Below are 72,089 nucleotides of genomic sequence, written 5' to 3' on the forward strand. Positions count from 1 at the left end.
GCAAGATTCAGTGTTTATGTCACTGGTACATCATGTCTGAGCCACACAATATATAATTATATAATTATTGATTTTCCTTTTCATATTTGTTTGGTTGTTTCTTAAACTTTTTTCTTTCTACTAAAATTTAAGTTTCATGTCTGTTTCTTTACTACTATATCCCCCAGGACCTAGAACAGTGTCAGAAACATCAAAAGTGCATAATATGCATTTATTCAATACCTATTATGTGCCTGGTCTTACATCTAGGGTCTTGTAAATATCTTCATCATGGCTTCTTTCAAACTACCAACACAATGTCACTAAAAACAGAGTTAGGAATAAATTCACAAAATCAGCTCTTAGAATTTAAGTTGGCCATTTAGGTTATTAAAGAATTAAGTTGGCCATTTAAGTACACCATTGGTTGAAATTCAGTCACCTCAATTTCTCTCTGTTCCCTTCCTCTTCCCTGCTACAGAACTCCTAGGGATCCCAAGAACATAAGTTGAGAATCCACTGGTGAGTATGACACCTTTAGAGTATAGATGGGAACACTGAGACCTAGAGAGGTGAATGAACCCAGGTCTCCTAATGCCCATTCCCATTCTCTTTCCATTGCATTATACAACCAATAGTCTAATTAGTCTCTCATTTTTCTGCTTCCAATTTCCCCATCCTATTCCATTGATATTCTGCAAACAGATTTGGTCCCAAGAAACTGCTTTCAACTGCAGCAGGCCCCTATTTCACTATAGAACCTTCTACAGCTCCCATATAAGTCTTTAAGATCAAGTCTAGGCATCTTGGTCTTATTTTCAAGACCCTCCACAACCTGGTTTAGCTTTTTCTTCTCCTGCCTTTCTAAATATACACCAAGCTAGTGTCCAACTGACTCTCCCTGTTGATCAGATTCATTCTTGCCTTTGATTGCCTGTGGACTTTGACTCTTTCCATACCACTTACCTGGAATTTTTCCCCATCCTCTTTGTCTATCCAATGCTAACCAAATCTCACATCCCAGCCCACACGCCAGCTCCTCTAGAAAGCTTTCGTAAACCACTGAAGTCCATAGGGATTGCTACCACCTCTGAACTCCCATTGCACAAAAGAGTTTCTGCCATTCCTTTGTCCCTTAATATGTAAGGTCTGTTATTGTTAGTTTTCTTCTAAACCCTCATGTTTATCTTTCTATGTATCTTTAGGTTGATATTTATATGTGTATTTCTCTGTATATGTATGTTACATCTGTGTTTTTATTTAAGTGTTCATATGCTTATATGCATGTTTTATCTGCCTATGTCCAGATTCAGTGTATGAATCTGTGTTTCATTGCTTGTTTTCTCATGTCTATGTGCAGGTCTATGTGTATTTGTGTGTTTGCCTGCATATTTTGTGTGTCTGTGTCCCATGTGCTTACATGTCTCTGTGTGTATATTTTGTGTATTGTGCATCAATGTGTTCATGTTTGTGCTTAAGGCCATATTATATACATATGTATAGCTATACACAAAAGTGTGACCATATGTATCTGTGCATTTATGTTTATTTGTGGTATTTATAGGTGGGTGTGTGTGTGTGGGTGTGGGTGTGTGTGTGTCCTTGAGCAGGGCCTGTGTGGATTTCCTCTTTGTACCACTGCTTCCCTCCAGCTCAGTAAGCCCAAGGTACACATACACACAGGAGGGTCTCAGATAGTGTTTACACATTGATAAATTTCTCCAATCTGACCTTTCAACCTTTGTCTAGAAAGGTGGCCTATGGGGGTAGAAATAGATATACAGCCACAGTCACCTCTGAATACTGGACCTCAAAGGGTGTGAGTCGTTCTCTCTGCTGCTCACCCACAACCTGTGAACTCTTACCACATGCACACTATCATCTCATGAAGCACTGAGTTTGAAAATAAGAAAAAGGTGGACTCCCTGAATTAAAGTAACTACCCATCTCTCTCCTCTTCAACCACTTCATCTTTTCTGGCTCATGCCCTGGTGCATGGAGGATCAAAGATACAATTTTTTGAAACATCAACTTGGATGGTAAGTGGCACTTCTGTCATTTATCAGTTATGTGACCATGGGCAGGTTCCACGGTACCTCCAGATCTAAGTTCTCTCAATAAGGAAAGGTTATTCATAATGTCTTCCTTGTGAGGTAAGGCCTAGGAATAATGTGCACAGCACAAAGCAGGAGTTCTACAAATGGTAGTTTTAGCATCACTTTACCTGGGAAGCCTTCCCACGCTACTATTGCCTTCATTAAATACTGCCCAAACCGCAAGTTTTACAGCTAAGAATTCACCTTGTATTAGTGTGTTCATATGTGTTTGTTTTTCCTTTAAACTAAAATCTCACTTATGCAGGGACCATATCTAACATTTCTTTTCTCTCCCTCACAACATCCATAGAAAATCTGGAACTGTTGTAGAAGTGGTCATTAAAGGTATCAATGAAGCAGAATAGTGTGTTACTTAATAGTATCATTTCTGGAGGCATATAAATAGGAGTTTGAATCTTGTCTAGGCACCCTCTATACAAGTAAGTGATTTCACTATTCTGGGTTTTAGACACATTTGCAAAACGGAGTTATATTGAATTCATTCATTCAACAAATATTTATTGAGTATCTTATATGTTAGGCACCATTTTAGGCACTGGAAATATAACAATGAACAGGACATACAAAAATTCCTGCCTTCAGAAGCCTTGCACGCCAGTCTTACATTCTGGAGATGGAAAACAAACAAGTAAGACAGTAAATATACAATATGTCAAGTAGTGGTGAGCTCTACAATGAAAAGGAAAAGTAGTGTAAGGGAGTTCAGTGTGGTAGAGAGAGATACAAGAGTACATACAATAATACCCACCTGAGGGGTTGTAAAGGAAATAACCCATGCAAGGTGCTTAATCCAGTGACTGAAAGAGTAAAAGATTTTAAATAGCAACTATCATTATATAGTTGTTAAGTGTATGTATAGTATAGTTTGATTTTTATAAATCTGACAAGATACAAGCATAAAGTCTAATTATGTTCATGTTACAATTAGGGAAGCTGAGGTTCAGAGAGATTTGACTTGTTCAAGGCCTCAGAATGAAGTAGACACAGAGCCAGCCTTACCTCCAGGTTTCTGACTTCTCGTCCAATTCTTTTACTAATCAAGAGGGCTACTGAGCCTACTGCAAGACTGGAAGTCTTTCCCAGTCTTGAAGTAATGTTGTGCATACTCCCCAGGACATTTCTTTATCTTCAGATCCAGGAGGTCCTAACAAAATGCAAGAGGCAGCTCAAAACATACACAATCACCTGGTCAGGCAAAAATTGACACCAGTTCTGTAGGCTTTTTAGTGGGGAAGGGGAAGGGTGTGTGTGTGTTGGGGGAGCGGGTGGTGGTTGAAAACTATCAAAGGAAGGTTCTCCAAAGTTCAGGGTTTCCTGAGTGAGAGTCCCCGTGGGAAAAAATGGCTAAAAGTTCCAGTGAGATGGAATGAGTGCAGTACTCAAAAAACAAGGAACAACCAGTCAAGGGGGATTGGGCCCTAGAGGCAGAGGTGATTGATAGAATTCCATGTAATAATGGGTCCTGAAATGCTGGAATGTCTCCTTAGCCCATGCAAGCTCCAAATCATCTGTATGCAGTCACCCCTTGGCAAGTATGTTTCTTTATATTCCCACTCCCCATCTCTGCACAAACTCCTCCCTCTCCTGACCAAGGCCTTTCCTATCCCTTCAATCAAAAAGTAAAGTAAGCTTAGATGCTACTTGCTACTTACAATGCAGTATGAATTTTTTGGATGCATTTGTGCTTTTGAAAGTGCTTATAGTTTCAAAGCTTAGTAGACAAAGGGCAGTGCCAAACCTAGTTAGACGGCTGATGAAATTACAGTCACTCTGGGGCCTGTGAAGAGGAGTAATTTCTGGAGAAGTTGAGCTTTGCTAGGAGGCATAATATCACTCTATTGTAGGTCAAGGGCCTGTACCAATTGGAAGTCAATGAAAAATTTGACCTAATAGAGGATACTACTAATGGGCTGCTGCACTGGAGGCTGGGCTTAACTTTCCCTTAAAAGAAGTAAATAATAAATAAATTCCTTATGAAAAAGCATGGAGAATATTAATTAAAATGAATTCTCCCTTACCACCAGAGATGTGGAGCCATTGTAGAAAGTGATTCAAAGAGCTTCCCCAATATGAGATATGAGGCATATTCACCCATAACAGCTTTATCCATTGGCTTGCCAATTATTCAGGTTTTGATGTGTAGAAATCCCTTTAATACACTAAGCTGTTGTACTCTTAAGCCCAAAGGCACCCCAGACCCAACACCCTGTCCATTTGCATAGGCTGCACAGGCAAGGGTTAACAGTACAACTGATGAAAATCGGATAGGCCAGCAAAGTTGTTCCCTTCTCCCTGGGCTCACCACAAAGGAAAACACTCCCATACTGGAGTGAGAAGACTCATCCCAAAGGTCACCCCCACAACCTCTGAGTCTTGTGGAGGAGACTCAAAATAAATACAGCCTGGGAGATCAAAGACCAGAGAGCCCCATTGGCTCCAGGGAAAGTCAAGTCAATACCCTAGCAGGGGAGAAGAATTGCTTCACTCACCCTGGAACCTCCAACCCCAGGAAAGTGGGGGAAGGGGGGGATCCCACATGACCTGTGCTGAAATAGGGAAGGAAGGGGAGTGTGTGATGGGACTAAGAGTTTTAGTGAGAGATATAGGGAAGGAGGGGAAGTAAACACACACAAACACTGGTGGCCACCAGAAGTTTGAGCCTCTTTGGTAGCTGGAGGCTGGAAGAAAGGACAGAAATGGCTCTGGCTATGATGGGGATCTTACTGGGCCTGCTACTCCTGGGGCACCTAACAGTGGACACTTATGGTAAGGCAGAATGTGGGGGCCTGGCTGCCATTGCTGGCTTAGGCAAAAGGCTAGGGGGTTGGCGTTTAATGTCTACTAAGGAAAGCCTATTCCTGCTGGGCAGGTGAGTGTTCTCAACCAAACTCTGCAGGTTCTCTCAGTCTTGAGCAAAAGGGACAGACGTAGTTGAAGTCTGTTGAAGAAGTCAGAAGGCAAGTTTGGACAGAAATTGAAAAAGGATTTTTCTCTTGGAAAACATCTGCATGATTTTCTAGGGCTTGTATCTCAGGGGCATCAAGAAGGCTCCCAGTGACACCTGAATTTTTCCTCCATCTACTGTCTCTCATCTAAAATTCTACCATTAGACTTAACCCCTCTGCTTCCAAGCTTTGGTCTCTGTCAAAATATATAGCCCCTGAAGAAGGAGTGTTTTCTAAGAGTTGGATAGGATTGTAGAAGTAACCTATACCACCCTTCATTGTCATGAATAAGTGCTCAAAAACATTCAGTAGTGATTGAGATTTCAGTGTTCACTACCTCCCCAGACCATCTAGTCTATCCAGGAGCAGCTCCAACTATTAGAAAGTTATTATTTGTGTTGAACTAAATTCAGTTCCCTCTGACTTCCATCCAACAGCCCCAGCTTTGCTTCTTGGGGCTACACAGAACATAGATGCTTCCTTGCCCTGTGATAGCCCTTCAAAGGCCTGAGGACAAGTATTATATCTCCTTGACTCTTCTCTCCTCCAAGCTGAACAGCCCCAGCTTTTTCAACTGGTCTTCATAGGACTCGGTTTCTTACACATTCCTGGGCTAACTCACTTCCCTATAGACATGGCTCAATTTGTCTGGGCTATTTATGGGTTGGATACAAATCCCAAAGGAGGATGGACTATTCCATAGTCGCATTATTTCCTTGGAGCTTGGGAAGCTCCATCCTCATTTATACTCCTGAGAAGTGAGATGGATTTTCAGGAAACTAAACCTGGGTAACAGCTAAGTGAGATCCAATATAGGGTAAAGGGGGTTTTTGCTGCTTCTCTATCATCCCTAGAGAAAAAGGCTGGATAGGTGTTAGTTTGGTGTCACTTGTGAGGTCAGAAAGAATCCAGCTTTCCATAGCTGACTCTGATTAGGTTACCCTATCCTGGGGCTCTGTGACCCATCAGACTCTGGAACCCCAGAGTTAGAAAAGACTCTGAATTAAGTCAACCAAAAGAAAAAATAATTTTCCCCCAAGCCAAAGAGCATTAGTGGCAGAGTTAATGCTCCTGAAAAAAATATTTTTCTTTCTATAACTACCATATTTCCATTCTCTAGTAGGTTTTATAACGTATCTCTCTACCTTCTCCAAGTCTGTTGGTGTGAGCTAGGGCTCAAGCCTGGGGCTTGAGGGAACATTTTAGAAATGTTAAATTTAAATACTGTGCTTGTGTGCGTGTGTGTGTGTGTGTGGGAGAGAGAGAGAGAGAGAGAGAGAGAGAGAGAGAGAGGAGGGCACTCTTGTTCCTTCCCCAGCCTATGAGCTTTTCTAGACCTGGAAGCAGGCCTTCCATTTGTATATAGAATCTTACACTATAGACCTGAGGCTCAGGTTATGCTGAGCTGTAAATAATATCTTCCTTCTCCCTGGACCTCATTGTTCCCAGCCCATCTGTATAGTGAGGAGGTTGACTTGACTGGCCTCAAAGGGGTTTCTCAACTGGACAGCTCTGTGGGACTGCAACTTCACTGCTAAAAAGCCTGTAGGGGCCAGAATAAGCTGCTGATCTCTTCCTGTGGGGCTAAGAGATATGTCAAGATAATCAAAATTTTAAAAGTTCTAATCTTCATATTTTATACACATTTTAAACATTTCAGAAACATTTTATAAACATGTATTATATAAGCTAATCCTCTATCCAGGAGGCATTCCAGGAAAGGGAGAGAAGCCAGTCATGTAGGGGAATGGGATAGAGACATGGAAAATGTCACCCTCTTTGTGATGACGGGAGGAAGGGGATTCAGAAAGAGACCTAGAATGGCTCTTACAAAGGAGCACACACCTAGTAAATTCAGCCTTTCTTTTCTTTAGTGCCATTACACAGGCGTCAGACATTTGCTTTTATAAGGCTGGGACCCAGGACCACAATAAGTTCAATACTGTTCCCTCTTTCTCAAGCCAAATCCTCCCTCAACAAAGCTCCTTGAGTCAATATCCAGCCCTGGTCTTTCCCCTGAAGAAGGCCAATATTTGAAGGAAAAACAAACATTTCCTGAGGGAGGAGAGCAAAGCTCAGGCATTATGGGAAAGATTTTTCAGAAAGCAGCTGGCAGATGGGGGCATATTTTTTTTCAGACAATCATGGGATAATATCTAACCCTGAGATAACATCCAGAAGCCATGTCAGGTAGGCCCAGGTAAGAGGTTGCTGGTTTCTATTGTGACTGATGGTTTAATAATTTAAGAAGGTAAGAAAGCAGTGTAGCTTCTGAAAACCTGTATTCTAGGCCTCTAGGCCTAGCTTTGACCTTGCTATCCGTGTGACATTGAGTAAGCATCTTCCTATCTCTGGGTTTCAGCTTACTCATATGTACCATAAGGGAATGTAACTAAGTGATTTCTAAAAGCTCTTCCAGCTATGCCACTCCAGAAGACTCCAAATTCTATCCTCTTTTGTACCTCAACCCCTGTTATACCAAGTGACTTGCCATTTGGTGATTTTAAGGTATCCATAATGGGCACAGTGTTCTGCCAGGAGGTGAGGGATTTCCCGAAATGGATTTTTCATACCCAATCTTCCAGGAAAACCAGGAGTATTGTTTAATTTGGCCAACATTTTACATTGGTTGCTAAGATAGTCCTGTTATTGGAGACACAGGCTGCTGTATCCTCTCTGGCTGCCCTACAACCCACAGACAACCTAGTACCTGCCCATAACTCAGTAGATTGTATCAGACAGGAGAGAGTGGTTCCTTACCATATGATGACTTCTCCTTCATGTCAATATTAAAGCTGATGACGTTCCAACCTAATTAATCTGCTTATCCAGGGAATGACATACTGAAGACTGCTATAGGATAGGAATAATTTAAAACAACTACAACAAGTTTCACCTAGGGCACGGGACAAGACTGATATTTATCCAGCACCCACTGAATGCCAGCCACATGCTAGGTGCTTTCACATGTATGAACTCATTTAACCTTCACAATTATTCTCTATAGAATCATTATTATTATTTCCACTTTACTGATAATTACCTGAAGTTCAAATACGTTTGCTATTTTACCCAAGGTCACACAGAGAGATATGTGGTAAGGCAGACTTTGCACTTACATCAGTGGTATTCCTACTACATAATACAGTCCTTCATTACCCTCCTGCTCTGATTAGGGGCTCCTACTTGATTCTAGGAAAACTACAAGGAAAGGTAGAAGGTAAAAGTCAGTGGTATTGTGGTTTACTTCACTTTGGAGATCAAAGAACCTGAGGAATAGTAAAATGTCATTTTTCTTGTGATGCCCTGTACCTATAATCCAATCTCTATGCAACTAAGAAGCACGAGGAGGAAGAGGAGATAAGAATAAGAAAAAGGAGAAGGAACAAAAAAGAACAGAAGCATAATGGAAGAAAGAGTGGAAGAAATAAAGGAGGAAGAAGGGAGAGGAAAAGAAAAATAAGTAAAAGGGGGAAAACATGCCATTTTGGGAAGTCTAGTTACAAACTCTGTCCTATTCATTCTGGGACGGAGGAGTCAAGCCTGACCTACTTTTCAAAACTGAGAAATTGAAACTAACTAACAATTTTTTTTTTGATAGGCCACACTGAGCTTTGTGAGAATTTCCAGTAAATTCCCAGGGAGGGAAAACACAAGCCAGGCCTTGCAGCTCCCCTAAGATCAGAAGGAAGACATGCATATGCATAGACAAAGGCATTTTCAACTGCTCCAGATGTCCTCACAGCAGAATGCTGCTTTGTTGCCCAAGAGGGGAATGTGAGAGTGCTTTTCAGAGAAGAGGAGAGACATTGGGAAAGTCCAGAGGAAGATTAATGGGGAATAGCCTATTAAACCAAGAGGCTTAGATAGTTTTCATGGGGTTTAAGGATGGTATATTTGTGCTTGCATGTGGCCAAAAATATGCATGGGCATGTGTGTCGATGATAATGAAATGCTGCATCTGCAATCACATGGAGGTATGAACTGTCTATAGCACAATGAAACCTACTACCTGGTGAAAATTCACCGCCAGCTGGAACATATAATCATATAACTTCTATTTCTATTATAGTCTATTAGCACTGGACCACCTAAGATTAGAAGGGACCTTAAAGAGCAATGCTAAGACCCAAACAAAGCCTAGAAATTCCCCAGACAGCTTAATTCATCCATAGATAGCTCTGATTAATCACAAAGTCCATTGTAAGGCAAACCATCCCTTCTGCGATGTGGAAGGCAGAAAAGAATATCATTAAAAGAAATAGAATTAGGAAAATAGGGCTAACCAAAATCTACCCCTCTTGTATTCCCATTTGTAGGTCTGAGTTCTGCTCTCTGCCAAATTTGAAGCATTCCAGGGAGTATGTAGTGGATCTAGCAACATGGACTTATGTTTATTTATTCTTTTCTACTCAAGGGTTTTTTCTTGGGTAAAATATGCTATTGATGTTCTAAGAGTCCGTGGTGAGGGCACAGGCTAGAGGCTTGACTTTAGTATCTCTATTAACAGAAGCCCTGATGCTGGACAGCACATTCTGGGAGTTAGAAAGCATACACTCAACCCATCCAAAAGATGTCATCTTCCATTTGCTTAACTGAATACTGGGAATTCTAGGCTCAATTAAAAGCTTTTGAATAAATATGACTGAATAGTAATACCTCATATCTTCGAAACCACCTCTCTTAGGAGAGACATGAATATATTGCCTAAATATACCCACCCCACACTCCTGGCCCCAGTTAAATAAAACAAAAAAATCTTCAAAATAAGAGCTTATGGATGGAAAATTCTGATGGGAGGGCAATGGTTGTTTCAACAGCCCCACCTCCTTCCCCCACCCGCATCCCCACCCCTAAGTGTTTCCTTCTCAAGCATGCCAAGGAGCAATCTCCCATTGTTTCTATCACCATACCCACTACAGCCAGCTTCAGGATTTCACTCAGAACCTTTTCCTCTCTAGACCAAGAATGGATGCAATCTTTTCCCCCTCAAGATGAAATTTTCCTATGTATCCTTGCTAGGAACTAAGAGAAATCAAAAGGAAAATAAACAAAAGAAATCAGGGGGAAAAAAAGTCAGGTTTACAAAGTGCAGGTTTCAAATTTAACAATAACTAATGATTTTGTTAAACAGAAATGTATATCCAGACTTCTTCCTCTCAGCTGGTTCTACCCTCAGAATTTCCTTTTTCCTGTCTTTCAGAGAACAGCTTAGGGTTGGGACCCCAGTCACTGAGTATTTCTAAGGGAACAAGAGAAAATAACAAGGCAGAGGGCCCTTTCTTGCTGATCTCAAAAGCCTACACTTTTCTCCAGGTGCATATTTACAAAAAATGAAAGATTCCAGACCCAAATGCTTAGCATTTTTGCTTCCACATCTCTTTTGAAAATGTGAAAAGAAATGTTTTTCATGGATTTGCAGAATGACAGAGCTGATAGAATATCTAGGGCACCTACCATCCAAACTCTCCACATTATAGATGAAGTAAATGAATCTTCCATGGTAGGAAGGTGACTTACCTAGGATCACCTCCATAGCAACACAGTAACAAAAAAGGGCTTGAAACTCACAAATCTAAACAATGTTAAAGGCTTTCATTCTGAATACTGATTCTGATTGACGAGAAGGCTAGCAAAGAGCAAAAGGGCACAGGTACACAAAAGTGTGATAGAAAGAAAGTTGAGTGCTTTTTCTCAGAAACCTTTTGAGGTCTGTCGTTGCCACCTTAGGTGCCAGATAGGTATGCCATCTATGTTTGCTTCTTTCCTCCGTTCTGCCTCTTCAGGACGTCCCATCCTGGAAGTGCCAGAGAGCATAACAGGACCTTGGAAAGGGGATGTGAATATTCCTTGCACCTATGGCCCCCTGCAAGGCTACACCCAAGTCTTGGTGAAGTGGTTGGTACAACGTGGCTCAGACCCTGTCACCATCTTCCTACGTGACTCTTCTGGAGACCATATCCAGCAGGCAAAGTACCAGGGCCGCCTGCATGTGAGCCAAAAGGTTCCAGGAGATGTATCCCTCCAATTGAGCACCCTGGAGATGGATGACCAGAGCTACTACACGTGTGAAGTCACCTGGCAGACTCCTGATGGCAACCAAGTAGTGAGAGATGAGATTACTGAGCTCCGTGTCCAGAAACGTGAGTCACTAAGGGGGTAGAAAAGTACTGATAATCAATGAATCAATAGTGGATGTAATTCTAGAAACTCCTGAAAAACCCAGAAGCCTTTGTTTATCTATACAGAGGCTCTCCACAGGTATATGTGCTTATCAGAGAAAGTGGACAGGCAAAGAATTATTAGGGTTAGCATTCCCATGGTTAAATTTAAGAAATTCTGGGAACGGTTCCTGACCTGCAAATCTGTATCCCTTCAAGTGTCCCAGAAATGCCAGCATCCATAGCCTAGTTACCCTGCTTGGGCTCTGGGATTTACAACTCAAAAATGAGTATATTTAATTTGTAGATAGATGCTGATAGAGAAGCTCTGGGGAATGGGAGGCAGAGGTTAGCCAGGATAAGTTTGCTTGGTGGACAATTTTACAAAGGTCTGGCCCTGAAAATCCACAACTGCAGGTAATCCAAACTCAAAACTTGAGCCCCAGAACAAACTACATTATTTTTAAAGGTCAGTTGATTTTTACTTCCAAATATTCCAAAATCCCAGGTAATACCAAAAAGTACTTACCTTCAAAGGAAGCCATTTTGTTTGTATTGCCCTTTCCTTCCTATTTCCTCCAAAGTCAGAAGCCCCCTTTAGTTCCAGTTGCAGATATATGCATGCTCTTATGCCCAAAAAGAGTGACTCGGTCTTGTGGTCCCATATCCTTATGACTGCCCAGAGTTTCCTGTCTTGTCTTTTCTTCACAGTCTCTGTCTCCAAGCCCACAGTGACAACTGGCAGTGGTTATGGCTTCACAGTGCCCCAGGGAATGAGGATTAGCCTTCAATGCCAGGCTCAGGGTTCTCCTCCCATCAGTTATATTTGGTATAAGGAACAGACTAATAACCAGAAACCCATCAAAGTAGCAACCTTAAGTACCTTACTTTTCAAGCCTGCGGTGGTAGCTGACTCGGGCTCGTATTTCTGTACTGCCAAGGGCCGGGTTGGCTCTGAGCAGCACAGCGACATTGTGAAGTTTGTGGTCAAAGGTGAGTGGCCCTCTCTCCTGGTGAGCATCTTAACAGACCAGTTTGAACCAAAGACACCTCAAATGTGCCCTTATGCAAAATAGGAATTGGGAGAATAGGGTCCCAAGCAGGCAATGGTTACACAATCCCAAATAAAAAAAAAATGGGACTGGGGACAACAGGGATAGAGACATTGCCCGTCATGCCATAGGTTAAGTAGATAAAGACAGCGAAGGAAAGAGTGAGATTTACTAGCACATTGTATTGCCAGACACAAAGTACAAGAACTTGACACATATTTTCTCATTGAATCGCCACAACTGTCCCATGAGATAGTTATCATTACACTTACTTTACAGAAGAGGAAATAGAGTCAGAAAGGGGAATCTACTTGCCCGTGGTCTCACAGCAAGGAAGTATAAATCTGGAATTGCACTCAGATTTCATGCTCTTTCTACTATGTCTGATTGTTTCTCATGGTTGTATCTATATCAGATCCTGAGCACCCTTCGAAAGCTGTTGTTTTTTGTTTGTTTGTGTGTTCTGTTTGTTTGGTTATTGTTTTGCTTGTTTGATTAGGCTTGACCTAATATATTTACATGCTTTCTTTTAACTTCCCTCCCCCACTTCATTGTAAAGCCAAATACAAGTTCTGATTTAAGTATCCTTGAAGATGGGTTCTGGTTCATCAAGATTTGACTATTTCTTACAGCACTGTCCTGGGAGCACTACGAACTATGCATATAAACACTGTAAGCTGAGGCTTAAATGAAGAGTCCAGCAGTGATGTGTCCAGATGAGTTTTCTTAGCTTTCAAGAGATCTCCTTGGAAAGAAAGATACCCCAACAAGATCACCATTGCTCAAAACATGTTGGAAACTAACTGATTTTAGGGAATTGCCCTCAGAACCATCTGAAAATTATTGTCTTCTGAGGATAGATCTGTATAAGGAGAGGATGTAAAGCTAGCCCAAATGGCTTATTACCATTTGGGCTAGGAGACTGATGTTGGTTTGAGACTCTTGTGTTTGCCTGGAGGAATTTGTTTCCCAAAGTTAAGCTGTAGTGAGGATGTATGTGCTGTAGATCATGGTTTGTTAGTTTGGGGAGGAACAAGAGTGGTCCGCCCTGAAACAGTTATATGAACAATGTCCCAGTTCTCTAAGAGCTGACAGTCTGGTCAAGCAGAGAGGGCAGGGCATGACCAGAAAGCCCAAGAATGTATACTTCATAAAGAGACTAACTGAACATTCTCGCCTTTCTGTGAGTTACTTCTCAGACCATCTAGGCAAGAACTTGCTCACAGTAAACCCGCCTGCCTATTCCTTCTCACAGTCAATGCTTATCACAGTGCTGTTAAGCAGTGCTCGCCATTGCCCCCTACTGATAGATAAGAAAACTGAGGCTCAGGGAAATTATTCTCAGCCTTCCACTCTTCCCTGCTCTGTGAGCCAAGGTAATCTTACCTGGCTACCTCTACCTGCCTCCCTGTCCACCCAACCTTGTCCCCTGGGTCTGACTCCCGGTTTCACCTCTGCCCTATGGAACTCTCAGCCCTTCACCCTTCCACCTCACTATGCACTGTTCTTTAGTTCTAGAAGGACTCTGGAGGCCCTGCTTTTGCTCATGTTCTTGGACTGCTGAGCTTTGCTCACAAACAAAACAAAACAAAACAAAGATATGAATTGACTCCACTTTAATTTGATGCTCTGCAACATCCACTGCCTGCCCCCATACTGTGTGTCTATCTATTTGCTTATCTTTGTCTCATTCCTTGTAGCAGCTTTTCAGAACATTTCTACCTTATTTAAGGCCCCCAGCCCTACTCCTAAAAGATAAGGTAACTTCCTTCCTCTGTAAGAAGGTCCAGGCCCTCTTCAGATGTGAATTTTATCAACTACCCTCCTCTCTGCCTTGATATTTCCCTATCCATTTCCTCTTGGCTCAGAGTAAGGTATGCTTTGCTCCTCTCCACAACTAGCCCCTCCTCCTGAACTCAACATCAGCTACTCCAATGCCTGGCAACACCCTTTATCCTCTACCTAAGTCAAATATATATGCATGCATAATATATGTATATATGTCAGTATGCAAGCCTAATACATACATACATATATATATATTATATTAAAAAATATTTTTCTCCATCTGCCACCTAATCTCTCCTATGGTCACTACCAACCTTCTCATGAAGGTAGCTTCCACCAGCTGAACCTCTCAATTCATTCACCACACATAACTTTGTAATTTGGGGTCATCATTAACCTCTGTATCACCAAATCCCAAGGCCTCTGCATTCATACTTTTCCTCCTCAACATCTGTGTGACAGTGGTCCCTGTTGGCCATTTATTCCTCCTCAGTATTCTTTCAGTCACTGCTATCAATGACACCAATTTCTCTTGGTTCTTCTAATACCTTCCTGAATGATCCTTCTGAGACACCTTTGCTGGCTCTTTTTTCATTCACTCCTTAATTGTAAATGTTCTCAAAGACTCAATTCTTATTCATCTCTGCATGTATTTCTATATTATCAGGAGATTTTATTTACTTCTGTGACTTCAAATATCACCTGCAGGCTGATGACTCTCAAACCATAATATTATCTGTAATTTTTTTTCCTGACTGCTAGATCCCAATGTCTAGTTACCTTCTGGACAGCTTCATTTCTAATCTCAGCTTGTTCAAAACTGAATGTACCTTTTACTCACCAAACCTGTTCCTCAAACCTGTTAGAAAACACAGCAGTATCTTTGACTCCTCCTTCTCTTTTACCTCGCGTGGTCAAATAATCATCAAGATTACCAAGTGCTGTGAATTCACCTACTGAATCAGGTATCTTATTAGGCTTTTTCTTTCTCTTCCTATACCCTCATGGTCTCATATTCTCTTTTAAAAAACAATTTCAATCGTCTTCTAAATGCTCTCCCCATGTTCATACATTCTTATGAAATCATCAACTTATTCAATATTTATTGAGTATATATTTTATGTCACTAGATTATATAATTCAAGAGTGCAGAATTCTATCTGTCTACTTCATGACTGTTCTCCAGAGCCCAGCAAAGTATTTGGCACAAAGAAGACACTAGACACTAGACGAATATTGTATTTGTTAATGAATGGGCAAAATATGCTATTGCCTCATCTTTGAAAATCCTACCCCATTGTTGTCAGAATTATTTCCAGAAAAAGAGGCTGAACAATTTTTGCTTCCTTTCTCAAAAGAAAGTAAACCTTTCTCAAAAGGTGTAACCTTCTGTTACACCCCATGGATCCTTCCAACCAAAGAACAAAGCCCAAACTCTTTTAGTCTGTTTTCAGCCTATCTATCCAGCTTTATCTACTAATATGTTTCTCCACATCTAAAACGGAGCATGCTGTTTCCTCTGCTAGCAAGAGGGAGGAGCTTATGGTTTTCTCATGTCTTTCCTGAGCAGGTACATGGCCCTGTGCTGGTGTGTGGCCTTCTACTTTCCCAGAACTGTGTCAGAACTCTTCAAAATCCCTATGGAAATCTTATTCCTCAACCGTTTTTAAGGCTATTTTGGTTAGTTTTTTGTTTTTTTTGTTTTGTTTTGTTTTGTTTTGTTTTTGCTTTTGTTTTTGTTTCTCTCACCTATTATCCATTGTCTCAGGCAGCTGTGTGACAAACGCTACCCCATCACTGGGGAGAGGCTCTTAGCACTGGGTGACCAATAAAACAAGTCTTTTGAGTCAGGTCTTTCAGGGAACCACCAGGCAGGCCAAATAATGGCAATTGTTCAAAAATGAAGTTTGTTGGGCCCACTCCAGCACCTGGAATGGGGTTGTATGTTCAAGTTTACCTCTGAGGTAGAAGGGGTAAGGGCACAAGGATAAGTTAAAACAACATAAACCTTGCTGTTCTTACCAAAACTGGGATATTTTTCTTCCATAAATTCTCTCTAAGGTGCTGCAAACCTTTGGCTATTTTGCAAAATTCTAAAAAAAAAAGTTGATTATGTCAAATTTTGCATTATTTCACTGATGTTGTTAAAAGGTAAATTTCTGGAGGTTATTATGCCACCATTTTCACTGATGTCACCCATTGCCACCTACTTTATGATACCTGCCAAGTTTCTCTCAAGAGAATTAACTACTAGGTCTCAGTTAGAAGTCAGTAAAAAATAAAATATATTTTCCCATCCAAGTTGACTCACCCTCTGAACTCTAGATACAAGTTCCTTCCAGATCTATTAATCTTGGGTTTAAAACTCTGTCCTTGATTGATATATGAAAAATGAACAAGCAACACAGGACTTACCAGCGTCATGACAGAAGTGTTGAGACAGGTCCAAGTATGGAACTGAATGGCCTTTACTTACTTCCTCTTTCCCTAGGGCATTAAACTATTTACCCAAGGGTACAAGATCCCTTGAATCGGTTCCCTTTTCCTTGCAGACTCCCCAAAACTACTCAAGACCAAGACTGAGGCACCCACAACCATGAGACACCCCTTGAAAGGTGAGTTTTACTATTGTTTGAGGAAGTAGTAGAGGTCCAAAATGGTGTCATGGTAGCCAAGGAAGGAATCACAATGCCATTGAATGGCTAATAAACAGTCAATTGGTTCCTCAGCGAGAGCATAGCAGTAAAGGAATGGAAACAAAAGAAAGGTAGCAATGATGAATATATACTTTTTTTTGTGAAAACTTCTGAGGCAAAAGGAAAGAGAGAGTTAGAATACTCCCATTGGAAATGCAAAAAAAAAAAAAAAAGAGAACACCAAATTCTATTCTGCTCCTAGTTTGACTTGCTGTGTGACTTTGGGTGTATTACCTCCCCTCTATGGGACTTCTTCTCACTACCCACACCTAAAGTAAGAAACGAGGATGCCTCATCTCGTGGTACTAGTGGTTGATAACACGGCCAGGGACTCTGGTAAGTACAGCACAAATGGCCAGAGAAGGACTCCAACGTTTGCAACCATCTCCTACCTCTCAGCTTTTTGATAGAAGAGAGATCTCTGACCCTATTCTCTATATTCATAGCAACATCTACAGTGAAGCAATCCTGGGACTGGACCACTGACGTGGATGGCTACCTTGGAGCAACCAGTGCTGGGCCAGGTAAGAATATTGTCAGGATTTCTATCTTTTCTTCTTGACTCTAAGCTTTGTGACCAAAACTTTCCATTATGCACACTGTTCTACAGCATTGAACTCTGCAAGTCATTACCTGCTATGTGCCAAGCAATGGTCAAGGACACTGAGGATGGGTAAGGTGGGTGGGATGGAGAGAGAGAGAGATACAGATCCAGGGATGAGCGAAGTCAGAGTGAGGTTAAGGGGAGTGATAAATGTGTCCTTTATTTAGTTATCTGTTGCCATAGTAATATACTTTCCAAACATTCTGAGCAAGAAATAAGGATAGAGACATTATGACATTATGACCTCAGCCAGGTAAAGATAATGGCAGAGCGTCATTGCTTGAGCTCTTAACCAGGGTTCTTCGAGCCACTTGAAGCTGATTTCTGATTCCTCCAAGGCCTTGAAGATTCCCAAGTCAGGGTCTCAGAGATTCAAATCCCAGATAAATCTTTTGTGTTTCACCTGCATCTGATAGTCAGTTGGTGTGCATTGACATGACTGCATTGACTATTGAAATAATAGAACACTCTCACACCAGTTGATAATTAGCTGCTCCCCTTAACCCCTGAACCCTCCATTATTACCTGGGGCCGCCTTGTCCCATTCCTCAGAACTCTCTAGACCACCCCCATGGTCATGCAACAAAAGGTATACCAAAGAATCTCTAAGACTCCAAGTCTACAGTAGGCATCTGTTGTGATTGGTTGGAATTAAATAGTTTGATAACTATCACTCCTGGTACTCATTCTCTGCCTGTGTATAATTGAGAGTGGACTTCCAAATGCTCTTTGTATCTCTCCTTTCCTGATTGTAGAGCTTTTTGGCTATCTCTGGGCAGCACTCAAGCCTGTTTTATGTGCCACATTTGCATTGCCATCTTTGGCTTCAAGACTTCCATAGTTCCATTCCTGTCCCAGAAGAACATCTATTGGGAGAAAAGAAGTTAGAAAATGCCTCATAGGGAGTTGGTTTGGAAAAATGAGAAAACAACCTTGGGCAAAGTCTACGTTCTTAGATATTAAGTCTGCGACCTATTTTCTCTACCAAGTTTTTAGTACTTGACTCTCTTCAAAAGAGAATATTTCTTCGATTTGTACCAGCTTATAACTTGAGTTCTCTCAGTTCCAACAAGACACTCTGAGGACCACAAATACTGGATTCCTAGGACACGATATCTTAGAGTCTCATGAAAACAAGCCAGTTGCAGCAACAAATCCTAAGTACACTGAGGTTCCTTTCCTTACACCTCTCTATCACCTGACTTAGCTTCTTAGATTCAGAATATTATAGCTAAAAGTGCATTAGACATCATTCAATCTTTTCATTGAACTTATGGGGCAACTAAGGCCTAGTGACAAAACTAAGTTTTGTCTAAGGTCACTGTATTCATTTTTCCATGGCTGCTGTAAAAACTTACCCAAACCTAATATCTTAAAACAGTGTAAATATATTATCTTTCACTTCTGGAAATAAGTCTGACACAGTTATCCTTGAGCTAAAATCAAAATGTCAGTCAGCAAGACTGTGTTCCTTTTGGAGAGTTTGGAGAAGAATTAATTTCCTTGTCTTTTCTGGCTTATAGAAGCTACCCACATTCCTTGGGTTATGGCCCCCTTCCTCCATTTTCAAAACTAACAATGTAGCATTCTCAAATCTCTATTCCTTTTTACTATGTAAACTAACATATGGACAGGTTCCAGGAATGTAGATGTGAATATCTTTAGAGGACCATTATTCTGCCTACCATAGTCATATAGCAAGTAAGTAAGAGATCTAGGACTGGAAGCCCAGTTCAGTTGATTCTTTCAGCTTTTAAGCATAATGGGAATATGTGTCTCAAGTGGCTCAGTGGAAATATGTTTTGATAAAGAAGGAAGCTGGGGACTTGACCAGAGAGTGTGATGGGAAGAATCTTTGTGGCTAGAAGTAACTGATCAGAATCTTAATAAGGTATGTAGCATTTTTGGTGAAGCTGGAAAGTCAGAATATTATTTTCTTTTTTCTAAGGGAAGGTGAAAACCTTCTGTCTTGGCCCTATAGAAAGCATAAACAACTAGCTCAAAAGCCCAGGCCAATCAGCCCACCATTGAGTCTGTAAGAACCTATTTACACATGGCATCCTTTCTCAAGTTTTTCTCAAGTGCCTGGAGTTTTTTCTCTCTGGCTAGCTAAGAAGGTTAACAGAATATGGAAAATGAAAAAGAAAAAGGCTTGGCCTAGTCTGGGTTATTCCTTAGAGTTTTTGTTTCTGGCCTTATTTTCAACCAAATACCACTTGATCTTGTTTTACTGTCTAGGAAAGAGCCTGCCTATCTTTGCCATCATCCTCATCATCTCTTTGTGCTGTATGGTGGTTTTTACCATGGCCTATATCATGCTCTGTCGGAAGACATCCCAACAAGGTTAGTCATGAATATGAGAAGGTGGCTTTGGCTCATTTATTCTTTCTGTCAGTATACTTGAGCCTAAATTCTGTATCAGGCATTGTGTTAGGCACTTCAAGAAGATCCCAGCCTAGTTTGGGAGTGAAGGTTGGGGTGCAGGGAGACAGATGTTCAAGCAAACAATGGCATAAGACTTATGGAACTAAAAGCACTAGGCTTTGGTACTCAGTCAAGTACAGCCATCTTTCTAATGAGTCACCTTGTAATGATGCAAGAGAAGGAGAAGTCACAATCCCTGCCCTCGAGTTGCTTACAATTTATTTAGGAGATTCAAGGTAGAAACATGGAATTCATCAATAACAATATATAGCAATAGAGGCTATAAGCTCAAAAACTAGAGAAGACAATCAATGCTAAAGGGATACAGAGGAAAAGAGAGCCATTTAAGGCTTGAGTAATTAGCAAGGGATTTCAGAAGGAATAATATCTTAGACCACATTTTGGAGGATGAAAACAATTTGTAAGGAGACAATATTTCAAGAAGAGAGAACTACATCAGCAAAGTTGTAAGGGCCTAAAAGACAACTAAGAGTGGGGTCATCAATAAAGAAAACTTCTGTAGATGGGCAACAGAGAAGTGCAATGGGAAAGGAAAGCTTATTCCTGATTATAGAAGGCCTTAAACGCCAGGTTAACTAATTTGGACTTTCTTCACCAGGCCTTGCAAGGTTACTAAAAATTACCAATTTTTTCAAGCATGGAAGTGGCATAATGACAGCACAGTTGTCAGAGCCATTTAAAAACTATGAACCAACCAACCAAGGAGGAAAAAAAAACTTGGGATGCTTGTTTCTAAAAGGAAAAAAAAAAAAAAAAAATACTAGCTATCTCTCAATGCCCAGTGCACTAGTCATTTTGCCTAATGTCAGTTTGTCTTATTCTCTGTACTATCTCTTACTCCAAAATAGCCTGGTTACTACCATGGGTCCTTGAACATCTCCTCCCAGGTTTCAATTATAAGCTCTGGCTTTTGCCAGTTAGCATGGCTATCACCATGAGGCTGAACTTGATAGCAGATACCTCACATGACCACAAATCCCAGGGGCACTAAAATGAAAGTATTCTCGTATAGTCTTGATGAGGCTAGGCATAAACGCTAACCACATTAAATTGTTTCTCTCTCAAAAACCTTCCATGGTTTCTTATGGCCCAGGGGATATAGGTCAAAACGCAGCATTCTATTCAAGGCTCTCTGTGATGTGGCTCTAGCCAATTTTCTCAACCCCCACCACTTCCTTATACCTAGTCTCATTTCCAAAAATTCCTCTTTCCTATCTTTCTATAAGGGAGACGGCCTCAGGGCATCAATTTAACTTAACATAATTACTGAGCACCTATTGTGTGACAGGTGCTGGGCATATTAAGATGAAAAAGACATGACCCTTGCAGTACAGGTGATCATAGGCCAATGGGGGAGGCAAGACACAGAAATGCAGGGCTCTACCATAAGGCAGAATTCCTGTGGTTTCTCTTGTTTACTTTTTTGTTGTTTAATGCTTGAATTTCCAGTTGCATCCCCGAAAAATTATAAGCACCTAGAGGGCAGTACCAAGAAACATCTGTCTTTGCACCAACCTAAGCCTTTGAACCTGTATGGAATATAGGACATTCCTCCTCCACAGACTCTAGGGGGCAATAGTGACCAATACCATGGTTTTTCCTGGGTATATGGTGGGAGTGAGTGCATTTGGGAGTGGCTTGGGTCATGGTCATCGGCATCAGACTAATCTAGCCCCTTCTTCCCGGTATCCAGCCTTACAGTCAAGTTTCCCACAAGGACTCTCTGGGGATCCTTGGGGGAGATTCCTGGGTAAAGAGCAGGTCCAGTTCCAGTGCCCTCCCTGCACCCATACCCAGAAACTGCTCCAGCCCAATATCCTGAGTCCAAGATGACAAAAGGGATAGTGACCATGTGTGCTTCCCCTTCCTTTACCTGATAAATTTGCATCTCTGTGTTTCAATTCACCTCCCCAATACCTACGAGGTGTTGGAAAGCTGAGACATATTAAAATTCCCTCCTCTGTACCCTTCCCTCATCTTTTGATTGGTACCCGGGATCCATGCTTGACCTTTGTCCACTTGCCATGAAAACTTTTGACATGATTCCTCCTTCTTTTCTAGAGCATGTCTATGAAGCGGCCAGGTAAGAAAGCCTCTCCTCTTCCATTTTTACCCCGTCCCTGCCCTCAATTTTGATTACTGGCAGGAAACATGGAGGAAGGGGGGTGTGGCACAGACCCAGTCCTAAGGCCAGAGTCCTTCAGAGTCAGGACATAGCTGTCTTCCCTCTCTCAGGCACCTCCTGAGGTTGTTGTGGCCCCCTGAACACAAAGGATAATTTAGATCCATCTGCCTTCTGCTTCCAGAATCCCTGGGTGGCAGGATCCTGAGAATTAATTGGCAAGAATTCAGGCAGAAGGGTGGGAAACCAGGACACCAGCCCCAAGCCCCTTCTTATGGGTGGTGGACTCTTGGGCCATAGGGTGCATGCCAGAGAGGCCAACGACTCTGGAGATACCATGAGGGTGGCCATCTTCGCAAGTGGCTGCCCCAGTGATGAACCAGCTTCTCAGAATCTGGGCAACAACTACTCTGATGAGCCCTGCATAGGACAAGAGTACCAGATCATCGCCCAGATCAATGGCGACTACGCCCGCCTACTGGATACAGTTCCTCTGGATTATGAGTTTCTGGCCACTGAGGGCAAGACTGCCTGTTAAAAATGCCCCACTAGGCCAGGATCTGCTGACATAATTGCCTATTCAGTCCTTGCCTTCTGCATGGTCTTCTTCCCTGCTACATCTCTTCCTGGATAGCCCAAAGTGTCTGCCCTGCCAACACTGGGGCCCCTGGGAGTCACTGGCTTTGCCTTAGAATTTGCCAGATGCATCTCAAGTAAGCCAGCTGCTGGATTTGGCTCTGTGCCCTTCTAGTATCTCTGCTGGGGGCTTCTGGTACTCCTCTCTAAATACCAGAGGGAAGATGCCCATAGCACTGGGACTTGGTCATCATGCCTACAGACACTATTCAACTTTGGCATCTTGCCACCAGAAGACCAGAGGGAGGCTCAGCTCTGCCAGCTCAGAGGACCAGTTGTATCCAGGATCATTTCTCTTTCTTCAGGGCCAGAGAGTTTTTAATTGAAATTGTCATTTCACAGACCAGGGTTCAGTTCTGCTCCTACACTGTAAGTCTAATGTTCTGACTTTCTTCTGGTGCTCAATAAATAATCACAACAGCAACTTCAGTCATGTTGGTCTTCTCTCACAGTATGGTAGGAACTACTAAAAGTAATTAAAGTGAGACTAGTTAAGAAGGCTGGGGCCCCTGAGAGTATGGATGTCACTTTTGCTTTTTTGGTCTTTTCCCTTCCCACACATGCCACTCCTACTTCACTCCACTGGTAAGCCCAGCTGGAGCACAGTATTCACTGATTAAACAGTACTCCCCTGGCTTCCCTTACCCAGCATGTCATCCTGCCAGGTCCACCTGGATGATTCTTCCCACATCAACTGGAAGCCTGAGAAAGAAAAAGTCCTGGGCTGGGCACGGTGGCTCACACCTGCAATCCCAGCACTTTGGGAGACCGAGGAGGGCAGATCACGAAGTCAGGAGATCCAGACCATCCTGGCTAACATGGTGAAACCCCGTCTCTACTAAAAATACAAAAAATCAGCCGGGCGTGGTGGCGGGCGCCTGTAGTCCCAGCTACTTGGGACACTGAGGCAGGAGAATGGCTTGAACCCGGGAGGCGGAGCTTGCAGTGAACCGAGATCGCGCCACTGCACTCCAGCCTGGGCGACAGAGCGAGACTCCGCCTCAAAAAAAAGAAAAAAGAAAAAGGAAAAAAAGAAAAGAAAAAGTCCTTCTGTCTCAGGGGAATATGAATGCAGAGATGAAGGGATTTCCTTCTTTCCAAAGTATGGATGCACCACTTCCACTTCTTTGAAGCTTAAAATCTTGGGGGTAGTTGCATTTTTCACAGGTTATCTGCTTTAGCTCCTGGCCCCTTCTTACAATGTGAGGTGGGGATAAGAGCAAGAAATCCTTTCTTTTCAAGGAAGAATAAGGCTAGGAGTGTGTGTGTGTGTGTGTGTGTGTGAGAGAGAGAGAGAGAGAGAGAGAGAGAGAGAGAGAGAGAGAAAGAGAGAGAGAGAGAGTTTGTATGTGTATATAAGTTCCTACTCCTACACCTTTAAATCAGGCTCCCCTGTGAGGAGGACCTGTTCTGACCCAGGTCGACATAGCTTTGTTTTCTCCATGTGATTAATGTCAAATCAACTTCTGCACTCTTCAAGGAAGTGCCATGTTGCTACTTCTGGTTCCCACGCAGCCCCTAGGTCAGTTCATGTTTCACAAGGAGTTGCTCCCCTTTTGCGATGATTACAGAAGTCAAAATAGTACACAAAAGTAACAAAAAGGAGTCCTCCACTTCACCACCCAACATGCCAAATCCATGGTAAAAATCTCAACATTTTCTTCATTCCAGACACTAGCTTCTCCTAGTTGGCGAAAGGAACAACTCTTTCTTCCCTGTCGTGCTTACAAGTCTCTGAAATAGGCCCTCCACCCAGTGGAAACCTCAACTTCCTTCATGAAACAACTTTGTCCAGACCCAACAGTCTTTGAAAATAACCATTATCTTTCCCTACTACCCATAGAAAAATGAGTTCCAGGTGTTGGAAAGAGAATCCCGGTTGCATTTTCACCGGTAAAAGGAGCCACACATCCAGGGATGCTTCTCCATAAGAGCTAAGGACTCCCAGGGATATCTCAGTCATTCATCTTAAAGAGCCTAGAGATTACTGATTCTAATACTCCCATATTAAAGATGAAAAAATTAAGCTCAGAGAGGAACAAAAACACAGTTAGTGGTAGAAAGGAGACCAACGGTCAGGCCTGTGAACTCCTCAGTGCATGTATTTATTGCAGCATCTGGATCACCTTTGCTTCAAAACTGAGAATTTTTTTAAATACAGGACAAGCTAGTAAAGAATTCCTATGTAATAGAGATAGTCCACAGCTGCAGGATAGGCTAAACAAAAATGAGGTGGGGACCTTTCTTAGGCAGATGGCTGGTTGGGGAACGTAGATGAGTGAAAAGAGGAAAAGATCTCCAGAAGATAGGGAAGGTATAAAGTTTCTCTACGACAGTTTCCCAAATCATGCTTCACTGGACATTGACACAGGAGAAGGCCTGTGGGGGAAAAGAAATTCATGATCAGATAGGTATGGCAAAGGCCTCATTCTATGGTTTCCTCTTTGAGTTTCTCAATGCAACGTTAGACTATTAAAGGCTCTGAAAAATCCTACAAGAAAGCTCCTATATAACTTTGTGTAATCAAGTAATACCAAAATTTATTTGCCCTCTGAGTCTGCTATTTTGCCTTCTTCCTCCAGCCCTTGACACTGTTTCTCAGGAATAAAAAAATCCTTCATGCTGGCTACTACCTCATATGCTCTATAACATTGTGGTGTTCACAGTTTGATTTTTTTTCAAAATCCAGAGTACAATTTGGCCCCAAAGCCTAAACCCAAAGCTAGTGAACTAGAGGAAAGTCAGTCAATCAATAAACGTTTATTATTTTCTGTAACTAAAGTACTGGGTTTTGGTAGGGGAGACAGCAATCAAAGACATAGCCTTGTCTTCTAGAAGCTCACAATCTAGTTGGGAATTCAAGAAAACCCCCTAGAAAAGTTCATTGACAATTCAAGAGGTGCTATTAGACAGTAGGAGAGAAAGGGGCACATGCCAGGGCCCAGGCAAGAAGTGCTTTGTGAATGAAGAAGGAAAAAGTATAAGTTGACTTTCAAAAGTCTCTGGAAACACTGGACTTTAGCTGATACAGGAAATATAGGGAAGAACTGGATAGGCAGAAATAAACGGAGAAAGTGTTCCTAGAGGAAAAGACACGTGGAAAAGGGAAGAGGTAGGCAAGATCAAGGAGTGTTTAGAAGGCAAGACTGAGTGTCAAGAAAGTGAATTTCTAACCCCTGCTTACTCACATAAGCCGCGATGCTTGTGTGAGAATTCTGATGTCCTACATGGTAGACTCTGGGAGGGGAATGTGAAGGAAGAAAATAATAAAGAATCAAAGAGCACTTCCATTCTTGAACCCATTATACATTTTCAAGTCTATTGCACCACCATCAGCACTCTCATGGTGTGTGTAGACTCAGCCCAGGGCTGTATTTCCCAGAGATGCTACACTTTTCCTCTGGTGTCCTCAGAAAAAAATGCCTCAGTTCCTGCAGAGTCACATAAAATAACTTGTGAGAACTTGGTGCTTGGTGAGCATCCTTGAATCCATCTGGCAGTCCATTCGTCATATGCCATCTGCCCTGGCCTGGAGCTGGTAAGCATATGCCGCACTTGGGGTATTTGACAAACTGACACTCTACCACACGGAGTGTCCAACTCAGCTTGTCAAATACACGGAGCGTGGCACTGCAGGAGGCCAAGCCAGGTGATTCTTTGGGGAAGTGAGATCTTCCTGGGAGATATGACCCTAGAGGGAAAGAGAGAGAAAGGAGTGATGAAGTCACACCCTTAGCCCCAGGGAGCTTGCTGAAAGAACCAGACAAAGCACCAGAATACGAAAGTGAGCAAAACAGGCATAAGGTTCCTAACCAGAAGAGAGATCCTGAGGATAAGCAGATAAAGCCCAAGTGACACCCAGTGCTCAGCTGGAAGCTCATCAGGCCTGAATCCTGTAGCTATGGCATTTCTAGGGGTCCCAAACTTCAATGGGTTCCTCTATGCAGCAAAGAGGGGAAAATTTGGTCATTATCCTGCCTCCCTGACTTGAGGAAAGTACCAGACCCCAGAGACAGCATCCTTGCTCCCTCTTCTCAATTCTCCCAAGCTGTATTTTCACAGTGTTGTGGTTATGCACATAGGCTTTGAGGTTAAACATGAGCTTAAATCCTAGTTCTTCCATTAGCTAGCTAGGCAACCTTCGATCAATCATTTCGCTTCTGTGAGTTCAAGTTTGCTACACCCACAAAATGTATTAAGTATTGTACCTACCTCATAAGACTATTGTGAGAATGACAGGAGATAATGCATGTAAAGCCTTTGGTTCAGTATTCAATACATAACAAATGCTCAAAAAGCAGTGGTTGTACCACTAAAATGAAAGAAAGAGTTATTGGCAATTGATTTAGCAGGATCTGGACAGGTGTGACATTGATTTCTTGTGGTCTCAGCCTTGCCTAACATGATCCTCTTGTCCCATAGGGACTCAAGAATGGCAGCTATTAAAGTGCCCTTAAAGATCATCTAGTCTCACTCACTTAGGTTATAAATGAGAGAACAAAGGCTCATGTTGGGGAAGAGACTTGTAAAGTTTACGCCATAAGTTTTTTACAGTTCAGCAGTATGCCTTATACAGTTTTCCTCATTGGTTATTTTGCCTCCCTTCTCTGTATATCCCTCTGGGAAAGGGGAGGCACATCAACAAAGAAGGCAAAAACAGGCAATAGCTTTGCAATGCAGCATTTGGGATCAGTGAACCCACAATCCACCAGGGCAATAAGGAAGCTGCCAGGAGCAGGGTCAGGTCTGAGACTTCTGGGAGAATTCCCTTGGCAACAATCAGATCCTGTTGCTAAAAATGCCAGGCTGCTGGTATCAAATTACTGCCCTTACCAGCTGTGGCAGTTGATCTGTGAACAGGTAGCTGGTCTACATTAAATATTGTCAAGAAAAGTTGCAAACTTCCCAAGGTTACCAGAAATGGTAAACTGTCCCCATGAGGCCAGAAAGCCCTGTCCCAGCCAAAGCAAGACAGAGGGATTCAGCCTTGTCTTTCAGCAAGAAAACACTCTGTGTTTTTTCTTGCTCATTTCTTTTAATTGAATGTAAGGGGGTAACATACCCCTTCAATTTAAATTCTGGCAGTAATCTCAAAACTAAAGCTCTTTCACCCCCTCACTTCCTTTTCTACCTACCCAATTCAGCCTAAGCCACCCAGCAGCAAAAGCAACAGTCATGGTCACCAGATATGCCATTAAAGAATCAAACAAACTTGTGTTCTAATGCTGTCTTGGCCATCAACTAGCCAATCATGGCTTGGGCAAGTCTTTCTTTGGGCTTCAGTTGTCTTCTCTGGAAATGGAGACAAGAAGACTTACCTGGCAAAGTTGTTGGAAAGTGTTGCTAAGCTTTCCAGAGCCTCCCACATAGGAGCTCAAAAGGACCCTTGTCTCAGCTCCTGGACCTGTGGTTGGAGGCCAGCCAGGCATGCTGGTTAACAGAGTCTGAGTTGGGGATGGCAGGGAAGAAAGAAATGGATTGTTACCTTTTTTGTATCATTACCCTCATTGGCTGCCAGCTCCAGTAAGAAGACCTATATAAGGTGGAGGTGTTCACAGCCTTTTGAATGCCCTTTCTGACTTTATTCACCTCCAGAAACCCTGGAAAGGAGGCATGAAAGGGGCAAAAAATTATTAGTACTTTGAAATTTGGAAAGTCTTATAGACAACATTGCTCCAGTATTAATGGAAGGAGTTAGTGACTGAGCTGAAACTAAACTGATTTCATTTCCACTCTTGCTGTTCTAGTCCATGCCTCTCCAATGGAGTGTGTGTAAGAAAATCAGATTCAGTTGAGAAATGTTCACCAGACCCATAGAAAGAAGAGATAAATGTCTATGTGGGATGATATTAAGGGAATTTGAAAGCTCTTCTCTTGGGCAGATATTACTTAGAATAACATCATTTTTCCCCATATGAAATGCAAAATCCTCTATTGAAGAGCTTCACCAAGCTTCTATTGTTGACACAAAGGGTGGGTCAGTTTTTATGGAAGGAATTGGAGGGAATAGATCAGAAGAACGAGGGGTAAATAGGTGTCTAGGAATCTCTGAACACTCAGAGAGAACCAAGTACCTGAAAGAAAAATAGAAGAAAAGAAGAAGTCTTCAGGACTATGCCTAAAACTTCCAGACTGCCTCTAGTATGAGGAGGCCCAACTGGGTCAGTTACAGGACAGGTCCTGCTGCTTGATGTCTCAGTCCTCCTAGGATAGAGCAGAAAGAGGACTGATCTGGGAGCCACCCAGCTCTGCTACAGATTCTCTGTATGACTTTGGGCAAGTCCCTTTCTTTCTCTTTCTGGACCTCAGCTTTTTCCATAAGTACCTATTCCCTAAGAGCCTTTCAATTTTGAACTTTTAGGAGTCAAAGATTGGACTAGAGAAGAGGCTTTCATCTTAGAGTCATGCCTCTCAGAGAGTGCTATATGGATTACCACCAGCACTCTCCTCTTGGATGTGTTCAGTCCCCCCACCCCACAGTTACATATGCAAAGATTACACTCATCTTCTTTCTTGACAGCGGGCTGACAATCATGAATATAAGGAATCTAATAACTATGAGTCTCTAGACAACATTTATCTAATCTTTCTTTTCCTCTTTTTAATTTTTTATTTTGCAATAGGGGTGAAAAAAACTGTGTCCCAGATTGGAGAAAGGACTTAAACAAAGATACACATTGGGTAAATGGTAAAATCAGGACTGCTACTCAGATTTCCTGACTCCTGGGTCCAAAGAACATTCCATTTCCATGTGACTGTCTCCTAAACATCCTATTGTATAGAAAATATCCTATCCCGTTTTCCCCTCTACTAGAAGCTCTAGAATAAAAGGCCAGTGGAAACCTTCTTCCTCCCACCTTTGACCTTGATTCCTGAGGAGGGTCTGAAGAGAATGGGATGGGCAGATCCAAGCCACCCTTGGCTGCCATGGACACTGCCCCAGCTTGGGAATCCAAGAAGAGAGGGCAAATGGATACCATACCTGTCAGTGGAGTGGTGCCTTGGTCATGGAGGGGACACTGATTCCCCAGTGCTGAGCCAACCTGCAGGGGCCAGAGGGAATTGGGCTTTATGCCGTGAGCAAGAAGCCTGTGTGTTTTGAAGGGCCCTTGGTGTCTTCAACAGGAAACAGAAATGAGGAAGATAAGACTGAGGTTAGCCAACGGAAATCTGGGTGCAAAATGACAAAACAATGCTGTTGTGAAAGGGTCTGCTACTGCAGCAATAGTAGCAGGCCACTGCCCTGCCTCCACCATCTCCCAGCTGACCTTCAACAGAAAATAACTTTCCAAGCTGCAGAGAGAGACAGTAGAAAGCACCTGACTGCCCTAGGCTCTGCCTGTGGATCAAGGAGGTTTTCCCAGAATAATTGAGGGAAACCTGGAATGCCAGAACTGAGACATTATCTAATGAAAAAACCCATAGTCAAAATTGAGAAATGGAGCCCCTAAGGGATAAAAGGAAATGCCCAGTATCACAAAGCAAATTAGTGGCAAAGCTGAAATTTAAACCTATCCATATGGGCTCCAAATCACTGTTCTTTCACTCTGCCAGAATACCTACTGGTCCTGGAATACCATTTTATTTCCAACATCTCTCCTGGCATACAGAACCAGCTACATAGTTTGCAAGGTGCAGTAAAAAATGAAAATGATAGGGACCTTATTTAAAAATTAAGAATATCAAGATGATGACAGCAGAACATTAAACTAAGTGTGGGGTCCTTCTAAGCATGAAGCCCTGTGAAGCTGTACAGGTCATATGCCTATGAAGCTGGCCCTGGGGCACAGCTATGACCACAAGCCACATTCTGTCATCTTGGGGCTTGCAGAAGGAAATAAATAAGGAAATTCACATTTATTAGAGTACTTATGATATTCTTTTACATGTATTATCTAATTTATTCAACAACTTTCTGGTATGGTAGTATTCTTCTTCTTATTTATAGGTGAGGAAACTGAGGCACACAGAAATAAAGTGACTTGTCTAAGGAAACAAAACTAGAAAGTAATAGAGAAGTCAGATTTTTCACTCAGGTCTAACTCCAAATGTTGAGGTCTTCTTCTACTTTCCCACACTGGCTACAAGGAAGGGAGAAGGAAATAGTTGACTTTGAGAAAGAAAAGATAGTGCCAGATCCATAAGTTCAACTGTGACCTTCAGGCTAATGAGGGACATGAAAAGTGTGAAAAGAGGGTGAGCGGTTTCCTAGTGCCTCATGTTTGCAGTCTCCAGGAAGTCCCTATTAACAGCCAGGAGGATGACAAATTCCCATCATGCAGTGCCCTCCACCATGAATCTTGATGGCATGAAGGATGGGAGGGGCAATGTTTTCAGGGTATACTTTGACAGCTTTCAGTGACTGCAGTGCCCTGCACAGTCCTCTGTCTACACTAGTGGAAGTATGGCCCTGAGTGGTACTCAAGCTGTGGTAAATAATCTTTCCAACCTACATACATTCTTATAAATTCAGGTTCAAAGAAAGACCACATCCTGTGAGCCAAGAGCCCTGGGCCCCAGTCCCCACTCTACCACCTTGGGCATTAGTTTCTCCTTTAACCAACAGAGGTTGGACTAAATGGTCTTGGAGATCACTCCAACTCAAACATTCCCTGGTTCCTTTGTGGCTCTTCGTTACTCACTGTGGGCTTCCCCGTGGTTGCAGGACCTGAGGCTCTGTGGAAACCTGAGATAGGGATTCCCTTGCACTAACATCACTCTGTAGAAAGCTTCCTTCTATCAGAATAATTTATTGGCTCAGGCCTCAAGACCCCAGATCTAGCTTCTAGAAAGATTCAGTTCTTGTTTCTTTTTGGTTTCTGACTAAAGCTTGGAGCAGAAGTAGGGTGGTCCTGTGGGCACTTTGCTAAAAAGGGACCCCCTTCTTCCTACGCACACCATGGAGATTAAGTTTATCTACACATGTTTTTTTCTCCCCTATCAATCAGAGTACTCTACAGGCCTTTTAACAGGGGTTTCTGGAGACAATGTGTTTACCTAAAGTAGTAATTAATGGTATCCATTTTGAGCCCAACAACAGGGCAATAAAAGAGAGCATTAGGAACCAGAAGACTCTGAAAATCATACCACCTATGCATAGGGCCTGAATGAGAGAAAAGGGAACTGGGCTCAGAGTTCCTCTTTAGCCCACAAACACAAACTATGCTGGGAAGGGCCAAATTTCCAATAACAGCACAAAGGGGCTTCTTCTTTTTGATCTGTTGTCCAGGCTTCTGCGGAGAGTAACAAAAAGTCACAAAGTATTCCCATTTTGTATGATTTCTGACTTGCCTATGCCTGTGGAGGGAGATGAGAAAGAAGGGAAAATAGTCGACAAGGGGAGCAAGCAGGCAGTGCTGGGGTCCCACACTGCAGACACACTCATTTGTTTCCTCAGTACTGGAATGGAAAGAACACTGAATCAGAGTCCTTGCATCTTAGACCCTAGGTTATAAACCAAGCTCTGTAACTCATTAATTACGTGACCTTAAACAAACATACACAGCCTGTCTGAGTCTTAGTCCCCACATCAGATTGAAGGATTCTCAGGCTAAAGGGTGTGCACCCCAAGTGCTATGCTACCCTACAGAATATGATAAGTAATTTGACAAAGGCATGAAGTGCCATCAGATATGTATATAAGATTCTCCCAGGGCAGAAGATGAGGAGGTGATGGTAACTGGAAAGGTTCTCAGAAGAATAGGATTTGGGCTACATCTTAAAGGATAGAGAGAAAAAAAATGATGTGCACTGTCTCTGGAAAGCCTTCTCTGACAACCACCTGCAAAATTAGTTGCTTCCCACCTTGCCCTCCTCTACTCTTGAAAAACATTCACACTGCACTTAGGTGTCAGTCTCTCCAAGAAGACCAAGCACTCCCCAAAGTAGGAACTATGCTTGATCTTTACTGTCTTCTTAGGCCTAGGAATAAACTACTTATCCCAGAACTGTGAGGTGAATAAGTGAATGAGTTAATGCGTAAGCAAAAGAAAGAGACCTCATAGCCCAATGTCCCCACATTGCTTAGCTTACCCTACCTTCATGAAGGAGCTGAGAAGCCCCCACCCTTCACTTTGAGTTTATCTTTCCCCCCACCTCCTTTCAGAAGACTTTCAAGAAGAGGCCCTAGGGAAAATTGCAAAGCTAAGGCCACTTCCTGTGCAAGTGGCTGGTGTCCACACACTGTACCTCAACCCTGGTGATTGCTATGCATAGGATTGCATCAGGGTTTTCTCTGAAAGGAAATACAAAGGCTGATGCAATGTGTAGGGCACCCACAGGCCAGGACTAAAGAACTTTTTGTACACCTGGGCCTGGGGACAGAGGTTTCACTGTGAGGCTCCCACAAAACAGTGACATTGACAAGATAAATGGCAGCAATTAACCCAATAACTACAGCTTAACTATATTCAGCAAGGGGGTGTTGAGCACCTACTGGCTACAAAGCTCTATGCTTGGCAAAAGGGGGAAAAAAATAAACATACAACAGAACAGAAATATACAACAATCTAACATAAATGTAATGTGAGCCACAATTATTATAATAATCACATTAAAAATTTTTAATAAGCAAAACTAATTTTAATAACATATTTTATTTAGCTCAATACATCCACAATGTTATTTCAACCTGTAAACAATGTAAGTATTCATTAATAAGATATTTTACATTATTTGAAATGTAGTATGTATTTTATACAAACAGTAAATCTCAATTTGAACTTGCCATGTTTCTAGTGTCAAATTGTCATATGTGGCTAGTGGCTACCGTATTGACCAAAACAGGTATAAGACATGGTCTCTACCCTCTAGGAATTCACAGTCTAGTCCAGAAACCAGAATGCTACATAAGTATGTTCAGAAAATGAGTACAATAGTAGAGGTGCATATCTGGAAAAGAGAACTGCACTAAGAGTCAGGAGATCTGGGCTACATTCTTTTCTCTGCCACTAATTCTCTGTGTGACCTTGAGCAAATCCCTCTCCCTTTCTGGGCCTCCATATTTCCATCTCTACAATAAGTCTGATTAAATTTATTCATGAAACAAATATATGTTGAATGTTTTCTTGGTGTCAGGCATGGTGCAATGTACTCAAGATGCAGAAGTAAACAAGACATATAAAACACCTGCCTTCTTGACATACACAGTATGGTGGAAAATAGCCATTAAACAAATTTTTTAAACATGTCAAGAAAGAGGGACGATCAGAGAGCAGGGAGAACACATAACAGGATAGCATAATCCACCAGACTTGGATAGGTCAAGAAAACTTCTCAAAGGAAGTAACTTTTAAGGTGAGACTGAAAAATAAAAAGTAGTGAGCCAAGTGGATAATAGGTACAAGGCAGTTCCAAGCAGAAGAAGCAACATGTATAAAAATTCTGAGATGGAGAATAATGTGGCATATTCCAAGAAGATAAAAGGCTGGTATGGCTTGAAAAAGAGTGAACAAAAGGAAAAAAAAATAGCATAAAGCAAGTAGAAGAGATAAGCAGGGGGGCAAACTAAGAAAGGCCTTGTATGCTATGTTGGGCATTTGAGACATGAGAAGCCAGAAAGTGTATATAGGTGATGCAGTGCCTTTCTATATTCAGGCCTAGGAATTTAGGGGTCCAGACTATGGCAACAAAGACGAAAAAAAAGTTAATTCCAACTGGTTGGATTAAATACTTCACAGAAGAGGCCGAATTTTAAAAGAGCCTTTAAGGATAACAGGATCAATAATCAGAGAAAGGCATTTCAGGCAGAGGAAAGGACCCAAGTAAAGGTGCAGAGATAGGAAAGAATATGGTGAGCTTGTGTGAATAAGGAGACTACCAATGCAAAATGGCAAATATAAGCCTAGGAGTATTTTTAGTATTTTTGAGTATCTATAGACATAGTAGAATAATAGTAGCCCAAAGGCCTATCCAACACACCAAATGTGCTCTGGAGGAAACATGGCAAAGACCTTGGACCTATCAAGAGATCCATTTTGTACTGGAATAACAATAATTAACAAGTATTGTAAGCTTACTAAGTGCTAGGCACTGTTTGAAGCCCTTTACATATATTAGCTTAAGTAATCCTAACAACAACCTTATGAGGGAGATACTATAATTAGTAAATGGCAGATGTAGGATTTAAATATCATGCAACAATTTATGAATGGTAGAAATTTTGGAGTAATCTACAAAAAATATATAATATGTCTCTTGCTAGGAAATGTCAAATTCAAGTCAGTTATCATCTCAGTCTTTAAGGACAGTTTTTTCCAGGAAAACCTCATTAATTTCCAATTTATGATCATTAGATAAGTCTGAGCTGAAGCTGACTTTTGTTTAGCTTCTTAGAAAGACAAAATAAGTGAAGTAAATAAAATGGAGTTCCAGGGAGTTGTTTAAAGACAGAAAATCAAACTGGTTCTACTTACTCTCCATACCTTACTCCCAGTCAGAGTCCTTCATAAGCTTCCATCTATGTCAGAAATAACTGAAGTGACCCTAACCAACCATTTTAATCCATTTCCTATAATGGCCCACCTAAAGGTTTTTACTAAGCAGCAGTTTTTTTTTCTTAAAATGAGTAAAGAGTTTATTTGGGCCAAGCTTGAGAGCTGCAAATCGGGAGCACAGATTCCAGTTGCCCTAAATATACATTCCCTTGGGAACAGTTTTTAAGGAACAACGAAGAAAGGAATGAGGAATGCACTTTCAATAACCTATTGAAAATAGTGTATTTGGAAGGAATAAACATGCATTTATTTAAAATATATATTCTCACTCCAGTCTGTCCCTCACTCCCACTATTCACATCACACCTGTAGTCCCAGCTACTGGGGAGGCTGAGGCAGGAGGATCACTTGATCCCAGGAGTTCAAGGCTGTAGTGCACTATGATCACCTGTGAATAGCCACTGCACTCCAGCCTAGGCAACATAAATAAATAAATAAATAAATAAGAGGAAATTCTGTCATTTCCAACAACATAAATGGAATTGGAGATTACGTGAAGTGAAAGAAGCCAGGCACAGAAAGACAAATGCCACATAATCTCACCCACATGTGGATTCTAAGATAATGAAAGTTACAGAAGCAGAGAATAGAACGGCGGCGGTTACAGAGGCTTGGGGGTGGGTGGAATGGGGAGATAATTTTGAAAGGGTACAAAGTTTCAGACAGAAGGAGTAAGGTTTTTTTGAGATCTATTGCACAGCATGGTGAATACAGTTAATAATAGTATATTGCATGTTTCAGAATTGCTAAGAGAGTATATTTCAAAGTATTCAATAAATTATAAGTATTTGAGGCAATGGATATATTAATGAAATTTAATTACTCCACATTGTATTCATAAATCATAACATCATTTTGTATCCCACAAATACAACTATATAAACTATAGTTGTATAAACTATATAAACAATAAAAAATTAAACAAATATATCTATATCTGTATCTATCTATATATCAGTATAGAGATATTTCCTAATTCATACTGGGGTGGTTGCCCCTGATATCACTGACTTGGCACACACAGACTATTTTCATCTTCTTAGTTTGTCTTCTGAGTAAAGGAAGGACAAGAATTTCACCTTTTGGGAAACAAAAAGAAAATTTAGACCAGACGCTTGAGCTTTCTCCACAGCTAAACATTTGCTAGAACTAGATTTGGCACTGATTCAGGAATCAGTCAATCCCTAAAAATGTGATACCTCATGGGCTTTCAAAGTGGGATCCTGAGAGCTCCTGTAAAGGCCAGATAATGCAAGGTAAGAAGCAGAAAATCTTCATATTGGCATCAGAAGGGACACTGCCCTCTATTCTCAGTTCTAGGCAGAATAAGGAGTGGCAACTGGAAGAAAAACACTTTTCTGAGTGCTTAGTATGTACCACCTATTCTCACTCTCTACTGTATCACTTACTACTCTCAATAACGTTATAAAATAAGAATAATTTCTATTTCACAAATGGAGGCATTGAAGCATGAAGAAATTAAGCAACTTTCTTCAACGTCACATATTTAGTAAGTGGCAGAGATGAGATTTATAATTTTGTTAGAATTTAGAATTCCAAATTCTAAAATTTAGAATTTTATCCCTAAGATGGCATAAGACAGGCTACTCAATGACTCACCATATCCTTTGGCCCCCTCAAACCCTGCAGCCTAGCTGTTTCCCCTAGCCTTAAAGAAAAAAGGGGGTTATTTCACTCAATTGCAAACTCCATGAGAGCAGGAACCATGTCTGTCATACCCAGTTTTCTATTGATCTGCTGATTTCTTTTTCTTAATTGATTTTGGGAATACTTTGTATGTTAGAGAGATTTGCCTTTGTATGTAATGAGAATTGTAATTATTTCCACTAGTTTGTCATTTGCCTTTTGTCTTTGTCTCTAGCATGTTGTAGTTTTGTTTATTGTTTGTGTCCCCTCCTAGAGTGTAAGCTCCATGAGGGTAGTTATTTTATTTTATTTTTAACTATATCCCTAATGCCTAGAGCTGCCTTGCTTATATAGTAGTTGCTCAGTAAATATTTGTTGATGAAAAAAATCTTCCTGTTCTGCAAGGCCAGAAAATGAGGTGATACCTGAATACTGAAAGCTTTGACCTTCCTTGGACTCTGGTTCCTGATGACCTGGTTCCTGGAAGCCATCAGGTTTGAAGGCTCATTGAGAATAGCTCTAGACAGAGTGTCAGGAGACCTGAGTTCCAGGTCCAGCTTATAACATGTCATGGCTTATAACATGACCTTGGGAAGTTTCCTTTTTGCTCTGGGTATTGGTCTCCCTGTATCAGTTCATTCTCATATTGCTGTAAAGAAATACCTGAGACTGGGCAATTTATATATTTTTTAAAAAGTTTAATTGGCACATGGTTCTGCAGGCTATATAGGAAGCATAGCAGCATCTGCTCCTGGGGAGGCCTCAGGAAGCTTCCCATGGTGGAAGACAAAAGGGTGCAGGCACATCACATGGTGAGAGAGATGAAGGAGAAAGGACGGAGGTGTTACACACTTTTAAACAACCAAATCTCATGAGAACTCAATCACTATTGCAACAACAGTACCAAGGGGGATGGAGATAAACCTTTCATGAGAAACCACCCCCATAATCCAATTACCTCCCACCAGGCCTCACCTCCAACATTGGGGGTTACATTTCAACATGAGATTTGGGTGGGGACACATATCCAAACTATATCACTCCCTTACCCCCCATTTATAAATAGGGTGAACTGTATGGTCTTTAAAGGGCCCTTCTCTCTCCCATTCACAGATTGGTCAAGTGGTCTAGTAACAAGGGTGCCAAAGATAGCAAGACTGAACAAGGCCCTGCCATCCTGGAACTCACATTAAAATGAGGGACACAGGCACTTGCTAAAGTATCTCGGAATACAAATATAAGTGTTATACAGGATAAATATAGGGTATCATAAGAGCAAATAATAGTAAACCTAATCTGGTATGAGAGTTTAGGAAAGCGTTTCTTCAAAAAATATTTAAGACCTAAAGAATGATCCAGACTAAGTAAAGTTCTCGGGCCTTGTACATATGTGTACATATATAATATTAACATTAATTATACTATATTTATATTACTAGTTACTTGTTAATTTCTCATTATTGTAATGAATATGATTATTTGTTGTAGATAATTTATAATGATACTATATACTATACCTATATACTATATATAATATATATATCACTATAAACTATAATTTATAGTGATACTATAAACATTATTTATATTAAATATATACATATATGTGTGTATATATATGTGTGTGTGTGTGTGTATAAATATATAAATACTCACCTAACATGTGAAAAAAAGCTTTCTAAACTGCAAAGTGATAATACAACTGTGAGGGATGAATTTTCTCATTTGTCTGGGGATTTCTCCTGACCTGTTTTGGACCTCCATGGGTGGCCCTCAGTGAAGGTGTCTTTGAGACAGGTCCTGAACCTAAATCTGAGTCCCCTTGGGATTTGTAGGGTGACCAGCTGGTGCACTTATTAGTACAAAGTAGACATCATCTATCTCTGACAAGGAAAGATATATTTTGGAGCCTGGAACTACCTCTAACTATATATTAGGCTCATTTGCCTGAGCCACTGGTGATACAAGACATCTTAGAAGCTGCCTGACTTATCTGCAAGTGTTGGCAATGGAGGCAGACAGAAAAGGGGAAGAAGCTCCGTGGGTCTCTCTAGCAACCTTGACTATCCAGGAGATGATCAGTTCTTGGACATTGTGGCATAAATTCCCAGCATACACAGGGTTTCCCACCTTCTCATTATCTCTCTCTCTCTCTCTCTCTCTTTTTTTTTTTTTTTTTTTTTTTTTTTAGACGGAGTCTTGCTCTATTGACAGGCTGGAGTGCAGTGGCGCCATCTCGGCTCACTGCAATCTCCGCCTCCCGGATTCAAGCAATTCTCCTGCCTCAGCCTCCCGAGTAGCTGGGACTACAGGTGCGTGCCACCACGCCCAGCTAATTTTTGTATTTTCAGTAGAGATGAGGTTTCACCATGTTGGCCAGGATGGTCTCCATCTCTTGACCACGTGATCCGTCCGCCTCGGCCTCCCAAAGTGCTGGGATTACAGGGGTGAGCCACTGTCTCTGGCCCTCATTATCTCATTATCTCCAACAGGACTGGAGACTCCAGCACACTGTGTTGATAGGGCTAGGGAACCAGAGGAAGTGGGGGAAGAGAGACAGCAGTTGAAGAAGGACTACTCTGTCCCAAGCTAGATGCTTTATGCACATCCTCTTATGTAATCTTCATAACAACTCTATAAAGTGAGAGTTGTCATATCTTTCACTGATAAGGAAATTGAACCCCAGAGTGCTCAAATTACTTACTTCAAGTAATTAATTAATCCACTAAACTGGAGTTCAAACCAATTTTTCTACTGTCTTCCATACCACATGCCACTTGGAAGGTCCATTTTAATGTCTTTTGCTGCCTTCAGGCTAGAGCATATCAATTTTTACTCCAAAGCAGGATAATTATATCTAAGTTTTGGGGGATCACAAATAAGGAAATTCTCTCACTTCTCTTCACATGAACTGGTGCTCCTCTGGCAGGAAGTTGAACCTCCCATCTAATCTGAACAAGGCCTATTGTGGTTTAAGTCAACTTCCTCTTCCTTTATCCTACTTTTCTTCTGAACATTCTTCTCTGAGCTGCAAGCTGCAGCCTAAAACCTCTCAGGAACCTCTCATTTTACTCCTAAGCAAACGGGTTTTAGAACTGGAGTCTACTACTCCCACTTCACTTGCTTCTTACTACTCCATTGGCTCTGTTCTCGCAAAGGTCATCAACCAAATAGCCTGTTCTCAGACATTGTCTTATTTTGTCCCTCATCTGTTGATCTCTGAGCCTGTACATGTAATCACATCACAACCAACTTTTAAAAAAATCTCTAGTGACCACCACATCATTCTTCAGATCACTCTAAAAAGTAGTTTCCATAGATTACCTCACTGTTTAACCTCCTAATCTGCCATAATTTAGCTTTCTGTCCTTTATTCGCATTTCTGCACTAACCTTGGCAACTGTTGTCATGAAATTACCATGAACTCCTAATCAACAAAGCCAAAAGCCTCTCTACTAGCCCTCACCCCCTTCAATGTCTCTGCAACAGATGACTGGCAGCCATTTCTTCTTTCCTAAAACCTGTCATCAGATGGCTTAGAGAATACCCTCCCTCTCCAGACTGAATTTGATCACCAGAACCAAAGAAGTATGGTTCAGATGAGATGTAAAGATTAAATTCATGCCAGAGGATCCTAGCCAATTGCAGAGACTGTCTTCTCTATTTGTGTCCCTGATACCTAGCAGAGCACCTGATCCCAAATAGTGCTCAGTGAGAATTGTTGAATTTACCTATACTCCTCTGATTCACCTATCTTTCTAACCATTCTCTTTGGTTCTCTTAATGACATCTCTTTCTTTCCTGTTCTTTATTAAATGTGTTTCCAAAATTCTGTACTTTGGTCTTTTTATTGTGTCTCTGCATGCTTGTTTACTCTCTTCTATCTTCTCCACCTCCAGATCTGTAGATTCAATCTAATATTGAACATATCTCCCTGAATGCCTAAGTCCTTATGCCCTAGACCCTACACCTAAAACAAACTTGGTCATAATACTGTGTTTCTTATCTCCATGGAGAAAATCCAAGCTAGAAATATCAGTCATCATTGATTACCATTATATAATTTTACTAATACTCTGATTATAACACGACCTTATAGTGTGATATTTTTTGTCCATGCCTTTTTCTCATGAGTAGCCTGTAGTTCCCTCAAGAAAAGGTATCTCTGTTTAGATTTATTTCTGTATCACCAGTGTTTGGCACATAGTAAGGGGCCTTAGTGTTAGCAATTGTTAGCTACATTAATAAAGGGTGATGAAGTCAGCTCCCAGGGTACCTGTATTTGAGGAAGAGAATAATGTTGTTCCCAATGATGAAGAAGAATATAGAAAAAAAAAGATGAAAATGATGTTCATTTTCATCCAGGAATCTTTTTATCCTTAAAGTTTGATATTTATTGCCTGGATGATCTTTTAACAACACAACTCTAGTGGTGTTATTGCACTGCTTATAAAAGATGAGTGGCTCTTTATTGCTTTAAGCTTAAAGTTCAAAATCTGTCAGCTAGGTGATCAGGATCTTTCACAATCTACACAACCTGTGTCTTCACTGTTCTCTTCCCATCATATATTCTGACTACTACATGCCCTATATTCTAGTATACCTCCAGCCTTTACACATACCTTTCTGTGGACCTGGAAAACTTCCTGGTCCTTTCACATCTATTCTGTCAGGAGACATTGTGTTTCTTCCTCAGACCCAGCTCAATTATCATCTCCTCTGGGAAACCTCTTTTAACTGTCCTAGACACATTCTTCTGTACTTTGTATGTATCTAAATTACAGCCTGATTACATTGCATTTAGATTACCTGTTTACATGGTTACTAAGTGTAAGTGTGCTCTACCAGGCACTGGCTTTAACTTAATAATTTTTGGATTCCCAAAGCCTAGGTTAAGTTCTACCACAAAGCAGATTTTCTGTAAATGTTGGTTTAATCTGACTAAAATGCCTACTGAAATAAATATTAATATTTGTGTTATATAGTCTGACTCCATCTTGGCTTATGGATACTTTCCACACATGTTTAGTCCACAACTCCAACTCTGCCTGAGTTAAAATCTCTTCAGATGGCAGGGGTGAGTCATTTCTTAGGCTCCATACGTAGAACACAGTAGACTTTTAGTGAACAATTTGGAATCATGTTGTGTCTGGAGGTGAATATAGGCCAGCACAGAAATTGGGTTGATGAGTAATGTCTTTTTTTTTTTTTTTTTTTCTTTTTGAGTTGGAGTCTTGCTCTGTTGCCGAGACTGGAGTGTAATGGCACAATCTTGGCTAACTGTGACCTCTGCCTCCTGGGTTGGTTCAAGCAATTCTCCTGCCTCAGCCTCCCCAGTAGCTGGGATTACAGGTGTGTGCCACCACGCTGGCTAATTTTTGTATTTTTAGTAAAGACAGGGTTTCACTATGTTGGCCATGCTGGCCTCGAACTCCTGACCTCATGATCTGCCTGCCTCGGCCTCCCAAAGTGCTGGGATTACAGGTGTTAGCCACCTCGCCTAGCCAGTAATGTCTTCTAAACCTCAGTTTTCTTCCTATGGACATAATGAGACAAAATTTGAATAGAGAAAAACACAATTGCAACCAGGGTTACATTCCTGTCACCTAAGGTAAGGAAGAAGAGGAAATGAAAATCAGAGAGAGGCTACAAAGCTGTGTGGGCTGAAGGGAGGAAATCTGTTGTAAATGTCAAAAGGCAAAGCTGAAAATAAACCTCAGTCCTTTGGAGAATTACTAGTGAAGTTAAGTTTGATTGATTTAAAGATTGCTTTTCAGAGAGTTCATAAAACTCATGAACCTGAATTGAGGGTTGTTTGGGAAAAACCCCAAACCATTTTTTTCCTCTGCTTTCACATCAACACAACAATCAATGTGGAAGATTACTGTGGCCAAATGTGTGGGATTGTTTCCCCCATGCACAAAGCAGCAGACACCAGCTGAGTGTCCTCTAATTCAATTCCAACATCATCTACCTAAAGATAGCCTCAGGTCTCAGAAGTTGAGGGCTTATTTCCCAAGACTTCCCTTCACCAAAGACACCAGTCCCAACTCCAGGCCTCCAGAACTTCTGACTGGGCAGTGTCAAGTTGGGGTTCTCACTACCTTCTTTCTGAGTTCAATTAATTAGATAGAGTGGCTCACAGAACTCAGGGAAACACATTTGCAGTTTTACCATAGAGAATATTACAAAGGGTACAGATAATGAGATGCATATGGTGGGGTATGGAGGAAGTTGTGTGAAGCTTCCATAATCTCCCAGGGCACACCACTCTCCAGGAACCTTCACGTGTTCAGCTATCCAGAAGCTCTCCAAACTCTGTCCTTTTGGGTTTTTATGGAGGCTTCATTACATAAGCATGATTGACACTCATGTATAAATGTGATTGGATATAAAGGGTATTATATCATACTAACAGACTGGGTTGGGGAAGCCAGCAAGGTTTATCTATTCAGATTCTTCTTGGCCTCTCTACACAGCATTCTTTCCTCCTGGGTATGAGTCAGGACCCTCTCTGGAATGAGGGTTTTAGGATCCACAATCAAATTAGAATGCTGCCTTGGACAAGTGAAAGGAGAGCAGGAGAATATCAGAGAGAGAGAGAGAGATTCTGTTTCCTGAGGCCTGCTTCTGAGGCCTAAAGGAACTGTGGATGAAAACCTACACACACACATACACACACACACACACGTGTGTGTGTGTATGTATATGTGTGTATATATATGATATATATATATATCTCACAGGGGCCAATAAAGAGACTACAAAATCTAGACATAGAATGCTGTAGGACAAGAGTCTGTGTAGAACAAGATTATGACTTACACTTAGCTCCTGGCTCTACCACTGATCCACTGTGGAAAATTAGACAAGTTTCTTCCTTTCTCTGGGCTTTAGTGTTCCCATGTGCAAAATAAAGGACTAAGCTTCTTTACATAACAAAAAGAGTGACATAAAAATGCCCTTCAAGGATGTGGCTTACTTCTCAAGCAGAGACCTCTTACTATGGACCACACAGTTTAGTTTTACAGAATCCGTACAGTTCAGTTTTGAGAAGACACCTGGAGTTGACCTGATCATACTCCATGAACTGACCCATGCAATTCAAACTCACAGAAAGTTGATATAACACAAAGGAGCTTTTTTGTTTGGTTTTGTTTTAATTCCAGAGATAATATAACCCCAAAACAGCTGGAAATGCTCATGTTGGCTGAACAACAATCTCTGTCTTGCTTGGAAAAATATATTCTGAAAGCCAAATTAATCAGAAAGTTGCTTGATGAAAACATGGACAAGACAAAACAGATTAAATGAGCTTAACAAACTCTTCTTCTCCCCAAACCTCATCAACTAAGATAGGATGAAAGGAGGGGTCAGGGGCACCTCTTTCTTTTATCTATCCTTTAGACACACCATGAACACAATGACCACTTTCAGTTCTTAGCACTTTTTTTCAGTCTTCATGCAAAATCCCCACCTGCCTTCTGCATTGTTTCTGCAGCTGAGTTAATCCTTTTGATGAGGCTTCTACAACTTATTTAACATTCAGTCAGACCTCTTGAGATTCCACCTTAATTAGATTTCCAATTTCTTCAAAGCCCTGTTATTTCCTACTTTGATTAGTGAGAGCTCTTGTTCCATTAAGAACATCTCCAGATGTCTCGTGTATTATATGGTGATTTTATTGTTTGAAATCTCGGGAGAAACTTTTGTTCTGGGTTGTGGGGAAAGGAGGAGGAGAATCTTACTTTGCTCCTACCCCTATATACAAAGAGCTCTGCTTTCTCCCCTGGTAGAAATAACACTGGGCTTGGGGGACTCTGGAAGTTTCAGAGGATTTGCAGATACACTTTCTTCCTTTTGAGGGAATCAATTTAAGGAGCTTGGTAACCAATGTGCTAGGTTCTTATCAAGATAAAATACTATTTCATGGGAAAAGCCTTGGGTCCTACTGAAATCCCTTCCATGATAAAGAAGAGTTGGTGAGCCTACTAGTCAAAGAGGGCAGGTTATCTTCTTTCCTTGCTTTTCCTTTTCTCTCCTTTCCTTCTTCTACTTTTCCCTCTCCTACTTTCTCTTCCTTATTCTCTGTTTTTTTCTCCCCTTCCCTTCTTCACTTTCTCCTACCTTCTCCAACAATCTGGAATAGATATTAGAACCAGTACTAGGATGAGCCTGAGCATGGAACTGGGTTTATAACTGTATCTAGCCACCATGTGCATTCTAAGTTGCAAAAGCCAGAAGAAAAAGAGAAGGAAGAAGGAAAAAAAAGGACAAGAAAGAGGAGGAGGAGGAGGAGGAGGAGGAGGAGGAGGAGGAGGAGGAGGAACAGAATAAACATCATCCTCGTCATCACCATCAGCAGCAGCAGCAGCAAAAAGGGCTACTGGAAACAAATGAAAATGTATTTGATCTCTCTCTCTCCAGTTCTTGCTGCCCTAAAAAAAAATTCTAAAAATGGATTTAAAACACCAGATCCCCTCCCAGGAAAGCCTATAGATTTTGGACTCAGCCCCTTCCAGGGCCTCTCTCCCCATCAGGCTAAGCCTTATCTACCCAAAACACTGTGCTGCAATTTCTGCTCTTCCTGAAAATATCTGCAGCCAGGAGAAGCTTTGCTCATATTCAAAGCCACAACCACACCATAAAAGAGCTCCCAGATAACTTTTATCCTCTGCGTTCAAGAAAGAGTAGTCCTCCCATCCATATCTTCTTCCTGGGCAGTGCCAAGGGTCTGGCTTGCCCACTTGGGTTATAGTTTAGATGAGACTGTTTCAGCTTTACCTTGGTCAATCAGGCATAGAGTTAAAAAGGAATGGGGCAAAAGCACTTCATCTTCCAGGACCTCAGCCTCCTAACTGGAGGATGGGATCATAGATTAGATCAACTAATCTCTCCAAGTTATAAAAGCTCTTAGAGGCCAAAAAGTTTCACTTCCTTGTTACAACTATGAGAATGCTGAGGTTCAGGGAAATTAAAAAAAAAAAAAAATCCATGTGAGAAAGGGACTAGTTTGTGCCTGGTTTAGCATGATACATAGTAGGCTAGGTACAGTGGTTGTAATCCCAGTACTTCAGGAGCCTGAAGTGGGAGGATTACTTGAGGCAAGGAGTTCAAGACTAGCCTGGGCAACATGGTAAAATCCTGTCTCTCCAAAAAAATACAAAAATTAGCCTGGCATGGTAGTGTCCACCTGTAGTCCCAGCTGCTCAGGAGGCTGAGGTAATAGAATCTCTTGAGCATGGGAGGTTGAGGCTGCAGTGAGCTGTGACAATGCCACTGCACTCCAGCCTAGACAACAGAGTGAGAATTTGCCAAAAAAAAAAAAAAAAAAAAAAAAAAAAAAAAAAAAAAAAAAAAAAAAAAGACATACAGTGCATGCCATTTCCCTTCTGACCTCTTAGCAGGGATGGGTCATAAAAACAAGGGGTTTCCTAAGGTTGCATCCAGTGCCTTTCACCTTTCCTGTATACCACACTGCCTTAAGATGGCTATGAATCCTAGTTGGCTTGACTATGTGCACCATTGGCACTTTCTTATCTCAAGGTCTTTGAAATTACCTTCAACCCATGGTTGACTCCTTCTCATTCTTCAGATCTTAACTTAAAATACTCTCTCTATGGAATAGCCTCCCTGCCAAACCAAGATAAAATAGCTCTTCTTACCCCTTTTCACTCATATGCTTGGAACCCTACTGATTTTCTTAATAGCGCACCCTACCATTTGGAATAATTGATTTTTTGATCAATTTATATGTTTATTGCTGATCACTTCCCTGACTCTAAACACTGCATTCTTGTGACTGGTAGCTCTGTGACATAAACAGAGACTGTTTTATTCACTGCTATATTGGATATTGCTTAGCTTAGTAGTTGGCATGTGGTAGGAGGTATTAAATAATATTCAGTGAGTAAATGGTGCCTCTGACACAACATAAGTTAGGATGGGAGGAGTTGACATCACTAGATCAATGTTATGATTGAGTTGAAATTAAGAAGTTGAAGGCATGGAAAGACTGGGGAACTGTTAAGTTGAATGAATATGAGACTCTAGTCAGGGCAAGGCTCACACTCTATACATGGAGGGGACACGAGGTAAGGGCAACTGAGCAGTTGAGTTTGGAAAGAGACTGCCTCCTGGCTCACTTTCCTGGAACTTGACATACTCGAGTATAAAATAGAGGTCATAATCTTTGCCCTGCCTATATCATGGGGCTATTGTCAGATCTGATGTAAGAAAGATGTGAAAAAGGAAAGTAGGATGGGGAGGGAACTCATGGGTGGGTGGCTTATCTGCCAACACCTCTACCCAAGGCTTGGCCTGAAGTGGCCTCTGTAACTGCCTCCCCAGCTTCTGGACTGCAGAGTCATTGTGGAAGGGAAGTCCCAGCAGCAACAGTCTGGACTTCCAGCCCATACCTCCTCAGTTGCTCAAGAATGACGGTTGGGTTTTTGCATCAGCCTCTCTGTACCATTCTGTCCCCTACCCCATTCCCATACTGCCTCCCCAAAGTCTATGTGTGGCAATTTCCATGCTGACATTTCTCCATCAATGTGGCAATGTTCTGGTCTCCCATAGTTTGCTCAGGGACCCTAGGGTGGTGATAGGAGTGGGAGGAACCAGGTTCTCTGGGCCCCTCAACATGATAACTGGTCTGCCAGGAACATGTCTGTCAGGTCATCTTGCCCTCCCACAACTACTTATACCTTTGAGGGTTTAGGTTAATCTGACGAGTGGGATTAGTCCTTTTGGGGCCCAGCACTGGAAATTTGGTTTAGATCAGATCAGGTCTCATAACCGAAAAACAAAGTAGAAGACTAGTCTGAGCTATATAAACCAGATGCTAGCCCTACCTCACTCCCATCTCATCCTCTTAATCATAAGAAATTCCACCCTGGGAAACATGGTGAAACCCCATCTCTATAAAAATACAAAAATTAGCCAGACATAGTGGTGCATGCCTGTAGTCCCAGCTACTTGGGAGGCTGAGGTAGGAGGATCGCTTGAGCCTGGAAGGTCAAGGCTGCAGTGAGTGGAGGTCACACAACTGCACTTTGGCCTGGGCAACAGAATGAAATGCTGCCTCAAAAATAATGAAGAAAGGAATTGCATTAATTAAGTTGGAAGATGGAGAGATGCAGATGCTCATCCTTGGTAATGCCCTTTTCTTATTAGTTCTTTCATTCATTTAATAAACACATGGGTACTTATTGTAAGTCAGACTGCAAGTCAGGTCCCTGTCTACTGGGAAAGATAGCCAAATAAAATGGTGTTCCAGTTAGCCCACTGTGTTCATCATTATAACAGGTTCAAGTATAATATATAATATAGTATGTATAAGCTACAGTGGCAAAACAGAAAGAGTGATTGGCTTTCTAGGGGTGTCAGGAACAGTTTCACAGAGGAGATTTGAACTGAAACTTGAAGGATTAACAGAATAGCAGGCAGTTTACAGGTGACAGTGGGTGGAGCATCATAGGTATTCCCAACACACCATGTGCAAAAGCATGAATATATAAAATGGACAGGCAAGTTTGGTGACTAAAATTCTGTATGGTTTGAGTACATGACTTATCTTGAATAGTGGTAGGAGATGAAGCTGGCTAGATGTGGAAGTCTGCATTAATGAGGACTTTAAAATCTGTGGTGAGTTTAGAATTTGTCTCCAAAACAATGTAAAGTAATTGACGGGGAATACTTAAACCCATTCAGCACATTCCAAAGTATATTTTCTGGGCCCACATTAGAACAACCAGTCTAATAAATGTGCATGTGGTTACAGAAGCAATAAGACCAAATATCTGAACCTGGTCTGTGCTGGAAAATCTGATATCTATGTTCACCATATTTATTACCGCCACTGCTTAAAGAGAAAATTTGTCCATTTTTGGATCAAAGGTCTGTAGATATAGTCAGAATTCTCATTTTTCATACTTGTCTCTAGAATGTCAAGAGCCCAAATTTTTCTAAAGAGAACAGATATTAGCCAAAAAGAAGGAAAGTGCTAGTTTAGCAAAAAACCAAAGATTCTGCTAGCAAGCAGACCATGGGTGTTTACCAAGAAACTGTGAAACTCTAGAACTGCCAGAGATGAGGGAGATGACACAGCATGGGGTGTGGATCGAGAAGAGATGCAAGTACTAGATGGTAATTAATATTATACTCAATCACCTTCATCTCAAAAGTATCTTATTTATTTGTCTCTTTATCCAGCTGTTCTCTATTTATTTAAACCTAAAAGATTAACTAGTTTCAGTCCATGTGCTAAGAAACAAAGGACAATGTTCCCCTGCCCAAATTCATATGTTGAAACCCTAACCCCCAGTACATCAGAATGTAACTGTATTTGGAGACAGGGCCTTTAAATAGGTTATTAAGTTAAAATGAGGTTGTTAGGGTAGTCCCTAATGCAATCTAACTGTTATCTTTATAACAAGAAAAAATTGGGGCACAAAAAGAAGCCAAGGATGCACAGGAACAGAGCAGACCATTTGAGAATACAATGAGAAGGTGGCCATCTGCAAGCCAACGAGAGAGGTCTCAGAAAAAAAACAAACTTGCTGACACCTAATCTTGGACTTCTGGCCTCCAGAACTGTGAGAAAATACATTTCTATTGTTTAAGCCACCCAGTGTGTGGCATTTTATTATTGTAGCCCTATCAAAGTAATACACACAAAGACCATTTTTTAAGTTTGCTGTCCACTGATGCCCCTCTTAGACCATCATGGGTTCCTGGCAAAGGGAGGTCTTCTGAGTGTCTAGTATGGTCTCTGTCCTCTTTAACCACTATGACCAGGTCACTTCATGGGCACCAGAACTTAAGCAGTGAAGCCAGCTTCCTATATCTTCTACTTTATGTCTGGGAAAGGTGGCAAGTGATTTTGTCATTGGCAGGTTTATCCCTTCTGTGAGGTCCCCAGAAATGGTTAGAAACAGGAAAGCCCTGGCAGGAGTAGCACTGATGGGAGCTCCTACAAATTTTTAGGTAAAGACACAGGAAAAAGCAGAAAAGTTCTGGATTTTTAATCAAGAGACTTGGATTCAGCTCTGCTCATAATTAGTCATGTAACTCTTAAAGAAGGTCCTTTCTCTCTCTGAATATTGGTTTTATTATTCATGAACAGGGTGACAACATATATCTCACTGATATCTTATGGTGACTACATTAAATGATATGTAAGAGCTGATTATTATCAGTTCTGACTTGAGCCTTGGATAGTTATTGTGATAATGTGCCAAATCCCACAAGAGGCACACCCTCCACCCAACCCCAGCTCCTCTACTTGCTCATGGAGAGGTCAAGTTAGACCAAACGGCTCTTGGAAACTGATGAAAACAAAATCAACAAGGAACCTATGAGCTCAGCCCTTTGCAGAAAGAGTTGAGCCTGAGAAAGAATTTGGACACATATTACTAACGTGATGGGAACTGGATGTGTCTCAAGTCTCCATCAAGGGACCACGTTGTGTCCCAAGTCCAATCTTTAGTAAGACATGGGAGGAATGGAATTTGGTGTACAGAAAACAGCAACCCACTCAATTATGTTGTGACTTGGCTGAGGTTACTGTTGTGTAGTCATAACAGAGGAGTGGTTGGCTGGCTGGTGGGTGGAGGTGTCTCCATGGAGTTTAGAGAAAGAGGAGACAAAAACAAAAGAATGTGTTAATATTCCTCTGACACTATCCAAAGAGAGGGGCCACTGAGTCTATGGATCAACCTGCTCCACAGAGACAGAAGTCTCCTAAAAGCTAATTCATCCAGCTACCCCAGCTTTAAGAAAATGTTCCAGAATGTCATCCAAGCCATTTTGCCTTACTCTTCCATTCGTCAAACACCCCTGTGCTCTCAAATCTGACATCTGAGTATACTCACCCTAGGATAGGGCAGTGTGGATGAATGGCAGGTGTGGGTTATTCAACTTTGTTTCTGGAGAATGGAAATCAGTTTCCCTGTGCCTGACCAACTCAGATGAGGTGATAATTAAGTTTCTGGTCTCACCAAGTTGAATTCAGACCTTGAAGTTATGGTGATCTCCCTCTGAGGCCTACTCCCTGCCTGTAGTCATCTCTTGGTAAAAACACTTGACTAATTTGTTGGAATCCCTCTGGATCAGAAGTTCTTACTCAGTTCTGAATTCTTCCTGGTTCTCTCCTTCTTTATTCCCCAAACTTGCTATACACACACAAACACACACACAGACACACACACACACACACACACACACACACACACACACAAACACACACACACTCACACATACACACACACACACACACACACACACACACCCAGGATGGAGAAGATGTGGCTTAAAAGCAGCAAGTGTTGTACAGTCTAGGGATTTGGGAGGACAGTGAGCTCAATATGTGTCGGTTAGGAGGTAGGGTGGCGAAAACCTAATGCTATTTTTAATAGTAATCATAAAAATGCAGTGTTCAGAACCAGGGAGGTGACAATCCTGCTCTACTTAGCATTGGTCAGATCACAAATAGAATGCTTTCCCTTCTGGGAAACACACTCTGAGAAGAACACTAACAAAGTGAGACAGCCCCAGACTCCACATTTCCCTAGAGATGGCTGTGTGTTCAAACTTCCCTCTGGAGCAGCCCTAGCCTCCAGAGTCATAACAGCCCAACCCTGTTTGTCACCCAGTCTTGAGCCATATCAGAAGCTGTGAGTTCTAAATAACTGAGGATCTTATGTTCTCATGCCTCTCTAGCTTTGGGAGCTTAAAATAACTAATCAATTCAAGTGAAGACCATTCTGTTTTGTTGTAAAGCATTGTAAGTAGCAACCCGCAGTCCAAACCCTTTTTGGCCTCAGAAAGGCTTTCCTAGGTTCCAAGCCTAGGCTAGGTTCCAAGCCTAGGGATCTCATAGTCAACCATTAAAAGGGTGGAAATGTTGGGGTACAAAATAGAGTAACTGGACCACTTCCCCAAATTCTGTGGATCTGTCCTTATATTATTATTTGAAGCAGTTCTTGCTCAGTATTGTGATATTTTTCACGGTGAATGATGTCTCTCCAGTGGATCAATTGCAATGTGATAGATCACAATCTGAGACCACACTTTATTCTCCATTCTATTAATATATCTCTTGAGGTTGAAGGTGGTTCCTAGAGAATTCTGAGGTGGTGAGCTTTCTTGAGTATGGTGTTACTGTCTTCTTGAAACAGTAGGTACAAAAAGTCTGAGGTGTTGTCTGTATCATTCTCTCTTCTGACACTGCCTGTTGATGTGGCTGATAATATTTCCACTCTTGTTTATGTTGTTGCTTTTCTTCTTCTGGACTTTGATATTCTTGCCATTGCTCTGGTTTTTATGTTGCTAATGGTGCTTTTGCTGCTCTTGCTGGAGTTGATAGTGATCTAGTGGAGTGCACAGTCCCACTGGATTTCCCCAAGTCATAGCATTCCATGTTTCTTTAGAAGACACTTGGCTTATCCATCACGTTTCTTATGGCTTTCCTAGAGAAATTCTGGCACTGGGCTTACAAGTCATTGGGGATACAGAGGATAGTCTCTACCTCTGCATTTTTGGCCAGAGATTAATATTGAAGTGTTTGGCCAGTGTTTTTATAACTTATTCCATTTCATAAAATATTATCTTTCAAGCAGATTGTGATCCCAAAGCTAATATGCCTTAAGGAAGGAGTATTAGAGATGAGACCCTTTCTTATTAGCTATGGCCCTTTGAATAAGAGAATCTGCTTCCCACCCTTTCTCTATTCCAGTATGCCCAATGATCCAGCATCCTGGCTACCTCAAGCTTTTTGATCAAGGTACTTTTCTTTCACAACACTTATAACTATTTGTAATTATGTGTTTATATGTGTGATTGTTTAATCAATGTTCATCTTGCCGACTTGACCGATTATCAGTTTCAAAGGAACAGGAACTATCTCTCTTTTGCTCAACATTGTATCCTCAGGAGTTTGGCAGGTACCAGGTATTCAACAAATATGTGAATAAAATGGATGCCAAGTAAAGCCTACTCTCCTAATAACATTCAGAATGTTAACACAAGCTAACACTGTGCACATTTACTTAGTGGTATTTCATTTACAAACATTTAGTGTGATTAAAAAACAACAAGGTAAGGCCGGGCGCGGTGGCTCAAGCCTGTAATCCCAGCACTTTGGGAGGCCGAGACGGGCGGATCACGAGGTCAGGAGATCGAGACCATTCTGGCTAACACGGTGAAACCTCGTCTCTACTAAAAACTACAAAAAAGCAGCCAGGCGACGTGGCAGCGCCTGTAGTCCCAGCTACCCGGGAGGCTGAGGCAGGAGAATGGCGTGAACCCGGGAGGCGGAGCTTGCAGTGAGCTGAGATCCGGCCACAGCAGTCCAGCCTGGGTGACAGAGCGAGACTTCGTCTCAAAAAAAAAAAAAAAAAAAAAAAAAAAAAAAAAAAAAAAAACAAGGTAGAAAAAATGGGCGAAAAGGATAACCAAAGTGGAAAAACGGGCAAAGGATTTGAACAGGCAGTTTGCAGAAGGAGAACTACAAATAGTTGTTAAGGATATGAAAAGATGCCCAATTTCACTAGTAGTCAGAGAAATGCAAATTGAAAAAATAAAATGCTCTTTCCGATTAGCAAAAAATTTAAAGTTCGATGGTTTTAAGTTTGGCAAAGGTATGGAAAATAGGTAATCTGAAACACTGCTGATGAAAGTATAAATTGGCATAATCATTTTGGAGACACTTTTTCAGGATATGCTAAATTTTAAAATGTGCATCCAAATAATATGACTTGCTTCAGGGTAATCCAATGTGATCTGGGGCAAGTGTAAATGAAGCATAAATGAAACAAGATTAGCCATGTATTGATAATTGTAGAATCTGATTTTTAGTACACATGTGGGTTCATTATAAAATTTTGTACTTTTAAAACATGTATTTGAAAATTTCCACATTTATTACCAAAAAATGTATTTCATTTTTTATATTATCAATTGAAACAGTATTCTGAATATGTTGGCTTAAATCAAATACCTCATTAAAGATTTTTAAAGCAATGCAATAAAAACATACATTCTATGACCTACTAATTTTTCTCCTTGCTATCTATACTAAAGGAACATTCCCACACATATGCACAAGGAGTCATGACAAAAAAAATTTTTCCAATGCTGTTTGTAACAGTGAAAAATTGGATATGACTTAAATATACATCAATAGTGACAAGATTGAGGCCGGGCGCGGTGGCTCAAGCCTGTAATCCCAGCACTTTGGGAGGCCGAGACGGGCGGATCATGAGGTCAGGAGATCGAGACCATCCTGGCTAATACGGTGAAACCCCGTCTCTACTAAAAAATACAAAAAACTAGCCGGGCGACGAGGCAGGCGCCTGTAGTCCCAGCTACTCGGGAGGCTGAGACAGGAGAATGGCGTGAACCCGGGAGGCGGAGCTTGCAGTGAGCTGAGAGCCGGCCACTGCACTCCAGCCTGGGTGGCAGAGCAAGACTCCGTCTCAAAAAAAAAAAAAAAAAAAAATAGTGACATGATTGAATAAACAATGATATATCTGTACTACACTATACTATGCATTCATTAAATAGAATGAGATATATCTAGATATTTATGTTACTGAATAAAAAAGCAAGTTTCAGATTAATATGTACAGTATGATACCATTTGTATAGAAAATAAACACCATACCTACCACTCAAAATAATGTCATACATCTCCTATGAATACATATATGTGTATGGAAATCTTTAGAGAACCACATATAAGAATATATGACAGATGACAATAGTGGTTATTTCTCAGAAGTGGGGAGGGGACCAGGATTGAGGTAGGGGTATGACAGGTGATCAAAAATGACATTAATCTTATCTGTAAGTTTTGTAGATTTCAAATTTCAAGGATAATGTATTATTTGAGTACATAAAAGTGACTTTCAAAAGATCCAAAAATAAAAATATTAAATAACCTGGAAAGATGTTTATATTAAATTGCTAAGTGAAAAAAATTCGTTACAAAACAGCATGGTCATATTACAAGAATAAATATACACATTTCAAGAGCAAAAAACTTCTTGGTAGAAAAATTTTCTAAAAAAGAATAAATATACACACAGAAAAATGTCTGAAGGAATGTACACCAAAATGTTTACAGGGTTATCTTTGGGTCATGATGGTGGTAGAATTGTAGATAATTTTATTTTTTTAAATTTGCTTACCTGCATTTTTCTACCATAAATATGTAATATCTTTATAATAAAAATAATAACGAGTTTTAAAAATGTGATAGTCCCTGAGTATGCCTAAATAAGGAAATAGCACCCTCCCCCAACCCCTGCACACAGACACAAAGTGAAGCCGAGGAAAATCCTAGATGGCTAGATGGAAATCTCTGGGTAGAAGGGCCTTTGTCTCTGTGTTACTCAAAGTTCTGGTCGGCAAACACTGAACAGCTTATTCTGTCAGGTCCTGTACAGAGCATGGGGATTGGAGTGGGAGTGGCAGGACTACATGCAAATCTCTACCCTAAAGTTGAACTTGTGCTTGAGGCTCCTTCAGTGTATTTCCCACTGCAATCACCTTAACCAGACACCCATTCCCTCTCTCCTCAACCCCCACTGTTAACAGAACATACAAATACAGAAAAATAATTTCCAATACATCCATTACAGGTTCTACATTCCTTCTGAAAAGCAACAAAGAAGCTCTGAGTCTTCTAAATAGCTACTTCTAGCTTTCAGTGAGCTACTCTAACCTATTCCCTCTCTTCCACCTCCCTTCCTAGCCCCAGGAACAATCTTATTTTCTTTATTCACCATTGGTATTTTTCTACCCTTACTCCCAGGCAAACGTACACGCACAAACCTTTCTTTTTTAAAAAAATACATCTTTTCCCTTGCTTTTACAGAATTAAAACTTGCTGGGAGCAGAAAACTTTGAAAGGATAGGGAGCAAAATATATATAAAGAAAAACAATCCATCATAATTCTATAACCCAGTGGCAATCACAGTTAATATTTTTGGTGCTTTTCTTTCTAGACCTTTTTCTGAGTGTGTGTGTGTGTGTATTTTGTTTCATTCTAATTGAGATCATACTTTTCATACTACTTTGTGTTCTCCTTTATTCACTTAACACCATAACACTGACATTTCCCCATGTTGTTAAATATTCTTTGAAACCATGGTTTTTAATGGCTGCATAATATCTCTTATAGTTATACCACACTTATTTAGCCACTCATCAGAACATTTTAATGTGATCCATTAAAATACCTATCTATCATCTATCTATCATTTATCTGTCTAGATAATAATTCTTTAATAATTTCCTTTATAAAGAGTCTTTAAATAAGTTAAATTACACCTTCCTATCTATCTTTCTCTTTATCTCTCTCTCTAAAGCACCTAATAAAAGTAAAAAATAAAAAAAATTTAAAAAGGCCCTTTTGCTAGTTTAATGTCCTCTTCCAACCTTAGTCCTAATTTATAATAAAGCACCAGCTTAGTCTGCAACTGTTTAGAAGGAGATGAGCTTAGAACTCTTGCCCTTCCATACTAAGAGAATTCAACTCTTCTGCTTTGGAGAATTCCTATTAAAGACTGACCCTAGTGAGACCGTTCCCATGAAAAGTGTCTTGACATGTAACAGTGCTTTGGCATGCAAGTCATAAAAATTATCTAGTTCTGTAAGTGGGAATTCATTCTCAGGGATAATATGAGGGTTTTATAAAAAATATTTTTAATATTGCCCAGTGCAGTGCTTGGCATGTAGTAGGCACTTAATATTGTAGTTTAATCTGCTGATAACATTCTGGTAAGCTTGAGATGATTAACTGGTAAGGCAAATAATTATGTAATTGAGCCAGTGTTTGTTACACAAGCCAAAGTCTACCCTGTGGACTGGGACCATTTATTCCAGATTCAGATAATCTGACCCATTGTCAAACCCGTATTTACTTACATTTGGAAAATAGATTCATTCGAGATATGTGCCTAGGTATTGCACTAAAGGTAAGTGAGTGCCACCAAAGAAGTGTCTCTGCTCTTGAAACAGTGAAAATGGAATTGAAAAGATATTTATCCCTGAATAACAAGAGACAATGAAAAGATATTCAAATATTCCATGCTAACCATGATCAAAATGTCAGGTGTTCTGGAGTATTAAGAAAAGGCTTTGCATGGAACTTTGAATTAAACCTCCAAATATCTGCACAGGTGCAGAGAAGTAGAAAGAGAATGAGGGTGGGGTGGGGGTTGCATCTTAAGCAAAGATATAAGGAATGGAATAAACCTAGCTCCCTAGGGTGACTGACTGGGGCAAGATGTAGGGAGTGAAAGGCCCTGAATGCTGAAATTAAAAGCAAGACAAAATGAATGGCAATTTAGCATACTGGCTCTAAGATCAGACTGTCTGGGTTCAGATATGCCACTTACAAACCATATGACCCTGTGCAAGTAATTTAACCTTTTGGGGCCTCAGTTTCCTCATCTGCTAAAAAGGATAATAATGCTACACACCAAACTCATAGTGTTTTGTGAGAATTTAAAAGAAAATTATATGTAATTGAGGCTCATTCCCTGACAGCAGACAAAGAGAAAGTCAGTTATCAAAGAAAAGCAGCTAAAGGCAGAAGAAGCTACAAGGGTTGTTTTATCTGGTAAGAAAAACTACATTAATTATTTGGTATATTTCCAGTTCCTGAATCCGTAAGCATAAATGTTGTTCAACTTGCCATGCATTTCCAAGGGTTCTCTCTATTCCCAAAGAACCCTATTTTGTAGGGTTTTGTAGGGTAAGAATGACCTTTGACTGGGTGCAGTGGCTTATGCCTGTAATCCCAGTACTTTGGGAAGCTGAGGCAGGAGAATCATTTGAGGTCAGGAGTTCAAGATCCGCCTGGCTAACATGGTGAAACCCTGTCTCTACTAAAAATACAAAAATTAGCCAGGCATGGTGGTGCATGCCTGTTATCCCAGCTACTTGGGAGCCAGAGGCAGGAGAATTGCTTGAACCCAGGAGGCAGAGGTTGCAATGAGCCCAGATCACACCACTGCACTTCAACCTAGGTGAGGGAATGAGACACTGTCTGAAAAAAAAAAAAAAAAAAAAAAAAAGAAGGACCTTTATTAAAAATTTGGCTCAGAATGGAAACATGTCACGCTGACCAGAGCAATGGCTCAGTGTGACTCCTCTAGGTCTCAGGACCCTGAGTCTGGAGAAATTGTGTAGGAAATGGAAATTAACCATGAGGTATGTTAAAGAAAGTGTTGTTAATGAGGCTTCACTAAGCTTGTGGCTTTAGTGCTTCTTTAAGCACACTTCCTAACAGGAACTGGAGGGGTAGCAAAAGCACTGAACTTGGAATCCTGCTCTGCCTCCTTCCCCTAGTTGGGGGCAAGTTCATCTCTAAACCTTTATTTCTTCTTCTGAAAAATGAGGAACTGAATTCACCTCTTTACTCTCTCCTAGGGTTGCTGAAGAACCCAATGCTTGTGAGAAGGCTTTGTCCACGGGAAGCCTTATACATGTGAGGAAGTAATTTGGGAGGCTGATAATTATTAATACATGCACCCAAATAAGATGTGGGGAAATAAGAAGCACTATTTGTAAGTATTATGAGAATAACTGTGTGGTTTGAGGTCAATGTATTGTGACCTGCATGTTTTTCACGGAACAGCAACCATCCCTGAAAATATTCTGAGGTCAGTGGATAAATATACTTTGATAAACAAACATTTGCTTCCCACCCAATCTCTAGGCCTGTAAGTTAAGAGAAAGCCAGAGCAAACAGGACGTAGTCTGCATATTGATTTGTTTGAGGTTGGTCCAGATGTGTGGAATCTATCCCATTATTTGTCAGTTAATTTCTCCACATTTTTCCCCCTCCTCATTTTTTATCATCTGAAGGCCTAGAAGGCAGGAGACCAGGGTTTGGTTCCCATTTGGCCCTGGACTCATATTATGCCCCTGGACAGGCTTAAAAATAGTTCGTTTTGTTATTTTTGACCTGCTTGACAAACAAACTAAACAACTTAGTGTGTAGGGGTATGGTAATCGCCTAGAAAATGTATTTACTTATAAGCTTCAGAAATTGTGTAAAAAGAGAGAACGAGGCTAAAGTCCAGAGTACTTTGCCTGGCACACAAAGACTGCCACAATCTGGCTCCAGGCCCCACTCCCCCAACTCCTTCATCCCCTTACTCTGTATCTGAAAATGTCTTATTCTTTCCTCAAACCTATACCTTAGTGCTGACTGGTTCTTTGTCCTAATATAATCTTTCCTTCTCCCTCTTCTCTGACAGGTAAATTACCCTATATCCTTGATGACCCAGCACATCCAACACGACTCTATCAACAATATAATCACATTGGGTTACAATTATTTTTGTCTGTCTGTCATAAGAGACTGGGAGCTCCCTTTAAGACAGTACCTATTTATTTCTATGTCTTAACACTGTTCCTGCCACAAAATTGTCAACTGGAATTTATGGAAGGGACGGTGAATGAAAAGGGAGAGATGGAAGGAGGGAGAACAGAAAGGAAGAAGGGAGGAAGGTGAATTGGATAAAAACCAGAATTCCAAATTAAGATATATGGTTTGAATTCTAATCCAGTCATTTTGTAATTAAGATGCTTTGTAGCTGAATGTGTAAAGCAAATTAACTTCACATTTCTAAGACTCAATTTCCTTATCTGTAACACTGGGCTAATTCTCTCTAGGCCTGTCTGCTTCACTCACTCCACTCCATGGAATAAGGGAGTGAGATATAAGAGAAGGTAGAGATGAAAGAGAAAACAAAGAGAGACAGAAAAGAAAACTACAATCCTTGAGAAAGGGAAAAGTTTAAGGCTGGGGTAAGTGTACCTCTGGTTGTAGGAAACAAAAACCACCAGAGGGCAATGTTAACACAGGGAAATTTTTCCCAGTAGCAAAGGGAACAACCCAAAACTGGATGGGCCAGGTCACACAGGAGCCAGTCCTGATGTAGCTCAGTCAGAACTGTGAGTCCCCTGTTAGATTTGGTATGTCGCACCCCAGATGACTTGACATATATATGACCCACAGCTGCCTAGCATTCACAAATGGTAAGAGTGATTCATTATTTGTTAAAATAAGGCTGCTCAAGATTGTTAGCGTCTATCACTAAGTTACAATGTGTTTGAGTTCTCATAAGCATGCTGGAATGGCACACTTCTTCCACTTCAGAGCAGGGTCTAGAGTCTGTCTTCTTGCCTGTCAGGCTGTCTTGTGTCACTACACAAACTCCAAGATCATCCCGGGCACCAGCTTTTTACTCCTTTCCATCAAGCACACCTTGGATTACAGTGTTTACCTGTTCAGAAGCCACCTGATGCTCTTCATTGCTTCCTAAAGAAAATTCAAAACCTTCAGCCTGGTTCTAAAGGTTTATTATAATCTGGTACCAACAAACTTTACCAGTGTTCCTCTTTGCCCTTTCATCAACCTCCGTGGAGCAGCCAGGCTGGACTGTTCCCTACTCTCTGAACATATCCCTCTGCATAGTTCTATTGACATGACTTGGCTCCCTCCTTTGGAATCTTCCATGAGATGAAACCCTGATTATCTTTAATGACATTGTCACACAACATTATTCCCATAGAAGCTTTCTTAATTCTACTAGTCACAAATTATCAGATGCTTGAGACTCTTCTGTGCTTTATCTATATCTTTCACTTTTGGCATTGATCAAATGCCAAAATGTTATGTTAGATTTGTTTCATTTATTTACTTATTTATTCTTTTGCTTAGCATATATTGGTTGTTTATTTTATATCAGTTCCCATGTGAAGGGCTCATAAATGACTAAGGCTTAATTTTGGCTCTCCAGAATCTAAGTGTCAAGCTAGAGAATGACAGATATATAACACCACATTAGTTTTGCACATGTACGTGATAACAAAGGCACATCATAGGATTGAGGAAGCTAGATTGCAGCCATACTGAAATGCCAAAAAACAGTTAGATAACAAAACAGAGAGTGTATCTTCAGATAACTGCTCTATCAAATACTTATCATGTCAATAAGTATTGACTCAATCCAGTAGAAAATGCGGCATTATAAGGGATTTTTGAATTGGAGAGTGGGCCAAGGATTTGTGAATTGGGCCAAGAATTGCAGAGGAGATAAGAGGGGCAATTACAATACATGTCTATTGCCCCCATGTCACCTGGAACAAGGCCTTTGTTGTTGGAAGTTTATGCATTTGTGGAGTTTCCAGATTGGAAGAGACTTTGAGGATTATCTAGTTTTTGTTCTACAAATAAGAAAGGGAAACTATGAGAAATGAAGTGGGTTTTTTCAGTCACCCAGTTTCTTTTTCCTTAAAGAAAGTTATTATATTTTAAATTCCAGGATACATGTGCAGAACGTGCAGGTTTATTACACAGGTAAACATGTGCCATGGTGGTTTGCTGTTCCTATCAACTCATCACCTAAGTATTAAGCCCACCATGCATTAGCTATTTATCCTGATGCTCTCTCTCCTCCACCCTCCTGACAGGTCCCCGTGTGTGTTGTTTCCCTCCCTGTGTCCATGTGTTCTCATTGTTCAGCTCCCACATATGAGTGAGAACATGCTGTGTTTGGTTTTCTGTTCCTGTTTTAGTTTGCTGAAGATGATGGCTTCTAGGTTGATCCATGTTACTACAAAGGACATTATCTCATGTTTTGTTTTGTTTTATTTTATTTTGACTGCATAGTATTCCATGGTATATATGTACCCCATTTTCTTTATCCAGTCTACCATTGATGGGCATTTGGTTTGATTTCATGTATTTGCTATTGTGAATAGTGCTGCAATAAACATATGTGAGCATGTTATTGTTAAAACAGAATGATTTCTGTTCCTTTGGGTATATACCCAGTAATGGGATTGTTGGGCCAAATGATATTTCTGGTTTCAGATCCCTGAAGAATCTCCACACTGTCTTCCACAATGGTTTAACTAATTTACATTCCCACCAATGGTGTAAAAGCGTTCCTATTTCTCCACAGCCTTGCCAGCATCTGTTGTTTCTTGACTTTTTAATAATCGTGATTCTGACTGGCGTGAGATGCTATCTCATTGTGGTTTCAATTTGCAATTCTCTAATGACCAGTGATGTTGAGCTTTTTTTTCATATGTTTGTTGGCCACATAAATGTCTTCTTTTGAGAAGTGTCTGTTCATGTCCTTTGCCCACTTTTTAATGGGGTTGTTTATTTTCTTGTAAATTTATTTAAGTTCCTTGTAAATTCTGGATATTAGACCTTTGTCAGATGGGTAGATTGCAAACATTTTCTCCCATTTTTGTAGGTTGTCTGTTCACTGTGATGATTGTTTATTTTGCTGTGCAGAAGCTCTTTAGTTTAATTAGATCCCATTTGTCAATTCTGGCTTTTGTTGAAATTGCTTTTGGAGTTTTCATGATGAAGTCTTTGCCCATGCCTATGTCCTGAATGGTATTGCCTACATTTTCTTCTATGGCTTTGAGTTTTACATTTAAGTCTTTAATCCATCTTGAATTAATTTTTGTGTAAGGTGTAAGGAAGGGGTCCCGTTTCAGTTTTCCACATATGGCTAGTCAGTTTTCCCAGCATTGCTTATTAAATACGGAATCCTTTCCTGGATTGCTTGTTTTTGTCAGGTTCATTGAAGATCAGATGGTTGTAGACGTGTGGTCTTATTTCTGAGATATCCATTCTGTTCCATTTGTCTATGTGTCTCTTTTGGTACCAGTACCATGTTGTTTTGGTTACTGTAGCATTGTAGTATACTTTGAAGTCAGGTAGTGTGATGCCTCCAGCTTTGTTCTTTTTGTTTAGGATTGTCTTGGCTATACGGGCACTTTTTTGGTTCCATATGAATTTTAAAGTAGATTTTTCTAATTCTAATTTTAAAAATTCCAAAAATTTCTAATTTTTCTAATTGTGAAGAATGTCAATGGGAGTTTCATGGGAATAGCATTGAATCTATAAATTACTTTGGGCAGTATGGCCACTTTCATGATATTGATTCTTCCTATCCATGAGGATGGAATGTTTTTCCATTTGTTTGTGTCCTCTCTTATTTCCTTGAGCAGTGGTTTGTATTTCATGAGGAGGTCCTTCACATCCTTTGTTAGCTGTCTTCACTGGTAATTTATTATTTTTGCAGCAATTGCAGCCACCCAGTTTCTATTGTAAGAACTAAGACCAGATACTTAAAGTTCCGTGTTCTTTTAACTCCTCTACATATCACTTCTCAAAACTGTCAACAGTCTTCATTGTGGCTGAGACTTCTAATGGTAGAGATCTGACATATGTCTCTGGCATGCTGGTTTGAAAAGGAACACTAAGGAAGATCCAGATCTCATTGTATACCTGAGGAGACTGAGACTCAAAGAGGAAAAGTGACTGGTCCATGATCATAGATCTGGAGCCAGACCTGGCCTAAACTCATAAGATATTTGGTGAGAGGCTGGGCGCGGTGGCTCAAGCCTGTAATCCCAGCACTTTGGGAGGCCGAGACGGGCGGATCACAAGGTCAGGAGATCGAGACCATCTTGGCTAACACGGTGAAACCCTGTCTCTACTAAAAATACAAAAAAAAAAAAAAAAAAAAAAAAAAAAAAAAAAAAAAAAAAAAAAAACTAGCCGGGCGAGGTGGCGGGCGCCTGTAGCCCCAGCTACTCCGGAGGCTGAGGCAGGAGAATGGCGTGAACCCGGGAGGCGGAGCTTGCAGTGAGCTGAGATCCGGCCACTGCACTCCAGCCCGGGAGACAAAGCAAGACTCCATCTCAAAAAAAAAAAAAAAAAAAAAAAAAAAAAAAGATATTTGGTGAGAAATGAATACATTCTCTGTAATCAAGACGTCATGCCTTGCATTAGCTAACAAGTGATTACTCTTCGCTTTAGAGAATAAACAGGCCCCCATCTGACATCATTTGTTCTTTAATCTTCATCTCAAACATGTATACTTTTGTATAAGTCTTTTCATAGCCTGGAACATTTGCCTTAGCAACAAGCATAATAACCAATGAGCTTCTCTGAGACCTCTAAACAATTTGTAACTACCCAGAGAAAATTTTCCCCACTCCTTCCATTTGTCTCTTCCCCTTCTTCCTTACTGCTGCCAAAGGGTAAAAGAAAGAAGAAAATAAAACATACATAATAATTTCCAGACAGCGGTTTTCTTTCTGCAAGTTGAAAAGCCATCTTTCAGAAGCTCTGAGATCAGAGGCCATTGAGGCTGAGCTGGGCAGAGGAAAAGCAGCTGGGCACCAGAAACTACCAGTCCTCGATGTTCAGACATTGGTTTGGAGTAGAAATGGAACTGTTTGGAAGAGCAATGGTAGAGAGGATTGGGGCTGCCAGGTACTATGCAAGGGCTTGAACTCAAAGATATGTTTTTTGTGTTTTAAGCAAATATAAGCCAAATTCTCATCACAGTTTAACAAGAGCACCAGAGACTGAGTTATTCCAGCCAAGATAAACATTCTCTACAGTCCCTGAACCTGGATCCCATACAAATGTGACCAAAATTTTTAAACAGGGTCTTCCTTATATGGAACTTTGGAGATCAGTTGTTCTGCCCCATTTTATAGGGAGAAAACTGAATGTCAGAGTAGTGACAAGAGGTACCCCAGTTCACTAGTTTATTACAGAGAAAATACGAACATTTGAGTTCTGATTCCAAATTGATTGCTCCTTCCATGACACCAAATGCTGTTCAACATTCTTGCTTATTCCCCAAATCTTCTGGGAAAGGAAACATTTGTGGGTCTAAAGATCCCTTATTCTAGCACATTTCTCCTGTTTCTCTCTTTCTTCTTCCAGAATTCCATGTTTGTCTGGTGCAGATGACCATCTTGGTGACTTCTTTGACTTCTCTCACCATAAATAAATGTAGACACACACACACACACACATAAAATTATATGTGTGGTGATCTGAAAGATGGTTTCTAGGGTCATTTTCAAAGACAAAATAAGATCCTATGGTCCCCGGATAAAATTCAGGTCCTAAATCTGTTATTTCACTAGCACCATGGATAAGTATGCCTGAATCATAAGCCTCTTAGTGTTTGGGCCAAGTAAGCCAGAGAGAATGAAATGAGTATGAGAGCAAATTAATGGAGTTTTTGGGATATCTTATCAAGGTCTTGAACCCAAACAGGTGAGCTTCCTTCTAACAGTAGGCTAAAAATTAGACAAGTTGTAAGAATGGAGTAAGGGTATTAAATCCCTACTGTTTATCCTATGATGTCAGGCAAGTCATTTAGGCTCTCTGGACTTCAGTTTCCTCATGTATAAAATGGGATGGATAAAGCCCTGTCTCACAGGGTTATTTTTTTTTTTTTAAAAAGGACAAAATCCCAAGCAAATAATGAACATTATCAATAAATGTTCATTTCCCCATCATTTACCAATTTTCCTGACTGCAGCTTTTATCTTTTGCTGGTTCATTCCCCTTTTGAAAATGTAGGCACATCTCAAAGTTCTCTCCTTGGCCCCTGTCTTTTCTCTAAACCCTCTTCCTGGCCCTCCCATTATTCCTATTGTATTAATTTTTACTAGTTTTCAAATGAGTCCCATGTCTCTTCCTGTAGCTCTGTATCACTCCAGAGTCTCTTCTCCTTTTCCAAATACCTATTGGTTAACTGCACTTGGATAACTCACCCAAGACTAAAAAGTTGATAAAGATCATTTGTTTAAATGTCTATGCTCACGGAGAAATTATCAGTTCCTTAGATGCTACAACATTTTTCTCTTATTTCTTCATTCTTTCTCCATCCAGTTCCTACCACAGTTCATGAAAGTTAATAGATGATCAATAAATCTATGTTGAAGAAATGAATAAACAAATATTCAAATAAATAAATGAAGAAAGGTAGATACTGTGTTGGCTAATGATTTATATAAACAATGAAGGCATTCTTATACACCAGTAACAGACAAGCAGAGAGCCAAATCAGGAATGAACTTCCATTCACAATTGCTTCAAAGAGAATAAAATACCTAGGAATCCAGCTTACAAGGGATGTAAAGGACCTCTTCAAGGAGAACTACAAACCACTGCTCAGTGAAATAAAAGAGGACACAAACAAATGGAAGAACATACCATGCTCATGGATAGGAAGAATCAATATCGTGAAAATGGCCATACTCCCCAAGGTTATTTATAGATTCAATGCCATCCCCATCAAGCTACCAATGACTTTCTTCACAGAATTGGAAAAAACCGCTTTAAAGTTCATATGGAACCAAAAAAGAGCCCGCATTGCCAAGACAATCCTAAGTCAAAAGGACAAAGCTGGAGGTGTCACCCTACCTGACTTCAAACTATACTACAAGGCTACAGTAACCAAAACAGCATGGTACTGGTACCAAAACAGAGATATAGACCAATGGAACAGAACAGAGTCCTCAGAAATAATACCGCACATCTACATCCATCTGATCTTTGACAAACCTGAGAGAAACAAGAAATGGGGAAAGGATTCCCTATTTAATAAATGGTGCTGGGAAAATTGGCTAGCCATAAGTAGAAAGCTGAAACTGGATCCTTTCCTTACTCCTTATACGAAGATTAATTCAAGATGGATTAGAGACTTAAATGTTAGACCTAATACCATAAAAACCCTAGAAGAAAATCTAGGTAGTACCATTCAGGACATAGGCATGGGCAAGGACTTCATGTCTAAAACACCAAAAGCAACGGCAGCAAAAGCCAAAATTGACAAATGGGATCTAATTAAACTAAAGAGCTTTTGCACAGCAAAAGAAACTACCATCAGAGTGAACAGGCAACCTACAGAATGGGAGAAAATGTTTGCAACCTACTCATCTGACAAAGGGCTAATATCCAGAATCTACAAAGAACTCAAACAAATATAGGAGAAAAAAACAAACAACCCCATCAAAAAGTGGGGAAAGGATATGAACAGACATTTCTCAAAAGAAGATATTCATACAGCCAACAGACACATGAAAGAATGCTCATCGTCACTCGCCATCAGAGAAATGCAAATCAAAACCACAATGAGATACCATCTCACACCAGTTAGAATGGCAATCATTAAGAAGTCAGGAAACAACAGGTGTTGGAGAGGATGTGGAGAAATAGGAACACTTTTACACTGTTGGTGGGATTGCAAACTAGTTCAACCATTATGGAAAACAGTATGGCAATTCCTCAAGGATCTAGAACTAGATGTACCATATGACCCAGCCATCCCACTACTGGGTATATACCCAAAGGATTATAAATTATTCTAGTACAAAGACACATGTACACGTATGTTTATTGTGGCACTATTCACAATAGCAAAGACTTGGAATCAACCCAAATGTCCATCTGTGACAGACTGGATTAAGAAAATGTGGCACATATACACCATGGAATACTATGCAGCCATAAAAAAGGATGAGTTTGCGTCCTTTGTAGGGACATGGATGCAGCTGGAAACCATCATTCTTAGCAAACTATCACAAGAACAGAAAACCAAACACCGCATGTTCTCACTCATAGGTGGGAACTGAACAATGAGATCACTTGGACTCGGGAAGGGGAACATCACGCACTGGGGCCTATCATGTGGAGGGGGGAGGGGGGAGGAGGGAGGGATTGCATTGGGGAGTTATACATGATATAAATGATGAATTGATGGGTGCTGACGAGTTGATGGGTGCAGCACACCAACATGGCATAAGTATACATATGTAACAAACCTGCACGTTATGCACATGTACCCTAGAACTTAAAGTATAAAAAAAAAAAAAAAAAAAAAAAAAAAAAAGAAGCAGATGGGTTGGAAGCCTGGCACAGGCCTTACGGTCCAAATGGCACTCTTTGATTCAGAACCTGCAGAGAAGGTGGGGTGAGTTTGGGGGATTAAGTATCAAAGCATACTTCATATTTCCAACAGCTGTTCTGAGTTACATAGGTGCTGTGATGAGAAGTAATCAAATATATCTTAAGATATTTAAAATATTACAGTGTAGATGCAGGTAAAATAGTCTAACCAAGTAGAAGTAAAAATATTGTTTAGCTCTTGTAAGAAACATATGCAATAATAGCATGGTGGGTTTTGTGTGAATGACATTATAAACTGTGAGTAAGGTATTGCCAGTATGTTCTATTGTGTGGATAGCTAGGAGCCCAAGAGGAAAGTCTCAGCCTGCCCAGAAATACTAGGAATATTTTCTAATGTGGAAGTATGTAGAAGAGAGGTACAGAATAAGAAGAATAGCTGGGCCTCCTCCCACTAAGGTTGTGGGTAAAGTTGCTGGTGTTCTGTGGGACTTAAGAGGAAAATGTGAAGTCTGAGGGGTTCCTCCTTTTAGGGAACAGCAACTCCCTTCTTTGCACCTCTCCCCTCCCAATAAAATCAGGTCCAGTGATCATCCTGGCTCTTTTAATCCGACCAGTGACAGCTCCGCTCAGGAGAATGAGCTAGCGAAGGGTCAAATATGGCATGCGTAGGTGTGTCTTTACTCCTCTAGGTTAAGAGAGAAACAAGAGGAAGGAGCCCATGGTCTTGATCTTTAGTCATGGCCATTTTATGTGCCACAGGTATGTTTAGAGGGCTGAGTGGAATAGCCCCAAGGATCTCAGGTTAATTATTCCCTGTTGAAAAACAATAGTTAAAACACTTCACTTTAGCAGCTATAAGAAAAGTATGGAAATGAAGCAACTCAATGGAGGACTCTAAAAAATTTTGTTCATAAGTGGGTCAGATAAGGTTAAATTTCTATTTTGAAGACATATATTGTGTAATTTATTGGTTTATGGGGATTAAATTCATGGTATTTATCACATTTTAAGATGATTTATCCTCTTTATATAGCTACCTATCACCAATCTATCACCCACCTATCTCAATAAACAGACAGCCATACACTCAGGCTTTACTGTAAAATCTGAGTGGAGTTTGTTTAGATTTATTTCTTATCAATTTGTTACACCAACCAGAATTACCAAGGCATTTAGAGAAGTATACCACTCTCTAGAATATTCCAAATATAATTTTTTAATTTAAAATTTTGAAAGTTATTTTGACTTCTGTTTTTAAATACAGCCAAATTGAAATATAAGGCATGCTATTTATTATGTAATTTTTAATCCATTTGTAACAATTCAGATATCTTACTTTTAATGTTTTAAATATTTTTCTTTTAATGTTAGTTTTACTTTCTTCTGAATTTAGGAAATTATCCAGTTTTTTCCCTTCTTAGCACAATCATACATTCAAATATGAATATTTACTTGTTTAATAGATCAGTTAAATGTAACCTACATTTTACAAAAATTCACATGTACATTCTATCAAATAAATGAGGTCAAGAAAAAAAAAAAAAAACAATGAAGGTCCTTATTTAGTCTGAATTTTCCAGAGCAATCCTAATTTTGTATGTTCTGTTTGTTTTTATTTCAGTTCAAGTGTTAGTCCCCATATCAGATTCTGTGGATAGGTAGATTTTCAATGAGGAAAATGCAGTTCCTATAACAATAGGCTAGGTGAGAGAAGATAAAAATCTGAACTGCAACAGTGGCAGTGGATTTGGATTGGGGGATCATGATGAGAGACACAGAGGTAGAATCATATATAGTGTCATCTTTGTATAGCAAGAAGAGCAGAGTTGTGTGAGAGGCAGCACACAATTTCTATTAGCATTTCATTGAGATAATATGAGCTTCTCTTTGAATTTGCTTTGTTCCCTGAGCCCTGTCTGGTACCCAGATGAGCTTCCATCTGAGTCTCAGTGTAGGTCTCAGTAAATAAGGACCAGCCTCCTGCTCCAACACTACACAGAGACATCTAAGCCCTTTCAGAATTTTTTGGGGTGAAGTTTGCTGGTTCTAGTAGGATGCTCAATGCATCCTTATTACTCTAACCCATCATAAGTGCTTGCCCAAACCTAATCCAGCACCACTTAATTATTGTGGCAATCTGACCCTTCCTCTATTTCTCAGATGTGTCTTTCCCTGGGAGACTGGGCAGTTCCAAGTACCTCTCATATGTCCTGCCTCTTCCTATCACCAGCTTCACTTATGCTCTGCTGCTCACCACTCCCTTGGTATGGTTTTCTTCATTCATTATCTCTTCCATTCATTTATTCATCCAACAACCATTTCAATCCAAATTAGTTCATCAAACATTACCGACTATGAATGCATGCCAGGCCTTTCACTAGGCACCAAAGTTGCAGAGATGACAATCACTGAATACAAGGATCCCTCAGGTTGGTGGAGAAGGTAGTCATCTATTGCTGCTTAACAAACCACCTCAAAACTAGAGAGATGTAAAGCAACCATTTTATTCTGCTCATGGTTTTTGTGAGCAAAGAATTGGAATAGGGTACAGTGGAGATGGCTTGTCTCTGTTTCACAATGTCTTGAGAATTTGAAGGACTCTAAGACTGGAGGTAATTTAACAGCTGGACAATATCACTGTGGAGGAATTAACTTAAATGTTGGCCTGAACCTCAGCTGGAGTTATACTCAGAAGCTGGCAGGACAGAAACAAGGAGGCATCATTACCAGGTATTTCACAAAAAAACTGGCCAGAGACACCAGTTCTCAATTCTTTTTGGTTTGTAAAAACCTTACCCAAGCACTTAATATGCAAGGATTTGCTGCTCACATCTCTTTCTATCTCATATCCCAGTTTTTCAGGTGTTTCCTTAACTATTATCTCAAAGGATTTTCCCAACCATACTTAAAGGTCAGTATGACAAAAGTGAGGTTTGAAAACCCCACTGATCCTTATACAGAGTTGAGCATCAAGCAAGTCCAAAAGGAAATATTCATCCTGTTGATTTATATCAAAATCCAAAGGAATTTGGCTGGACAACTCTCTCTCTCTCTCTCTCTCTCTCTCTCTCTCTCTCTCTCTCTGTGTGTGTGTGTGTGTGTGTGTGTGTGTGTGTGTGGTGTCAGGCTTCTGCCTCCGTATGGGGCTGAGTGTGAGGCCAGCCAGGGTGAATGGTGTGGAAGATTGATATACTTGGCTCCAGTGGTCTGAGGTTTTTCAACTTTAGATCTTTCACCTTGCTGTGTTTAGCACATCTTTCAGCCACTCATTACCCAGAGTGAGAGTGCAGGTGGTTTTCAAAGCTGTAAAGAAAAGGGTAGGATGGCTGAAACACCTGTGAGTGGCCTGAAATTGCAACCAAAAATAATAAGGCCTCTCCAGATTAATTCTCCATAGGTTATCCCATCTAGCCCACTACCCCTCAGACATTTGAGGAAGAGATAGAAAACAGCTCAAAGTGGTAGAATGAGCCCTGGGCAAGGAGAGACCAGGGCATATATCAAAAGCTCATATTTTCACCAGAACAAGTCAAGCCGAGAGCCAAATCAGGAACGATCTCCCATTCACAATTGCCACAAAAAGAATAAAATATCTAGAAATACAGCTAACAAGGGAGGTGAAAGATCTCTACGGGGAGAACTACAAATCACTGCTCAAAGAAATCAGAGATGACACAAACAAATGGAAAAACATTCCTTGCTCATGGATAGACAAAATCAATATCATTAAAATGGCCATACTGCCCAAAATCATTTATACATTCAATGCTATTCTCATTAAACTACCATTGAGATTATTCACAGAACTAGAAAAAACTATTTTAAAATTCTTATGGAACCAAAAAGAATCCAAATATCTGAGACAGCAAAAAGAACAGAACAGTCGGGTAGCAAGAACATCATGCTACCCGACTTCAAAGTATACTACAGGGCTACCATAACCAAAACGGCATGTTACTGGCACAAAAATAGACACAAAGACCAATGGAGCAGAATAGAGAACCCAGAAATAAAATCACACACCTACAGCCATCTGATCTTCAACAAACCTGACAAAAACAATCAATAGAGAAAGGATTCCCTATTCAATAATTGATGCTTTGATAACTGGCTAGCTATATGCAGAAGACTGAAACTGGACCCTTTCCTTACACCATATATAAAAATTAACTCAAGATGGATTAAAGACTTAAATGTAAAACCCAAAACTATGAAAACCCTGGAAGACAACCTAGGCTATATCATTCAGGACATAGCCACAGGCAAAGATTTCATGATGAAGATGTCAAAAGCAATTGTAAAAAAAGCAAAAATTGACAAATGGAGTCTAATTAAACTAAAGAGCTTCAGCAAGAAAAAAAAAACCTATCAACAGAGTAAACAGACAACCTACAGCATGGAAGAAAATTTTTGCAAACTATGCATCTGACAAAGTTCTAATATTCAGCATCTATAAGGAACTTAAACCGATTTACAAGCAAAAAAGGCAAACAATTCCATTAAAAAATGGGCAAAGGCCATGAACACACTTCTCAGAAGACATACATACAGCCAACAATCATATGAAAACAAGCTCAACATCACTGACAATTAGAGAAATGAAAATCAAAATCACAATGACATACCATCTTAC

The 72,089-nt window shown here is 40.6% G+C and overlaps 1 protein-coding gene and 1 long non-coding RNA gene across 4 annotated transcripts; one reads left to right on the top strand and one right to left on the bottom strand.

The window, feature by feature from the left end:
• Nucleotides 1-4,681: 4,681 nt before the first annotated feature.
• Nucleotides 4,682-22,969, top strand: VSIG4 (V-set and immunoglobulin domain containing 4). 2 transcript variants are annotated; one of them, XM_030934451.1, is made up of 8 exons: nucleotides 4,682-4,862; nucleotides 10,828-11,184; nucleotides 11,914-12,195; nucleotides 16,595-16,657; nucleotides 17,185-17,262; nucleotides 19,581-19,685; nucleotides 21,849-21,870; nucleotides 22,210-22,969. In XM_030934451.1, exons 1-8 carry the CDS (start codon nucleotides 4,793-4,795, stop codon nucleotides 22,445-22,447), a joined length of 1,215 nt encoding a protein of 404 aa, XP_030790311.1. In that variant the 5' UTR covers nucleotides 4,682-4,792; the 3' UTR covers nucleotides 22,448-22,969. The 2 variants fall into 2 exon arrangements, with proteins under 2 accessions (XP_030790311.1, XP_030790310.1); XM_030934450.1 differs by lacking the exon at nucleotides 11,914-12,195 and having other exon boundaries at nucleotides 4,684-4,862.
• Nucleotides 22,970-24,631: 1,662 nt separating this feature from the next.
• LOC115898693 lies at nucleotides 24,632-29,683 on the bottom strand. 2 transcript variants are annotated; one of them, XR_004058382.1, is made up of 4 exons: nucleotides 29,528-29,683; nucleotides 28,620-28,749; nucleotides 27,864-27,989; nucleotides 24,632-26,236 (listed from the first exon to the last, which is right to left on the bottom strand). It is a non-coding gene; the product is annotated as an uncharacterized LOC115898693 (long non-coding RNA). The 2 variants fall into 2 exon arrangements; XR_004058381.1 differs by lacking the exon at nucleotides 28,620-28,749 and having other exon boundaries at nucleotides 29,528-29,676.
• Nucleotides 29,684-72,089: the final 42,406 nt, after the last annotated feature.

This window comes from Rhinopithecus roxellana, chromosome 7 (genome assembly GCF_007565055.1).
Source record: "Rhinopithecus roxellana isolate Shanxi Qingling chromosome 7, ASM756505v1, whole genome shotgun sequence".
In the NCBI taxonomy this organism is placed as follows: Eukaryota; Metazoa; Chordata; class Mammalia; order Primates; family Cercopithecidae; genus Rhinopithecus; species Rhinopithecus roxellana.

Coding starts and splice junctions, on each gene's coding strand:
- VSIG4 (XM_030934451.1), top strand. CDS start 4,793: ATGGCTCTGGCTATGATGGGGATCTTACTGGGCCTGCTACTCCTGGGG. Junction 12,196..16,594: donor TGTGAAGTTTGTGGTCAAAG/GTGAGTGGCCCT, acceptor TTTTCCTTGCAG/ACTCCCCAAAACTACTCAAG. Junction 17,263..19,580: donor AGCAACCAGTGCTGGGCCAG/GTAAGAATATTG, acceptor TTTACTGTCTAG/GAAAGAGCCTGCCTATCTTT.